This window comes from Coffea eugenioides, chromosome 7 (assembly GCF_003713205.1).
Source record: "Coffea eugenioides isolate CCC68of chromosome 7, Ceug_1.0, whole genome shotgun sequence".
Lineage (NCBI taxonomy): Eukaryota > Viridiplantae > Streptophyta > Magnoliopsida > Gentianales > Rubiaceae > Coffea > Coffea eugenioides.
Genome location: NC_040041.1, coordinates 39,741,837 through 39,813,925, shown reverse-complemented (window position 1 = coordinate 39,813,925; position 72,089 = coordinate 39,741,837). Strand labels below are relative to the sequence as shown.

General features: G+C 40.0%; 2 protein-coding genes and 1 long non-coding RNA gene across 3 annotated transcripts in view; 1 reads left to right on the top strand and 2 right to left on the bottom strand.

Annotated features, from left to right (window-relative positions):
• The first annotated feature begins 31,212 nt into the window (after positions 1 to 31,212).
• Positions 31,213 to 32,014, top strand: LOC113778798. The gene is made up of 2 exons (XR_003469328.1): positions 31,213 to 31,335; positions 31,936 to 32,014. It is a non-coding gene; the product is annotated as an uncharacterized LOC113778798 (long non-coding RNA).
• A 10,985-nt stretch (positions 32,015 to 42,999) lies between these two features.
• On the bottom strand, positions 43,000 to 45,128 carry LOC113777380. Its single transcript, XM_027322414.1, has 3 exons — positions 45,110 to 45,128; positions 43,581 to 43,858; positions 43,000 to 43,383 (listed from the first exon to the last, which is right to left on the bottom strand). The coding sequence occupies exons 1-3, from the start codon at positions 45,126 to 45,128 to the stop codon at positions 43,000 to 43,002; spliced, it is 681 nt and encodes a 226-aa protein (XP_027178215.1).
• A 26,642-nt stretch (positions 45,129 to 71,770) lies between these two features.
• The window catches only part of LOC113777835 (gamma-glutamylcyclotransferase 2-1-like), a 2,418-nt gene continuing 2,099 nt past the window's right edge, over positions 71,771 to 72,089 (bottom strand). Inside the window, exon 8 of the mRNA XM_027323048.1 lies at positions 71,771 to 72,089. This exon is cut by the window's right edge and continues 296 nt beyond it. The gene's annotated coding sequence lies outside the window, so the exon portion shown is untranslated.

Below are 72,089 nucleotides of genomic sequence, written 5' to 3'. Positions count from 1 at the left end.
AAATGGAAAAAATTACGGGTTCTCACACTCTCTCCCCCTTAAAAGAATTTCGCCCTCGAAATTTCTCACCTCAACTCACGAAAAGTTCAGGGTATTTCTTTCGCATTTCTTCTTCCATCTCCCAAGTAGCTTCCTCTACCCCATGGTTTCTCCACAGTATCTTAACCAACGGAATCTGCTTGTTTCTTAGCTCTTTAACTTTCCGGTCAAGTACTTGGACAAGTTTCTCTTCGTAAGCAAGCGATTCGTCTACGTCGATCTCCTCGGGTTGTAAGATATGGGATGGGTCGGGATAGTACTTCTTTAGCATCGAGACGTGGAAGACGTCGTGAATTCTAGAGAGACTTGACGGCAGCTCTAGCCTATATGCTACTGCACCTATCCTCTGTAGGATCTTGTCGGGTCCAACGAACCTCGGTTGGAGCTTCTTTCCTTTGCCTGCTGTGACACTCCGTAAGGGTGTGATCTTGAGAAACACATGGTCTCCAACTTCAAATTCCAAGTCTTTTCTTCGATTATCTGCATAGCTCTTTTGTCGGATTTGAGCAGTTTGGAGTCGTTGCCGTATCAACTTGACCTTTTCTCGAGCCTCTTCCATCCATGGAATAGTGGTTGGATCTAAGGCCTTTCTCTCGCCAACTTCATCCCAGTAAATTGGTGATCGGCATTTTCGTCCATATAATGCTTCATATGGAGCCATTTGAATCGACGAATGGTAGCTGTTATTGTATGCAAACTCTATTAAGGCCATGTGTTGACCCCAGTTGCCTTCAAAATCCAGAATGCAAGTCCGTAGCATGTTCTCGAGAGTTTGGATTGTTCGTTCCGATTGTCCATCCGTCTGAGGATGATAGGTGGTGCTTAGATTGAGTTTAGTCCCTAGAGTCTCCTGGAACTTCTGCCAAAACCGAGATACGAACCGGGGATCTCTATCGGAGACGATGCTCACAGGAACACCGTGTAGCTTTACAATCTCGTCCATGTACAGTTGAGCCAACTTGTCCATGGAGTACTTCATGTTTACTGGCAAGAAATGGGCCGATTTGGTTAATATATCAACGATCACCCAAACGGCATCGTGTCCTCGCTGCGTTCGCGGCAAACCTGAGACGAAGTCCATGGTGATGTTTTCCCACTTCCATTCAGGTATCTCAAGGGGTTGTAACAAGCCCGATGGTTTTTGATGCTCCGCCTTAACCTGTTGGCAAATGAGACATTTTTGCACGTATAGAGTGATTTTCTTCTTCATATTATCCCACCAATAGGTTCCTTTCAGGTCCTGATACATCTTGCTACTACCCGGATGGATTGTATACTTGGACCGATGGGCTTCCTCTAGAATCTCCGTTTTCAACGACTCATCCTTCGGCACCACTATTCGGTTTCGGTATTTTAAAACACCTTCAGGACTAAAATTGAAATCAGTTGTTTCTCCTTTTTCCACTTTCTCTCCCCATTTCTGCACCAGTGAATCTTCCTTTTGAGCGTCTTTAATCCTTTCCAAGAGGGTGGAGGTTACCGTAATGTTACCAAAAATCACTTTATGACTCCCAAGGTAGGGTTTCCACTCGCAAACCGACTCAAGTAAATTCCAGTCTTTAATCATTAACCCTGCTACTTGCGCCTTGCGACTCAAAGCATCGGCCACTACGTTCACCTTGCCTGGATGGTAGTTGATGGTACAGTCGTAATCCTCCAGAAATTCCATCCACCGTCGCTGCCTCATGTTTAATTCCTTCTGTGAGAAGAGGTACCTCAGGCTTTTGTGATCGGAGTAAACCTCAAAGGTTACCCCATATAGGTAGTGTCTCCATTTCTTCAGAGCAAAAACAACGGCGGCTAACTCCAGATCGTGGGTTGGATAATTCTGCTCGTGGGGTTTTAACTTTCTCGAGGCAAAAGATATCACATTTCGGTTTTGCATTAGCACACATCCTAGACCTTCCCGCAACGCATCGGTATACACGACAAACCCGTCACCTCCGTTAGGTAAAACTAGAACTAGAGCCATGGTCAATCGTTTCTTTAACTCTTGAAAACTTGTCTCACTTCGGGCATTCCAAATGAACACACCATGTTTCCTTGTCAAGTCGGTTAGAGGACCGGCTAGTTTGGAAAAGTCCTTGATGAAACGCCGGTAATATCCAGCCAGTCCTAGAAAGCTGCGGACCTCGGTGGGATTTTCTGGCCTCTTCCAATTAGTCACAGCCTCTACTTTCGCGGGGTCAACTGAAATACCCTCTTGAGAAATTACGTGTCCCAGAAAAGCAATTTTCTCCAGCCAAAATTTGCACTTGCTGAATTTGGCGTACAGTTGATGGTCTCTTAGGGTTTGTAAGACAATCCTTATTTGCTCAGCTTCTTCAGCTATCTATATCAGAAATCGTGCGATGAAACAACAATCGATCCAGGTAGGGCTTAAAAACCCCATGCATTAAATCCATGAAGGCGGCAGGGGCATTAGTTAGTCCAAAAGGCATAACTGCGAACTCGTAATGCCCATATCTCGAGTTGAAAGCGGTTTTCGGTATATCCTCCTTCCTGATTAATAACTGGTAATATCCTTGGCGGAGATCTAGTTTCGAGAAGACCACCGCTCCCTGCAACTGGTCAAACAACTCATCTATGTGGGGCAGTGGATACTTATTTTTCACCGTAATATTATTCAGGCCCCGATAATCGATACACATCCTCAAACCACCGTCCTTTTTCTTCACAAACAGCACAGGGGCTCCCCAAGGAGACCCACTCTCTTGAATGAATCCCCGCTCCAGGAGGTCTTGTAATTGCAATTTCAGCTCCTTGAGCTCGGCAGGGGCCATTCGGTAGGGTGTTTTTGAGATGGGTGAGGTTCCAGGTAGCAGGTCTATTTTGAATTCTATTTCTCTTTCCGGAGGTAGAGCTACTAACTCATCAGGGAATACATCCGAAAATTCCTTTACCACGGCCACATCCTCCACTTTTAACTTATCCGTGGGGGTGTTAATCAGAAAGGCTAAAAATCCTTGCGCCCCTCTACTGAGCAGTTTCCTAGCCCGAATGCCCGAAATCAAAGCAGATGAGGCTAACCTACCCCTTATGTCCAATCTTAAGGTCGCCTCACCAGGAATGCGGAATTCTACCACTTTTGTTTTACAATCCAGTTGGGCATTATACTTGGCTAGCCAGTCCATACCCAAAATTACATCATATCCCTTAATGACCAAGCTTATCAAGTCCCCTAATAATCTCTTCTCTCCTACCCATACCTCACAATCCCTATAAACCATACTCGTAACCAAACGTTGATTCCCCATAGGTGTACTAACTTCTAGGTCGTATGGTAAACTAGCAGGTTTTATATGGATGCCACACATGAAATCAGGGTTAACGAAGGAATGAGTGGCACCAGGATCAATTAAAACTTTGGCAAAACGGTGGAAAATAGGGATCGTACCTTCTACGACCTCTGAGGAATCTGGGACCTGTCGAGGTTCTAACGAATATACTCGAGCTGGCACCTTAGGTTTCGTCCCATTCCCCTTATCCGGTCCCGTATTGGTTTTTGGCACGGTTTGAACTCCCTTTCCGTCTTGTTTTAAGAGTGGGCAAGTAGCAAGCTGGTGGTCTGCGCTTCTGCAACGCAGACATTTGCCTCCCTTCTTCCAGCAATTATCTTCGGAGTGATTCGGCTTTCCGCAGTACCCATAAGGCCCACGGGACGCCGAACCTGAACCCTTCTGGAAGTTTTCGCCTTGGCCTCTCCCTGCTGAGCCACCCCTGGATTGAGCCCCTCTGCCGAAACTCAACTGTCGTCCACCTCCAGTTCCTCGTCCGAACTTGGAGGGGGTACCTTTATCCCCTTGTCCAGAGCTATTTCCAGGAAAACCTCGCTTCTTCCCTGGAAGTTCCGTACTTGCAATCTAGCACTCTCTACCATTGGGCCTTTTCCACGACTTCGCTAAAAGCATTGATTTGAGCCACTGCGAGGTCCTTCTGGATTTCGACATTCAAGCCCTGGATAAAGCGCCTGATCCGCCGTTGCTCAGTCATGATCAGCTCAGGCGCAAATTTGGACAGGCGGGTGAATTGGCTCTCGTATTCCGCCACAGATTGAGCCCCTTGGCGGAGTCGGATAAACTCATCTTCCTTCCTCTCTTGAACTAGAGGAGGGAAGAATTTCGCGTTGAATTCCTTTATGAAATTCACCCAAGACCTGGGCGTTTGTTCCCGTTCCCATTTTTTCCGTATTACGTTCCACCAGGAACGGGCCGCCCCTTCCAACTGGAAAACGGCAAAAGTCACCTGCCGTTCTTCGGTGTAGTGCAAGGCCGCAAAAATATCGACCATCTTCTCGAGCCACCTTTCGGCGACATCCGGATCGGGCCCCCCAATGAACTTGGGTGGAGCAAACTTTTGAAATCGTTCGAGAGCTCTGTCTTCGCTCTCGACATGGTTGCCAGGATTTCCAGGATTAGGGTTTGGGCTCTGGCCTTGTTGCTGCACCACTTGTGCCAGCAGGTTGGTCATTTGTTGCATAGCGGCAGCTATTTGCACGTTGGGGTCAACTCTCGGTTCAGGATTAGATCCAGAGGAGGTTTCCCCGGTACCCCGGTCTGGCGTAGGTTGCCTATTCCCGCGCCCACGCCCCCGTCCACTACGTGTGCCTTCCATAAAATCTATTTGATCTAGACAAACGTACTAGAACAATAAAATGACAATGCACGTAAATAAAATCCCAAAAACTTTTACAAACATATATATATATATTCCAAACAAGGCAAACAACACACATATCAACAACCAGTCAAGTCAAGTACAAACATGGACAATCCACGAGGTAAAAGCCCCATCAAAAGAAATATACACGTAGCGAACCCAAATGTACAAAATGATTAGCTAAGGCTCACTTCCTATCCGCCCTATATACATAAACAAAACTATCCCAAAAACTCTAGGAGTCGTGACCTAGTCCGACGACGAGCTAGTAGACCCACCCGACGGGGTAGATCCAACCCCAGCCTCGGGCACCGCACATGAGTCCTCGTCGCTCACCCCCTCGACCACGTCGGCGCAAAGATTCAGGATCGATGCGGCTCGAATCTTCACCTTTCGGGCTCTCTTACACTCGCGCTCACGCGTCTCCCTAAGCTGAGTACAGAGATCATCTACCCTATCCTGTACCTCAAGCACGTCGTACTCCAGACCCTTAATGCGCTCAGCCTGTTTCTCATTGGCCGCCCTAAGCTAGTTCACCTTGGCCTCAAGCCTAGCATTATCTGTGGCTAACTCCTTACGCTCCTCGGCCACGGCCAACACTAAGACGTTAGGGTAAGCATAGGTATGGCGGCACTCACACCGTCTGAGGCGGGTTAGACGGGCTCCAACGCACCACGGCCCCTCTGGGTCGGATCTGGTACGAGATCATTGGGAGCGCTTCACGGGGTAGCTCTCCAGCAGGGGGACTACTAGGCTCACCATGACCGTCCATCTTACACCAAAAGAAGAAATAAAGATAAATAACCTTAAGGAACATACTTAACATAATCCTCAAGTCGAGCTTTTCTATAACACCCAGGCTACTTCAAACCTAGGCTCTGATACCACCTGTGACAGCCCCACCTTCCCCTAAGGTGAACCAAAGGGGTTAGCGGACTGCCTGCCCAGCTCTCGCCAAGACTAACGGTTCAGTTTAGAGCGATCTAATACGTTTCGGAACATACAAACGCGCATAAACAGGTCAAAAGGACAAAATAAAAAAAATGAAAAATGGAGTCGGCCATGAATAGTAACCAACCCGTCAGAACCCAACCAAATATCAAGAAAACATTCACATCTTGAAATTTAGCATTTACAATCCAAAGTGGCATACAAAAGTATTCAAAAGTGGATACATGTATGGTTTGCCAAATCAAAAGAGAAACGGACCCAAAAATACATTTAGGGTTTCAATCAAGGAGCTATACAAAAGATATGTCCATCTAGCTCAATTCGGCAACCAACTATCAAATCCAGTCCAAAAGTATTTATTTTCCTGTAAGGAAAACAAAAGGAATAGGGTGAGCTTACGCCCAGTGAGATAATACCACTCAAGCAGCAAAGTTCACATAAGCATAAAGCTTTTCATTCCAATTCATCAAAAGTAAACAAAGGCACACATCAACAGTGGTGATAAAAGGATACGGCCGGCTCTCAAGAGCCATTTTCCTCGTTTGCATTCTTGATCGGACCTCATTGACTCTCCGTCAATGATTAAAAGTAACCAACCGTAGGCTCCACTTTACTTCCATTCCTTCCACCCAACATACCCCTACCGGGCCCGAACTCCAAACACTTGCAATGTGGTATTACTCGAGTATACCGGAATCGAGAGTCTCTCATACTACAAGATTCCATATAACAGTCCCCAAGGCTCATTAATTGGCACGACCAAGCCCTCGCCGGCTCGATTCAATCAACTACCAATGGGGTTGAGCTCAATGATAACAATCATGGTCGTTGGATACTCGTCCAAACGACACCAAGTCAAGTACTTTCATTTCATGTAACATTCCATGTAACATTCCAATAACATGATAAACAATGATATAAGGCATATAAGTGAGAGTGATCAAGTACACCCTCACTTAACTCAATAACAATGGTGCAATAAACATTCAACGCATCAAGTTCAAGTATCAAAGCCATACAGTAACACACAAGTGAGTAGTACACTCACCAAGCTTGAAAATGATATTTCATGCACCTCCGTCAAAGGAGCGTCGTGAACCACCGTCACGCCCTAAAACATGCAAACAAGTACAATGAGACTCGATAATGAGTCATAAACCAATGCCAAATACTACCAAAATAGGGTTCCATAAGCATACATAAGCATTAGAGGAAACCAGAAAAATCCGGAAATGGAGTTAAGTGTTAACCCAAAAAAAATAGTTTTTGACATCATTCTACGGTTTTGGTACCAATGGCACTACGATTATCAGATGGAGGTGAAAGATACACCATTTCGAAGCTAAGAGATAGGGATACAATGTTGAAGAAGGCAACTCTGTCCAGTTTCGAGTGTAACTAGGTCAAAAATGCAAGATACTACACCGGAACCGCAAAAATAGGTTCACAAACCGCATTCTGGTTCAAACATCATAAGTCAGCCTACCTAAGTCCAAATCAAGTGATTCCAAAGCCATCCGAAAACTAAGATACAAGGATACATTTCATCAGAAGATCTCAACAACCAATTCCGAAGTATTCCCAACCAAAATAACCAATTACAGACGCAACTATCAAATTCGGGTAAAACCAGGGTAGCAAGGGTAATTCCGTATTTTATCAAGATACACTACTCCGATTGAGCTGAAATTTTACAGGAATCTCTAAAATATCACTCCCTACAACTTTCATGTTTTAAACCAAAGCCAATTAGGCCTCTAACTATGAGATACAGTGCCGGATAGAATGAAGAACAATGAAACCCTAACTTTCCAATTTTCTTTCCAAAACAGAAATTGCTTGCAATTAACCACTTTTTCCACCTTCCAGCTTCCTTAAATATCATTTCCAATCATCATACATGACCACATAATCAAATTCATATGAAAACAGAAAAATGCCCAATAATTATAAAACTTCACCAATTCAACCAAAAATCAAGATATAATCCATAAAATTGCATCTTATACCACCACCAATCATGAATTAGACATCATTAGAGGGAGGAGAGGGGTCCTTCACTACTCACCTTAGCAATACAAGAGAGGGAGCAACTAATCCCCTTAGCTTTCCAAACAACTCCACTAAACACCTCACAAACACTCCCTTAAGGGTTTCTATGGAACAAAAACAAGATTAGATGGTTGAGTTATTGGATTTGAGCAAGAGGGAATCAAGAAGTTGAAGAGGTTTTCTTTCTTTCTTCCTTGAATTTGGCCGGCCAGAAGAGCTTGGAAATGAAGCAAATTTTGGTAAGTTTTTAGTTTATTTAGTCAAATGGTAAAACATGGAATAGTAGTCAAAAGGTCAACCCAATATCCAAGTGACACTTGTCACTTCCATAAATGCATCTCTATCTCTTTGTTTCCTCTCACACCAATCCAAATAGCAACCTCTAATTATCTCTTAACACTCGGTTAATTAAATCCAGTATCCAAAACTTAACCTAACTGGCCGAATTTTTCCGAACTTTTCGCCCTAGTGGGTCCCACGTCCGGTATACGCTCTTAATTTCTCAAAAACTATTCGATACTAGAAAAATCATCAAAAAACTATATCTGCTCCTTAAAATTATCTAGAAATTTTCCTAATCACGAAAATGCAGAAAACAAGCCATTGAATATAATAAAACCTAGAAAATGGAAAAAATTACGGGTTCTCACAGAAACAAGTCATTTCTCAACCAAAATGTGCAAACAAACCTGAAATTTCACAGCTCATACTCACAGTTTGCTCCAATCAAGTGAAATATTTCATGCATGCTAAGGTTAATACACCTCTAAGTATTTCAAATCAAAATATGCAGGATTTAACCAAAGAAAGTTAGTTTTAAAATCCAAAAAAGTTTTTCCAAAGTTTCCAACTCCCACTCAATCCATTTGATAAAATTCCTAGCTTTGGTTACATTCTTTGAAAAGGTATAACTTGAGTTCCGTAAGTCAAAAAATCACAAAACTTGCACCATTAGAAAATAGACTCAAAGCGTTAACCGGCTTTAGAAGATATCTTCATGAAATTTGTGGCGGCCCCATTTCTCCCTAAGGCGAACCAGAGGGTTGGCGGGTCGCCTGCCTAGCTCTCGCCAGGACTCACGCAAGAAAACCGACTAAACGCTTTCCACGTATAACTTAAACCGAAACAAAATTCATCATCCGAACACGTCACACCTTTAAACGGCCGGAATACTAAAACACATTAACTTCAGAGATAACATTGACATTGGACATCTGTATGTTCACCCGTAGTACACCTCCAACTTGCTTAACACATAACTACACTTATACAATACAGACCACAAAGTAAACTCGTAAAGGTCAAATAAATTCATACAAGCCAAAACATAGGGTTTGCACTTTTCCAGCTTCAAGTGGCAACCCAAAACAAAAGATACATAGACCGATTCGAAACAATATTTACAAAAGCCAAAAGCAGATTTCAAATCTCTCGAACGCCAAAACCTGTTAAGGAAAAACAAATATCGTGTGGTGAGCTAAAGCTCAGTGGTGCCCCAAAACATGCAATCATATAACACAAATAGTAAATATTCTTCAAGCTTAAATTCAGCAAGTAGAAAAGCAAATAACAGCACAGGGTAGGATACAGGGGCTCTCAGGAGCCATTTCCATGAACTTGATCAAAATTAATCGTAGTTGACCCTCCGTCAACTCTCACTATGTGACAGCCCCACCTCCCTAAGGCGAACCAGAGGGTTCGGCGGGCCACCTGCCCAGCTCTCGCCGGGACTCACTCACTTACTACAATCCTCAAAAAGATTACAATATAAATCTCAAATATACATCAAATGTTCCAAAAATTACATATCATAAGCGAAGCGGAAACTAATTCTAGGCGTGGAACGTACACATACATCCACTGCAAATCCAAACAGTCACACTAGCCCAACTATTACACAAAATGAATCCAAATCCAAACTGTACAAGATATATGCCATCCAGTCACACCAATAACGTAATACAAGCTCTTCCCTTGCCTCGATCCCTGTGGGGAGAAGAAAAATATTTGGGGTGAGCTAGAAACTCAGCGAGTGAATAGTAAAATCAGTAATCCAATAAGCTTTACGATAGTGCAGGTAAATGATATCATGAATCAGTGATCAAATGTATGGAGTTTGCTCTTGTGAGCCAGTGAAATCCTTGCACTTAAATATCCAACGCTCTCTTAGATCAAGTAACAGACATACAGAAATAAGGAGCCATCGTGCTCCAAAGAATGCGTAAACAGGAGTGGAGACGTTGGTTCTAAGCACAAGATTTTCCCAAGAACTCGTCGGAGCCAAAATGTCATAGCACACACACAAACACAATGATATGCAATCGTGCAATCAATGCAAGAATCATTTCAAAAGTACTTGGAAAATAGTTGAGGGTCACTCACAAACCACGACTCATGAACCTCATCCATCATAGTCAGTTTCCTCGATCAAGTCCAACTCTTCATTCTACCAAGAATTAACCCAAACTCAAAGCGATTAAACGTCCTCAAAGATTGGGCAGCACTTCCCCTTAAATTTCCTTATTTCCATCCTACAACAATCACCAATATCCATTCAAAACAGCACACACAAAAATAATCTCATTTCAATAGCCGTTCAATAGGCTCAAAGTGGTACAAGTACAAATTCAAGCTAGGAAAAGTCCGGAAATGAAGGTTAGGTCAGAAAACAAAAGACAGATTTGGCATTGTTTTGTGTAACGGACACAACTGCAGCTACGCTTATCGGATTGGGATGAAATTTATACCATTTCGAAGCTAAGACAAAGGCCTACAATTTTGATGAAGACCTCTCAGTCCATTTCTCACCCTAACTAGATCAAATTCACCAAAACAACTCCAGATTTTCCAGTTCGAAGCTCACTATGGAATTCAACTAGCAGTCCTGATTCATTCACTCATATCTCACCACACACAACTCCAATTCAGGTAATTCCAAAGCCATTTGAAAGATAATATACAAGGGTAGAATTCTTAAGAATACCTCAACAACCAATTCGGTAATATTCCTGGTCAAACTAACCAATTACATAAGCTGATTATCAATTTCGGACAGAAACAGGGCATCAAGGGTATTTTGGTCTTTTCACAGGTTACGTTGCTCCGATTGGGTTGAAATTTTGCAGGAAACTATAAATCTTCATTTCCTACAACTTTTATGTTTTAGTCTAAGGCTGAATCGGCCTCTATCATGCTCAAATAAATTCGGACAGAACAGGCCTGTTTGGAACCCTAATCTGGAATTTTAGTTTCAAACCAACAATTTTTCACAAACACTCACTTCCAACACATACCAACTCCATCTTACACCATAACAAACCATTAATCCATGACTAAACATGACTAAACATGACTAAACAATAATTTATATATTAAAACAGAAAATCCTCAATAAATAGAAAAAAATTAGACAACTCCACCATAATACATGAAATACCCCACAAAATGGCATCTTTAACTACTAACACCTACTAAATTCACATGAGAACCAACAAAGAAACCATTCCTTAACCACTCACCTTATGAACACAAGCTACAACGTAGATGAGAGTCTTTCCCCTCCAAACAAAACCACCAAGCACTTCAATACTACCTAGCAAGTTAGTTTTATGGAGGAATTTGGAAGATTAATGGTTGGGTTTCAAGATTGGAGCAAGTAAATGAAGCAAAAGTTTGAAGCTTTCTTTCCTTTCTCTTCCTAAGTTGCACGGCCAAGAGGATGAAAAATGGAGAAGAATTTTGATCAAAATTGAATTAGTAAAGGCAATGAAGACTAGTCAAAATTCTAGCTTCCAATAGGATTGAAACATGTGGCACTTCTCAAGCTTTTCTCCTTCCTTTGTTTCCAATACATAATTAACTAGCTAACCTCTAATTAGCTCATAATACCAAGTAGTAAAACTCCGTATATAAAATTTTCCCCAAACTACATTTACTGTACCAATCGCCCTAGTGGGTCCCACATCCATAATACACTTCAAACTTAACGTGGACTAACTTGTATCAAGGAAATGATTTGAAAACTATATTCCCTTATAAAAATGTATAGGAAATTAATATATTGAAGAAAGGCATAAAATTATAGACAAGGAAACAAAATAATGTCTCGAAAATATATAAAAGTTTTCGGGTTTTCACACTCATTTTTTTCGGGGCGTCACACACTATCTAAAGTTCATGTAGATCCATTATTTTCCTTAACACGCTCCAACCAACTTACTCCCACCGGGCCCGCACGCCTCGCGAGAGAGTTTGGTATTACTCGAGTATACCTTTTTTAAACTAGTCGAAATTCTACGTCACATTATAAACTAGTCGAGGGATTCACCCAACGACGTCACAACACGTTTTTACCAAGTCAGGATAAGAGGCCCTCCCACCCTAAGGTGTGGTACATTCCCCTGCCTGGTAGATTAGTTGACGAGTCCACGCTCCAGTCAACAATTGCAAGATATTCGAGAAAATATTTCAAGTAAGTCACCACTCGAAAGGACTAGTGCGATAAAGTACACACTGCCCACTTCGACAGATCAGGAAAACCACTTTCCAAATATCACATAACAAGTCAAGAAAGCACTTTAACAATTTAATCATAGAACAAGCACGGACACTCACCAAAAGTGAAGCTCAAAAGTCAAGCTGGGAATCGAAGTCCACGCCCTCGCTAAACCCTAGAAAACCAAGTTTTTTAAAAACTGTAAGTTTTACTATACAAACTCTTGGCTTATATATAAAATATTGTCTGGTATATAACTAGTTTATTTTCTCGGAATAAATCAACAAATCTCTTAGAATTAAAGCTGATAAAGCGATAAAATATTTCGTATTATTTCTTTAAATATACTTTTCTTTCTAGAGGTAGCTAAAAATCAATTCAATTCAAACAAGTTTTCTTGTCGAACAAGTTTTCTAAGCCTTTCTTTTTATAATAATTAAAATCTCATGTTTTTAGCAATTTTCCTCAAAACAACTAGCCAGGAATAATTTTACGAAAAACTTGAAGTTTAGAAGTTAATACAATTATTTCCTAAAAGTAATAAAACTAGTTTAAGCAAAGAAAAGAATTAACTAGTTAGTAAGGTTTTAAAAGTCCTGTCAAAATATTAACGTGCTATTCTCAATCTCTATAACTTAATATTAAGACAAAATATTTCAGTAAAGCTTGATCAAAAATACTCGAATTCAAAAGACCAAAACGGACTTCACGATTTCAAATCATTTGCACATTGTATTCCCGGTTGCCAAAATAGCCAAAACACAATTCAAACATCAATTTCACTAGGGCTTCATCAATCATTAGCCCTAGGTCTCAACAGATTGAATTCCAAATAACATTCAACAAAGGAAGTCCAAGGTATCAAAACAATTCCAAATCACAAACCATGGACCTTCCAAATACGTTTCAGCTAACCACTTGAACAAATTCACCAAAAATTAAACTCTTGCAAAAATTACTCAAATGGCCAAGAGTTTCAATAGTCAATAAAATTCCAGCAAATGTCAATTCAAGATGTCCATTAAATCTCCATCTTTTACTTGCTAGAAACACTAAACATAAAGCTTATAATCTGTCCAACATGAAATGAATCAAATAACAAGTAATTCCAGCAAATTCTTCCACCAAGACGTCCCCATAAATCTGACATCATCTAAGATATAATCTTCCAACAATTTGACAGTTTAAATGTGAAACTTTCTCCACAAATTCTTCATTTTTCCACTCCAGCTCAACATGCAGAGTGGAGTTATCATGCTATGGTGTATCTTGTGCAACAATATGAAATTTACAGCCAAAGATTCAAAAGGAAAGCTGGATAAAATTCTGTTTCCTTCTCTCAGCCATGCTGAAAATTTTCAGCAGCAATCCATCTTTAAAGCAAGAAATCCCTCCAATAATCTCTTCACTTATGTTAAAATCTTTCATGCATAATGAAGTTAAATTTCTATACGATGTATTACAGCTTATAACATAATTTTAGAACCCAAAATTCGCAAAAGAAATCTGGAAAATTCTTTCCTTCTTCTCTCGGCTAAACTGGAAAAATTCCAGCAGCTTAGTTTCAACATTTCCAGCCAAGTCTACCACATATCAAGAGTTTCACAGCTAAATAGCTTACAAGGCTTAAGACAAACATATTTCCTGCATTTCCAAACATTAAGCTCCAAAGAAAAAAAAAATCCAGAAAGAAGCTGTGATTCCAGCTCTACTTCCTCGGCTATCGCAGAAATTTTCCAGCACTTAGTCAGTCATTAATTCAAATTTTCCTCGGCTAAAACCTTGTATTATGTACTCAAAACTAACATGCATGACTAATTAATGAAATTACTATCGGTTCTAGTCCAAATCAGGTTCGTACATCAATAACATTCATCCACAATTCCAGAATTTTGTTCACTACTCTCGGATGAGCTTGCATGCAGCAGATTTCTGCTTCATTTTTATTTTCTAGCGTAATCCGGACTAATTAACTTCATGCACGGCTTAATCATCTTGTTTTCAGTTAGCTAATCACATTTCTAGGCTCAGATTACCTCAGATGAACAAATTTAAAGCTGCATTTCCAGATTAAGCTCTCGGCAAACCCATATTTTTTTCCAGCAGCTTAATCAGTCAATAATCTGGATTTTTCCCCGCTAAATCTTTGTATTTTTGTTCCCAAATCTAACATGCATCTTAAGTATTCAGTTCTACTGGATAAGTAAGAGGTTTTCACAGCATTTTACCTTCCTTTTTCTCGTAAAATTTGGAAGAGAATTTGCAGCCTGCGTTTTTTTGTTTTCTGCTTCAGTTTTCCTTCACCACCGCACCCGACTCTCTTCCTTCCTCCTATCTACGTCACTCTCATTCGGTTGAGGCTAGCAAGTGAAATGTATCGCCCAGATTTCTCTCCCTCTCTCACTTTTGGCTCGCGGTTTTAAGGTTGGAGGAAAAGAAAAGCTTCGGTTGATTTGTTTCTCTCTCGATCGATATTATAAAGGTAGGAGCTCACAAGGCTCTCTCTCTCTCTCTGTGTCCAGGGCAGAAGAAGAATGTGAAATGGAGTTGTTGTGGTGCTTTGTAGTTGTGGTAGTGGAGATGAGATGGAGATAAGTTGTGGATGAGGGAGTTGAGTGTGCGAGTGGAGAAGAAATGCATCCGGCCGAATGGATGTGTTTGTGTTTTAAGGTTGGCCAAATGAAGCTTCGGTGGTTGCATGGTTATTTCCGAAATGGTGGAGGGCCAATTTAGTCTTTTCACATTTCATCCGAATTTCCACTCAAGTCCTCAATCCTACTCTAATTCCAAAATTTACCCCAAATGTAATTTGAATGCCTACTAGTATACTGACCTCGCAAAAATTCAATTTTTGAGACTTTTACGTCCTAAGTATACTAAGTGTACTTGTAATGGTTTTGTCTAGAATATATCGACTTCGTCTTGATGCTAAGGTTCCCGTTAACACTTAATCAATATTAACACTTAAAATTAGCTATTGAAACTCAAGGAATTAATATTAAAGCAATAAAATACTCTACATCATGAAATATTAATTTAACTTAGCAAGATTCAAGTAACTTAATATTTGCACAGTTAACTTATTTATATATAAAAATTATGGTCACATACTTATAAAAAAAAACCAACAATAGTAACGGTTATTAATGCAAATGTAGTATGTATATATTTTTTTTTCCAAGGTTCTCACAACCTCCCCCCCCCCCCCCTAAATGAATTGTCCTCAAAATTCTCACTTCTAAAGAAATAATTCAAGGGTATTTCCTCTTCATATCTTCTTCCAGTTCCCAAGTTGCTTCTCTTTCCATGATTTCCATAAAATTTTCACCAAAGGAATTTTCTTATTTCGTAATTCCTTCACTTCTCTTTTCCAAAATCTTAACTGGTCCTTCCTCATAAGTTAATGACTCATCCCACTTCAATTACCTTATAAATTGCAACACGAGGCTTGGATCGGAGGTGTGGGATATTTCTGAGCATAGAACATGAAATACATTGTGAATCTTGGCATGCTCGAAGACAATTGCATTGATACGCCACTTTTCCGATATCGTTTCAAAATTTCAATAGGTCCAATATTACCTCGCTTTTAGTTTTTTACCCTTTCTTTGAACACTACTCCGCCCTTCACGGGTTTTAATCTTAGAAAAACTTTGTCTCCATACTCAAAATTCCAAGATCTTTCTCCATTGTGTCGGCGTAAGTTTTTGTCGACTCTGGGCAGTTTGAAGCCTTTCCCTAATTACTTTCACTTTCTCATGAGCTCTCCTCCAATCCAAGGTATAACCATTGGATCCAAATTTTCTGCTTCTCCTACTTCATCCCAATGAAATCGGAGATCGATACCTTCTCCCATACAATGCTTCATAGGTGCCATTTGAATTGAAGCGTGATAGCTATTATTATATGCAAATCTCTACTAGGCCATATGTGACAGCACCTACCTTCCCCTAAGCAACCAAAGGGTTAGCGGACTGCCTCCAGCCTCGCCAGGACTAACGGTTCGGGATTAGAACGAGCTAATACATTCTGGAACTTACCAACGCTGGGTAAACAAATCAAAATGTTAAAATAAAAAAATGAAAAATGAAACCGAAGTCGGCTATGAATAGTAACCGACCCGTCAGAACCCAACCAAATATCAAGCAAACATTCACATCTTGAAACTTAGCATTTACAAGCCAAAGGGGCATACAAAAGTATTCAAAAGTGGATACATGTCTGGTTTGCCAAGTCAAAAGGAAAATGGTCCCAAAAGTACATTTAGGGTTTCAATACATGAGCTATACAAAAATATGTCCAACTAGCTCAATTCGGCAACCATTTATCAATTGCAGTCCAAAAGTATTTATTTTCCTGTAAGGAAAACAAAGAAACAGAAAGGGGTGAGCTTGCGCTCAATGAGGTACCAGACATATAGCAGTAAAATCATGGCATTTCACATTTAACAAATCAGGTACACATGCCAGATGTAAAGTAAAGGAACCAATGATTCAAATCAGAAGGATACAGGTGGCTCTCAGGAGCCAAATTCCCATTAGCATCATCGAAGCTTGATCGAAATAATAGTTGACACTCCGTCAACGCTAAAGGAGTAACCAATACCGTAGACTCCACTTTCTTCGATTCATTCCACCTCACATACCCCACCGGGCCCGAAATCCAATCAGATCAGAAATGGTAATACTCGAGTATACCCGGAATCAAGGGTATCAAGACCCAAAAATCCCAAAACAGAATACCGTGGTTCGTTATCTAATCGACCAGGCCCTTGCCGGCCCGACTTGAGTAACTGGCCACAGTTGTTGAAGCTCAGAGGTCACAGAAAAGCGTCGTTGGATACAAGCTTCAAACGACGTCAGCAACAGATACAGTCCAGTACAGATAACAGATACAGATACGATACAATAGCAGATTCAGTACGCGTTTCAAAATTGGCATATGGAAACAGACCAGAGAACTAGTGTGGAAAAGTTACACCCTCGCCTCCCTTTTATCAAAATAGTAATTATGGCTCCAACAGTCATAAATCAAGTATTCAGATATTCAGATATTTCACAAACGGTAGCAGTTTAGTGGAACACTCACCCGGTCCAGTACAGATATCTCCCAAAGAGAGCTTTAATCACCAAGAAAACCTTAAAATAATTCCAAGGGAAAACAATTGAAGGTTCCACTTTCAAATCGAGTATACAGAATGCACATGTGAGGCTCGGACTACCAGTCGTAGGCCTCGCAAATAATGATTAAAGCCAAGGGTTACAAAACATATTTTTTGGAAACGAAAAAAGGTAAAATGAAGACCTAGGCTCAAACAACCCAAAAGTTCTTCGCTCAAATCACAAGTAAATCCAACTAGCCTTCAAGTAAAATTTCCGGCAGCATATCCCTTGTGTTACCTATTTCCAGCCATCATGGCTTCATTATTTCCTCAAATCAGTCCCAAACATCTCACAAAAATAATCTCATTCCAAAAGCCATTCACTAGGCTTAATGGCATTCAAGTACAAAATTTAGCTAGGAAATAACCGGAATGAAAGTCAAGCCCTAAACTATTCAAATAAAACACAATAAGACTCGATTACAAGTCATAAACCAATTCTACATATTACCAAAACAGGGTTCCCTAAGCATACACAAACAATAGAGGAAACCAAAAAAAAATCCGGAAATGATTTAGCTTTAGCCCTGAAAAAACAGTTTTTGTCCTCATTTTGCGGTAATGGTGCCAAAGGCACTACGATTATCGGATGAAGGTGCAAGACCCACCATTTCGAATCTAAGAGATAGGGCTACAATATTACAGAGGTCACTCAACCCAGTTTCGAGTGTAACCAGGTCAAAAATACAAGATACTATACCAGAATCACAAAAACAGATTCACAGAATGCATTCTAGCGGAAACATCATAACTCAGGCTCTCCAAGTCCAAATCCAGAAATTCCAAAACCATATAAAATTTAAGAAACAGGGCTACATTTCATCAGAAGGCCTCAACAACCAATTCGGAAGCAATTCCAGCCAAAAAAACCAATTACAGGCTCAATTCTTACATTCGGGTAAAACCAGAACAGCAATAGTAATTTCGAGTTTTCTCATTCTACACTACTCCGATTGACCTGAAATTTTGTAGGCATCTCTAAAATGGCATTAACTACAACTTTCATGTTTTAAGCCAAGGCCAATTCGGCCTCTAAATAGGAGCTAAAAATTCGGGCAGAATGCTCCCACTAGAACCCTAATTTTCTGAAATTTCTTCCAAACCAGAAATTGGTTGCAATTAATCACTTTTTCCACCTTCTAGAATCATTATATACCATTTCCAATCATCATAGATAGCCACACAATCATGCTTATATTAAAACAGAACAATCCCCAAAAATAATAAAACTTCATCACTTCAACCACAAATCAAGAAATAATCCATAATATTGCATCTCATACTACCACTAATCATGATTTAAGCATCAATTAAGGGAGGAGGGTGGTTCTTCACAACTCACCTTAGAAACAAGAGAGAGAGAGCAATAGGTCCTCTTAGCTTTCCAAATAACTCCACAAATCAACTCACTAACACTAATTGAAGAGGTTTTATGGAAGGAATTCAAGATGAAACGGTTAGTTTGTGAGATTGGGCAAGATTGGAGCAAGAAACTTGGAAGCTTTTCTTTCTTTTCTTGTAGGAAGAGGTTCGGCCAAGAGGAAGACAAAAATGAGGAATTTTTGGTGAATTTTTGATTTATTTGGTCAATGGTAAGAAAATGAATAGTGGTCTTACAAGTTCCTCCAATCAAATGGTGACACTTGTCACTTATTTAATGCAAGTCTATCACTTTGTTCCCTCTCACACCAATCCAAATAGCTTCCTCTAATTATCTCTTAACACCCGGTAAATTAAACCCAGTATCCAAAACTTAACCTAGTTGGCCGAATTTTTCCGAACTTTTCGCACTAGTGGGTCCCACGTCCGGTATACGCTCTTAATTCTCAAAATCTATTCGATACTAGAAAAATCATCTAAAAACTATATTTACTCATAAAAATTATCTAGAAAATTTTCCGGATACAGAAAGTGCAGAAAACAAGCCATTGAAGATAAGAAAACCTAGAAAGATAATAAAACCTAGAAAATGGAAAAGTTACGGGTTCTCACACCATATACTGGCTCCATTTACCTCCAAAATCCAATATACACGACCTCAGCATGTCCTCCAAAGTCTGAATTGTCCTTTCCGACTGCCCGTCTGTTTGGGGATGATAAGCGGTACTAAACTTCAATTTGGTCCCCAATGTCTCTTGAAATTTCTGCCAAAAGCGCGAGACAAACCTTGGATCACAATCAGACACAATGCTTATAGGAATACCATGCAATCTCATGATCTCTTCTGTGTACAACTTGGCTAATTTTTCCAAAGAAAAACTCATACTCACAGGTAGAAAATGCGCGGACTTGGTAAGCCTGTCAACTATCACCCAAACCGCATCAAATCCCTTTTGACTTCGAGGCAATCCCGTTACAAAATCCATGGTTATGTGGTCCCACTTCCACTCAGGGATTTCTAGTGGCTGCAATAGACCAGAGGGTTTCTGATGTTCAGCTTTTACTTGTTGGCATATCAGACATTTTTGTACAAACCTTGCCACGTCCTTTTTCAGACCGTCCCACCAGTATAACTCTTTCACATCGTGATACATCTTGTTCACTCCTGGGTGTATGGTATACCTCGATCGATGTGATTCTTCTAGAATCTCTCTCCTTAACCCTTCATCAACTGGAACCACAATCCGATCTCGAAACCTTAACACTCCTTCAGACCCTAATTTAAAGTCTAGGGTTTCTTCCTTTTGCCACTTTTCCAACTGGTTCCGGATTATAGGGTCCGTTTTCTGTGCCTCTTTAATACGCTTCATCAACGGTGATTTCAACGACAAGTTCCCAAATAAAATCTTCAATCTCTCCAAGCGAGGGTTCCAACTACTAACCTCTTCTAGCATGTCCCATTCTTTTACCATTAACCCCGCTACTTGAGCCTTTCTACTTAAAGCGTCTGCCACCACGTTGGCTTTTCCTGGGTGGTAGTTTATTGAACAATCATAATCCTCCAGAAATTCTACCCATCGCCTTTGTCTCAAATTCAATTCCTTTTGAGAAAACAAGTACTTAAGGGTCTTGTGGTCCGTAAAAACTTCAAAGGTCACACCGTACAAGTAATGTCTCCATTTCTTTAGGGCAAAGACCACTGCGGCCAGTTCTAGATCATGCGTTGGGTAATTTTGCTCGTGAGACTTCAATTTTCTAGAGGCATAGGCAACTACCTTACCCTTTTGCATTAGTACGCATCCTAGACCTTCCCTAGAGGCATCAGAATATACGACATAACCTTCTACTCCATCAGGCAATGCCAACACAGGAGCTGATGTTAAGCGCCTCTTTAACTCCTGAAAACTTGATTCGTACTTTGGAGTCCAAATGAACTTATTATTTTTCTTTGTTAGCTCTGTCATAGGTCCAGCAATCCTTGAAAAGTCCTTGATGAATCGCCTGTAATAACCTGCTAGACCCAAGAAACTTCTAACCTCTGTTGGAGTTTCTGGCTGTTTCCACATTGTGACCGTCTCAACTTTTGCCGGATCCACGGCAATCCCATCTTTAGAAACTTTATGCCCTAGAAAAGAAATTTCATCCAGCCAAAACTCACACTTGCTAAATTTAGCATACAATTTATGCTCTCTTAAGATCTGCAGAACTATCTCCAAGTGTTTAGCATGTTCCGCTTGTGTTATAGAATATACTAGGATATCATCAATAAAGATTACTACGAACTGATTCAAGTACTTTTTAAAGATTCTCTGCATTAAGTCCATGAAGGCAGCTGGTGCATTGGTTAACCCAAATGGCATGACCGCGAACTCAAAATGTCCATATCTTGTATTGAAAGCAGTTTTAGGTATGTCTTCCTTCTTAATTTTCAACTGATAATATCCTTGCCTCAAGTCCAGTTTGGAGAAAACTACTGATCCTTGCAGCTGATCAAATAAGCTGTCAATCAATGGTAGAGGGTATTTATTTTTAATTGTACCCTCATTTAATCCTCGATAATCAATACACAACCTCAAACTTCCATCCTACTTTCTTAACAAATAGAACAGGTGCGCCCCATGACGAATCACTTTCTTTAACAAAACCTCTCTCCAATAGATCCTGTAATTGTATTTTCAATTCTTTTAGTTCTGCGGGAGTCATTCGGTACGGAGTCTTAGAAATCGGGGCCATTCCCGGCACTAGTTCAATCTTAAACTCCACTTCCCTCTCCGGAGGTAATGTTTTTAATTCTTCGAGAAACATATCTGGAAATTCCCTTACCACTGGTACATCCTTCAACTTTACTTGGTCACTGGGAGCGTTAATTAGGAAAGTTAGGAAACCTTGCGCTCCTTTATACAACATTTTTCTTGCCCGAACTCCCGAAATCATGGCAGATGATGCTAACCTACCTTTCACATCCAATTTCAGGGTTGCTTTCCCAGGAATCCAAAATTCTACCACTTTTGCTCTACAATCAAGCTTAGCATGGTAATGAGCTAGGAAATCCATTCCTATGATAACATCATACCCTTTTATGTCCAAACTGACTAGGTCTACTAGCATCATACGCTCTCCAACCCAGAATTCGCAGTTCTTATAGGCCAGGCTAGTGATTATACTCCTATTACCCATAGGTGTCCTAACTTCAGGATCGAAGGGTAATTTAACAGGTTGTACATTAATTTCGGACATAAAAATTGGATTCACAAACGAGTGAGTTGCGCCAGGATCAATTAGTACTCTAGCTAATCGATGAAAGATTGGAAGAGTACCTTCCAGGACCTCCGAGGAATCAGGTACAGGTTGATCGTCTATAGCGTACACCCTGGCGGGAACTTTGGTCCTATTTCCTCCAGAAGTGGCTTGCCTAGCACTCGGAGTACCACCTTCTTGTATTTTTGGACAACCGGATATCTGGTGCTCACTACTTCCGCACTTCAAGCACTTTCCTTCTTTCCTCCAGCATCTGTCCTCAGTATGGCCAGCCCTCCTGCAATGCCCACAAGTTCCCTGAGGGGTGGTCGCACGACCTCCTTGCGGGGCGTTCCTAGTTTGACTCCTTCCATTTGGTCCTCCTCTAGCTCCGATATCTCTTCCTCCTGCACCTCTTGCCCCAGTTCCTCTCGCTAGAGCGCCTCGTGGTGCTCCAGGACTATTTACTCCACCCGTTCATCGACCCACTTTAGCCGGTGGAGCATTTGCATAAATCGGCTCCCGACTGCTGCTAGGGCCAAATCTTTTCTTGGCCCGGAAGGATTTTACTTGAGCTCTAGCAACTTCAACCCTCTGAGCTCTCTCAACAGCATCAGCAAACGTGTCTATCCGAACAACAGCTAATCCCTCTTGGATTTTCACGTTTAGTCCCTGCACAAACCTCCTTACACGCCGTTGTTCCGTGGCTACCAATTCAGGAGCAAAACGGGACAATTTCATGAATTGGATCTCATATTCGGCGACACTCACCGTCCCCTGCCTACACTTGATAAAATCATCCTCTCTTTTTTCTTGGATGAGAGGGGGTAAAAACTTGGCTTTGAACTCCCGAGTGAAATTTGCCCAGGTCCTAGGAATATGGTTCCTATCCCAATTGACCCTAATTAGGTTCTACCAGGAACGAGCAACTCCCTCAAACTGGAATGCTACAAAAGTCACTTGTCTCTCCTCCGTATAATTTAAAGCTGCAAAAATGTCAGAGATCCTCTCCCACCAACCTTCTGCTACCTTAGGTTCTGGGCCTCCATAGAACTTAGGAGGTCCAAACTTCAAGAATCTCTCTAATGCTCGATCCTCGGTATCGATGGGGCCTCCTTGATGATGCACTGCCCCCGGGGCTTAGTGCTCAGTCATGCGCTCTAGAACATCGGTTATTCTATTGATTACGGTGGCCACTGGGTCTCCGGCCACGTTTCCCTGACCATGGTCTTGATTGAACTCAGTTTCCCTATCACCACCACCCTCGGGGTGTTGTCTAGTTGATCTCCCACGTTCTCTACCTCTAACTCGTCGATCCATAGCCTAGTTATGCCTATCGATATAAATGAAGTCATTAAGCGAAGATATTGTTATTTACTTACTTATTACTATTATTATTATTATATTTTTTTTTCTTTTGTAAGTAAAATCAACACGAATATCAAGGAAAGTAAAATAAAACACTTAACGCATGTATTCACATACCAAAGTTCATACAAATAACAGGTTAGGGTGCCTTCCAAAAGTATGGCACACAAGTTGAACGAATATGTACAAACAATCCCTTAAACCAAAAATAGGGACATAGTGCCTCAAAAGTAGGCCATCTAGCTAGACAAAATGCTATGACCTATACTAGTGTCACCCTAACTAACCCTGGATACCTATTTACAAGCAAAGCAAGCCTAGTCTAACCCTCAGCAGGGCTGCCAGGAGCAACGTCCTCCTCAAGATCCTCCTCCGGATCCTTCTCAATCCCTGCCTGAGCTGTACCCTGAATGATCCCCATGACCTCATCTATCATCATAGTGGCGTCGGCCCTAATACCCGCACTCCTGTCTCGTACCTCCTCAGCTACTCGAGTCAATCGAGACCTCTGTCTCCCTAACTCCTCACGAGCGGCCTCTGACCTAGCCCTCTCGGCTGCTAACCTCTGCTCGAACTCAGCTATACGATCCATCTGAGTATCAACCATGATGCTCAACTCCTCGACATCCTGGGTCAAAATGTGATTAGCGTCCCTCAACTGGCGACGCTCGTCGTCCAAAGACAGCACTAACTCGTTAGGGTAGGCATACGTGACCCTACACTGGCATCGAGGGTACCTATCAGCGGGTGTATAACGTATACGACCGTCTCGTGGCCTATAGGAGATGGACCTAAGAGGCTCTACATGTCCATTAGCCACTCCGTTACCATTAGCATGTCCGTTTCCGTTTTCCATTCCTGCAAAATAACCAAAATCCAAAGGTTAACACTTAAATAGCTAACTTGCTCAAGTACTACTTAGAATGCGTCTAATTATCTCGCTTCTTAACTCTAAAAAGGTTCAGGGTTTCTAGCATATCTAATATATCTTTCAAATAATTTTTCTAACCTAGGCTCTGATACCACCTGTGGCGGCCCCACTTCTTCCTAAGGCGAACCAGAGGGTTGGCGGGTCGCCTGCCTAGCTCTCGCCAGGACTCACGCAAGTAAACCGACTAATTTTCCACGTATAACTTAAACCAAAACACCATACGTCTCCCGAACAAGCCAAACCTTTACAACCAGAATACTAAGAACACATTAACTTCAGAGATAACATGGCCATTGGACATCTGAACGTTCACTCTTAAACACATCTCCAACCAGCTCAACACATAACTACAAAAATATATTATAAACCACACGGTGAATTCGTAAAGTTCAAATAAATTTAAACAAGCCAAAACTTAGGGTTTGCACTTTTCCAGTTTCAAGTGGCAACCCAAAACAAAAGATACACAGACAATTCGAAACAACATTTACAAAAGCTCAAAGCAGACTTCAAATCTCTCGAATGCCAAAACCTGTTAAGGAAAACAAATATCGTGTGATGAGCTAAAGCTCAGTGGTGCCCCAAAACATGCAATCATATAACACAAATAGTAAATAATAACTTCAAGCTTAAATTCAGCAAGTAGAAAAGCGTATAACAGCACAGGGTAGGATACAGGGCTCTCAGGAGCCATTTTCCACAAGCTTGATCAAAATTAATGGTAGTTGACCCTCCGTCAACTCTCACTATCTAAGGTCCATGTAGATTCATTATTTTTCCTTAACACGCTCCAACCAACTTACTCCCACCGGACCCGTTCTTCTCACGAGAGAGTTTGGTATTACTCGAGTATACCTTTTTGTAAACTAGTCGAGGGATTCACCCAACGACGTCACATTATAAACTAGTCGAGGGATTCATCCAACGACGTCACAATTATAAACTAGTCAAGGGATTCACCCAACGACGTCACAACACGTTTTTACCAAGTCAGGATAAGAGGCCCTCCCACCCTAAGGTGTGGTACACTCCCTTGCCTGGTAGATTAGTTGACGAGTCCACGCTCCAGTCAACAATTGCAAGATATTCGAGAAAACATTTCAAGCAAGTCACCACTCGAAAGGTTAGTGCGATAAAGTACACACTGCCACTTCGATGGTTCAGGAAAACCACTTTCCAATTATCACATAACAAGTCAAGAAAGCACTTTAACACTTTAGTCATAGAACAAGCACGGACACTCACCAAAAGTGAAGCTCAAAAGTCAAGCTGGGAATCGAAGTCCACGTCTTCACTAAACCCTAGAAAACCAAGTTTTAAAACTATAAGTTTTACTATACAACCTCTTAGTTTATATATATAAAAGATTATTTGGTATATAACTAGTTCATTTCCTCAAAATAAATCAATACATCTCTTAGAATTAAGGCTAGCAAAGGAATAAAATATTTCGTATGGTTTCTTTAAAGGTATTTCCCTTCTAGAGGGCCAAACTAGAACCAAATTTATTCAAACAAGTTTTCTTGCCGAACAAGTTTTCTAAGCCTTTCTTTTTTTAAAAAAAAATTATTAAAATCTCATGTTTGTAACAATTTTCCTAAAAAACAACTAGCCAGGGATAACTTTACAAAAACTTAAAGTTTGAAAGTTAATGCAATTATTTTCTAGAAGTAGTAAAACTAGTTTAAGCAAAGAAAAGAATTAACTAGTTAGCGAGGTTTTAACAGTTCCAACACTCGAGTTTGAGCATTAACGTACTATACTCAATTGCTAAAAGCTCGATACTAGGACAAAATATTTCAATAAGGCTTGATAAAAAATACTCGAATTCAAAGGACCAAAACGGACTTCACGACTCCAAATTACTCATACATTATATTCCAAGTCACCAATGTAGTAAAATCACAATCCAAACATCAATTTCACTAGGGCTTCATCAATCATTAGCCCTAAGTCTCAACAGAATCAATTCTAATCGAAATTAAACAAAGGAAGTCCAAGATATCAAACGATTCCAAACCACAATTCATGGCCTTCCAAGTACATTTCGGCCAAACCGTTTAAACAATTCCACCACGAATTAAACTCTTGCAAAAATTGCTCAAATGGCCAAGAGCTTCATCAATAATTAGCTCTTGACAACAAACAATCACTTCCAACCACAATTCAATCAGAATTTCAATCCAAAAAAAAAAAGAAGGCCACGGCCAACTTAACTCCCAAAATTCTAAAAATTCAGATTTTTTTTTCCCCTTGTTTTGACAACCAAGAAAAATTCCAGCAATGACAATTCAAAACGTCCATTAAACCTCCATCTTTTACTTCCTTGAAACACTAGAAACATAGCTCATAATCTGTCCAACCAAAACCAAAATAAATAACACACCATTTAATTTCTAGTAATGTAACCAATTAACTTATAGAGCCTTGTCCATAATTTTCTCCAATTTTTTTATTTTTTTCAACTTGACATGCAAAAGGTGATTAGCAAGTTACAAACTAATCTTAAATATCTAGTATAAGCATCTTAGCTAAAATTCAAAGGAAAACTAGTCAAGTGCTCAAGCCCCTTCTCTCGGCCATTTTTTTTTTCCAGTTTTCACACATCAGTCAGCCAAACACACATTTTCCTCCAAAACATCTTTAATTTATCTTCAAATCTTTCACGCATGTTCAGATCAAGACAATATATGATATGGATTATAGTTTGACATAGAGCTTCAAAACCAAAATTCATAAAGATAGCTGGAAACTTCACCATTTCCTTCATACGGACAACCTGGAAAAAAAATTCCAGCAAAATAACTCTAGGACTTTAGATTTTTTTTTTCTTACCACAGTTCATCAGCTACATGCATGACCAAATAAACAACTATCTATCAGTTTTAATCCAAAACCAAGGTCGGACAACATCAAAATCACTAACCAACCAGAAATTCATCCAAGTCGGCTCTCGGTTGGCTTGCATGCAAGCAGATTTTGTTTCCTTCAATTTTCTTGCTTAATCAAAGCTAATTAACCTCATGCAAAGCTTAATCATCCAGATTTTAGTTAGCTAAACACATGTTTAAACTCAGATTACCACAAATTAATCAAACAAAAGCTGAAATTTCCAGCTCACACTCTCGGACAGTTCCAATTTCTTCTAAATCAGATTTCCTAAGTCCTAATTCTTCATCCAACCGCACAACTCTCACATGCATGCTTATAATTAACATCATCTACCTCTAATCAACTAGTCTAGATCAAAAAATTACCTCAACTGGAAGCTCAACTCACGCAACTAGCAGCTGAAATGTTTCTCTTCTCTCGACAGTCCAACATGCAGCCCGCTAGCTCTCCCTCTCCCTTGGTCAAGCTTGCGACTAGAATGGAGGAGGTTTGGCACTCAATCTCCTCACCAGCTCACGGATGGAAGGAATTCAAAACAGCAGGTCTCTTTTTTTTTTATAGCTTGCGGACAGGAAGAAAGGAAAATGAAGGACTCGGCTCCCTCTCTCTCTCACTCCACTCTCGGCTCACGGCAGGAGGAAGGAATAGAATTGGAGTGTTGTTGTGGTGGTATGCAGTTGATATAGTGGAGTATGATAGTAGGGTGTGAGCCGGCATTATGGTTGGTGGAATGGTGGAGTAGATAAAAGGAAATCGGACCGGCTAGAATGGAAATGCTAAGTGTAAAGAATGAGACCGGCATGCTGGAAATGTTTGTATTTGGAGCTTGTTCTAGGAGGTTCCATGGCTGCATGGTTAATTTGAAATGGAGGAGGGCTAATTTGGTCTTAATTCTGGTTTCTATTAACACCTAACGTTATTAACACTTAAAATTAGCTATTGAAATTCAAGGAATTAATATTAAAGCAATAAAATACTCTACATCATGAAATATTAATTTAACTTAGCAAGATTCAAGTAACTTAATATTTGCACAATTAACTTATTTATATATAAAAATTATGGTCACATACTTATTTAAAAACCAACAATAGTAACGGTTATTAAGAGTCTAAAATGCAAATGCAATATGTATATATATATATATATATATATATTTTTTTTTTTTTTTTTTTTTGTTCAAGGTTCTCACACGTTCGGCTTCACAGACCCGTGTCTCTTAGCTAACACCGCCTTATTGTGCTTCGCCGGAGACGGAGGAGGGAACGGTCGCTTAAAAAACCTTTTGGACGTGGAATTTGCGGAAGATCTCGCCGGAGACTTCTTACAGATCAAATAATGCGCTGGACTAGGGCTGTAGAAGGGGAAAAACGGAGATTTTTTAGCGGATTCTACATCTGATTTCTTGCTTTCTTGCTAATTGCTGATTGCTGGAGTTTCTACCTTTATCCTTGACCAGTGCTAGGTTATTTTTATCCTTGGTTGGAATAGGGTTTTGCTTGGAATCTTGATGAAGATTGGGTTCCGGGGAGGGTTTGGAAGTGCAAATGCCCATTTTCAGGACTTCGGGTGCTCTTTCCTCTTCGTTATTTGGAATTTTTTACCATTTGAGCTCCCCCCCTCCCCAAACACAACCCTATCTAGAACGAAAAATCCTTAGCTCAGAACTGAAACCATTGCCAGTTCAAGATTGAACTGAAGCTATAATTTCTTTTTTCCTTACTTTTTGGGGTTTTGGAAGGGGAAAGCTTTGAACTTTGTCTCTGCTGCAGAGTGTTGATAACGCGAGAAAAAAGAGGGATCTGCGAGCGGGTTCAGAGCAGAAGTTGATAAAAAAGAAACCACGATCGACGATGTTACACTTTTGTCGCTATCGGGTATGGTACGATCTTGCCCTTTTTTCGTTGTTTTTTTTTTATTGTTTCTCTTCATGCTGCATTGCTTTTTGTTTGGTTGTTCCGGTGTCTGAGTCTACATGGGTTTGATTTTGGTCTGCATTCCGGGAAGCTCCAGTTGTTCTCCCTTTCAAACTCGAAAACATGTACATCATGTGTAGTTGTACGTTTTGTCATGTGGTGTTTTTTGGTCTCTAGCCTGTTTCGGTTTTTTTTCTTCCTTCTTGTCCCTCGCCCTTTGATATTTGTCTTGTTTTCCCTAAAAAAAGGCTGTCCCAGACAAAAATAAACTCTTTTGTGCTTTGTTCTTATTCTCTGTTCTTGTTATGTTGCCGTTTAGTCCAATCCTTAAACCTAGGGATCTACTTCTTTAGATAATTTTTGACTCATGCATTTAATTTGTTTTTTTTTTCCTATCTCTAGATATTATGTTTTGCATGCCTTTTTTTTTGCGTTGCTCCTCTTTTGTTCGTTCCAAAGCATTTCACTTTTATTTTTTTCGTGTTACGCATTCGGCCTCTAAAACTCTTAATGACGCTTGTGGCATTGACTTTTCCCACGCTTCTGAGTCCGTCTTCCTTTTTTATTTTTTTAGCTGGCCATGGAGCAAAAATTTTCTTTTTTCATATGCTTTATGTCTGGATGGACTATGACTGTCAAGAAAATAACATTATCGAGTTCTGTTGGTGTTGGTTTCAAGCAATCATCTTTTCTTTTCAGATACATTGCAGATCTGTTCAAAATTTTCTTATTTTTTCAGCACTTTCTACCGTCAACATTTTTTTTCTTTCTTTTTATTAGACTTGATACAACTAAAATCATCTATTTCTGTTTTATCTATGCTATTCTCCATATTGTTGTCAATTCTTACAGTGAGCAATTTTTACAGTTTTTGAATTGCGTGATTTTTCTCTTCTTGTGGAATATTTAGATTGATATTATGCTTATTGTTTAATTTGCTTGTTTTTAATACGTGTGTTTTTCTTTTTAGAAAATTTTTGGTGCTTTTGTTGTGCTACGTTCTCCTTCACTGAGTAAGTTTGCTAATTTTTTTTATGCATGTATTCTTATCTTTTTAATTCCTTGAGCTCTGTTTTAGTTAGATTGATGATTGTAGAACTTGTAAACTACTTTTAGAAGTACATTATAGATGTTTGTGAATAAATGTGTCTATTCATGAGCAATTTTCTCTTCATTTTTCCTTGAATTTGAATATTTCTTCATGTTTCCTTTTGTTTCTTGTTAGGTTTTTACAAAGATGGATGGTGATTTTTTAGGAAAAGGGTGTAGCTCTCTGGCTAGAGTATTACGGCAGATGAAAGTTGTAAACAGGCTAATTTATTTTGTTCTCAGTTAGGCTATGATGATATGGTTTTGGTTTCATTAGATGTATTTCAGGCTTTAAATTGATTGCCGTATCTTGGCGAGGCAACCCTGATTGCATTTGAGGTTCATTCTTCCCTTCAAATGCAATTGGGTCTGCAGCCATGGCGGTACTCTCATCTCTGCCTGACTTTTACTAACAAACCTGAGCTTTACTTTAAACTACCATAATTACTGCATTTTTTTTCTTCTTTCTTGTTCCCCGCCCTTTGATATTTGTCTTGTTCTCCCAAAAAAAAGGCTACCCAAAAAAAATAAAACTCTTTTGTGCTTTGTTCTGAACTCATAAAACTCATGCAGAAGAGTTTTATGAGTCCTCATGCATGGAGAGGAGAATCTTCTTCTAACAGAGACTGATTAATTGTTTCTGAGCCTATTGCATGTTTTTGGTTGTTTTACTGACTATATTTGCTAATGGGTCCGCTCAAAAGATAGAGTGAATGGGGGCTAGGGATGGATGCTGTGTTTTGAACTCAACGGGCTGATTAATTTTTGCAAAGCTGATTTTTTTAAATCATTATTTGGTTTCCTAAACGTGTGCAGGTTTGTATTTCTAGCATTTTACATTAGTTTTGCAACTTTTGTTTTGATTTTGGTCCCGAAATTGGACTCATCAGTGCAGTAAAGTAACAGCTCTCTGCTTTTGTAGCGCTTCCATTTTTCTGGCTATGTGCATTAAAAATTGTCTTTCTTGAGATGGAATAGCTCCTATTATTGACTGCTTTCGATTTGTGATTGTCCCAATATGGAAAAAAAACAGGTGATAGAACTGGAGTTCTTAATGCTACATCATCAGTGAAAGAAACTCTACAAGCAGCTGGAATAAAGGTCAAGGTTGATAACTCTTATCAGAGAACACCTGGATGGAAATATAACTTTTAGGAGATGGAAGGTTTGCCTGCTTCTGTAGATGTTCTGTATCTTGTCCAATATCTATCTTGCCATTGGACTTCTCCCGCCAAAGCATGAGTGAGAATAAGAGAAATTTAGGGAGAGGAAAATCCCAAATGCATGCCCACAAGCATTTCAAATGATTTTTTTTTCTTAGAATGTTAACGAGCACGGGGCTACATCTAAACTAACTTCCTTGGAGCTTTAAGATTCCTGAAGGTTAATTCAAATATATCTCACCAAGCTTGGTTACTTTGAAGACTTGTCACCTTACTTCACTTCACTTGAGCATCTAGAGTTATTGTTTAAAATTAGTTTGAAAAAAAAAAACTGAGTGGTTAGGTTCCAATTGCGATTTGCTCAACCAAAACTTTTTGAAGACTGGATTGAATAATTAACAAGTCAAGTGATATCTATTGAAGGCCAACTTACTGTTGTTGGCTTTGTTTTCTGAGAGGGAATGAAGTTTCAATTTTGAAACGTCTGCTGTTGCTATTAATAATTCCATATTAAGAAGTTATGTGTGTGGATCTTAAGAAATACTATTTTACAGTTGAATGTAATACGATTGTGCTTTGAAATTTACCTAGCTTTTCTGCAGGGAGTACCTCTAAGGATTGAGATTGGACCTCGTGATGTGTCTACTGGGATTGAAGTCATTTCCAGAAGAGATATTCCTGGAAAACAAGGAAAAGATTTCGGGATATCAATGGATTCTTTCATTTTAATTGCTTATGTAAAAGGGTTGTTGGATGAGATTCAAAGTTGCCTGCCGGAGAGGCAACCACTTCAATTCATGAGCTTTTTTTTTTTGGAATTTTAATTAAACCTGTTCTTCAAGACATTGGTTCTTTTCTTTTGTACACTTTAATTGCTGGCAGATTGTTAGCTAAGTGCGCAAGCAGTAATCTCTTGATTCTTTTGGTCTTGTGTTACATTTTTTTACTCCAGTTTCTTTGTCTTTCATATAATAGTAATGTTCTTGTATATATAGGTGTATCTTTAATATTGTACTTCATAGTTATTTATACTAAATTGGGCATACACATTTTTATCGCCACCGTGCAGGGCGCGATTTATACCTCCTAGTTTAAAGGAAAACAGGAGTACTACTCCCTCACATAAGGAAATTGCTTAGCATCTAAACATATAATTGCAGTGAGTAACGACGGCAACGTAGTAGAATCAAAGACTGTCAAAGCCCAAGTCCGTAGCGCTAGTTTTGCAAGACCATCCGTAGCGAAATTGACCTCTCTATAGCAATGTGTTAGAATGAACTTAGCCTTAGTTAATAAACTGCATATATGTATGATGTCCCCATCAATTCGCCAAGGACACCTTTCCAACCCTTTAACAGAGGTAAGCAAAGCTTGGGAATCAATTTCTCAATAACATTGTGAAGGCCCAAAGATAAGCATAATTGTAGCCCCTCCAACAATGTCATAGCTTTAGCTTTCATATTAGTTTGGAATCCATAAAATGAAGAGAATGCTTTTAGAACCCAGCCGTGTGAATCCCTAACAAAGCCTCCACCCCTCCCCCTCTCCGAGTATCCTGGATTCTCAACTGAAGACCCATCAACATTCAGCTTTGCATAAGGAGGTACTGGCAGAGACTAAGCCAGAGTTAAGACATTTTATGGGCCTGGAACGTTTAAAGAAACACAAAATTCCCGTATGCAAAAGACTCTTGTCACCATCATTCCTCACAATAAAAGGATGAGATAAAGCAATAGAATGCAACAATCGAAGCACCTGAGCGAAAATATGATCCGCCGTCATGTTGAAATCCTAAAAAATTGCTCTATTCCTTGCCTTCCACAGCTACCAACAAATGAATAGAGGAACTGTCTGAGCCAACTCAGTCATTATTGACTTCCCAGAGTAATGTGTCCACCAACTATGCAACTTGACCATGATATTATCCAACGACAATGTATATACACCCAGGTTTTGTTCCATTTTCTGCCATACCTGATCCGCCAATTGGCACTTTACGAACTCGTGGTGTATACTATCTTCATTGTGACAAAACGGACATTTAGAGGAAAGATTGAACCCAAAATGCAGCAATACATCTGGAAAGGGAAGTATAAGGTTAAGTAATTTCCATATAAATATCGACACCTTTAACGGAGCCCACTTACTCCAAATTAGTTTCCTGGACACCATTGAATTGGAGGGCTGCCGAAGTTTATCCAGTACAGAGGATATTTGAAAGTTGCCACTCATTGTTGGATACCATGCCATCAAATCCATGCCCTTAGAAAGCTGAATCTGTGATCGCAAAATTCGCGTCTTTTCTTCATATGTGAGGCCAACCTTTTGAAAGAAAAATATTTACGCAGCGGAATGAGCAAACAATTTTGCTTTCTCTTTCATTCGATGTTATTGCTTGAATTTGCAAATTGATTCAGGCCTTGATATTTCAAAAACCAATAAGTACTTACTTGTTTGGACGTTTATGCAATGCCTGATGCAGATGCTTGAATTCCAGCAATTAGCCTTCCACACGTTAGGCCTCTAGTTCGTCCACACAGACTCAAACCAATAGGTAACAGAATTTTGGAGTTTTGTTTCGGTAGTGAAGAAACAACGATATTGCTTTGTTCCTATTCAAAACAATCCTGATTGTTTTGCACCCTAGTAGACCCCCTTAACAACTCTTTGTCAATAAGGCTTATTTATACTGTTGTTTTGATTAGATCAATATCTTGTATCATAACAACCAGTTTATAATTTTATTCTTATCTTGATCAAATCAAAAATAGAATACAATTAATATAATTATTTAATTCATGTTTTAGTTTTGATCACATCAAAATATAAACACAATTAATATAATTATATTAACTATTATTTTCATCTTTATAATATTTGAGTCATACTCAAATACCACCTCCAAATTCCGTCTAGCTTGGGTTTCAAGATGTGCTAGCATCCTTATCAAAGTCTAAACCCATTCTAATCAAACTTCCCTATTAGTTCAAATCCTTTTTGTGTGTGACTATCTAGGTCCATTACCCAGTTGGCAATGTAATAAACGTTAGCCTATTAACGTTAGTTAGAACATTTCTAACACTTGAGAAGTTCTCCAAATATACCTCAAGTTAACATAGTTCATGAGTGATGCCTAGCAGCATATCATGACACCCAACCGGTGATGAAAAGATTGGAATCCTTTTATGTGAACCATGACTGCAATTGTTTTGCATAAAAATCCTTCTATTACTATATCCCTATTGAGTTCAGTTTAGTAATAATGTCAAACTCTAAAACTCAATCGTATGACTTAATCTATCAAATTACTTGACTATAAAATTGATCATCTACATGAATCAATTTGTCTTGGCCAAGAACTCCTTTAGTCAAGATTGATAGATTTCATAAGACATCAAACCATTCATGATGGAATAATAGATCCCATTTTGCATAAACACTTGGCTCCATGCATAACTAATTAGAGGTACCATATGCCAATACTCATCCGTGATTAGAACAAGTATTTTCTGCATTGATAGACTTTAACCACCCATGAATGAGCCAACCGTGTCATCTCAGGTCTAAGGATCACATGCACCATTGCAATCAATAATGAATCATCGACATTAATAAGCTAATGATTCATTATTTAAATTAGTCAGTGTTCAAGCCAACTTGTCACACAAGTGCCTCTCATATTTGTTCTAGTATCACATACTTAATGGTATGAGACTCGCCATTCTATTATCATTAATATCTCATATTAATCATAGAAAATAAATATGAGACTAATCTTCCGGATTAAACTTGCCCAATTAATAATCCTATGATTAGGAACAATTTAATATTATTTGTACCAAGTTTTTCCGTCACTCATATCCTCATCACATGAGAATGGAACCTTAACAAATAATAATGGACAACATTCAATCAAATCTAAACCAAGAATAATTGAATCAAGAAGTGCCATTTTATTTTAATCAAGACAATAATTATTAATGCTCTAGGGCATACTGCTAACAGTCTCCCACTTGCACTAGAGCCATTCAATACAATATTTGAGTCCCATCTTCTCAAGATGGTGATCTAACTGTCGTTGTGTCATGGCCTTAGTAAGCGGATCAGCTACGTTATCAGCTGAAGCTATCTTGTGCACGTTGACATCACCTCTTCCGATTATCTCTCGGATAATATGGAAACGACGCTCAATATGTTTGGACTTCTGGTGAGACCTCGGTTCCTTAGCCTGAGCTATTGCACCATTATTGTCACAGTAGAGAGGTACCGGCAATTCAATGGTAGGAACCACTCCTAGTTCTGTGACAAACTTTCTCATCCAAACAGCTTCCTTTGCTGCATTTGATGCAGCAATGTACTCAGCTTCCGTAGTAGAATCAGCAGTCGTATCTTGTTTGGAACTTTTCCAACTCACTGCTCCTCCATTACAGAGAAAAATGAACCCAGAGATAGATTTTCTATCATCTACATCTGATTGAAAATCAGAATCTGTAAAACCATCTAGTCTTAAATCACCTCCTCCATAAGTCAAGATCATATCTTTAGTCCTTCTTAAGTACTTAAAGATTGCCTTGACTGCACCCCAGTGTTCTAAACCTGGATTAGACTGAAACCTGCTAGTAACACTAACAGCGTAAGCTATGTCTGGTCTTGTACACAACATTGCATACATTAGACTTCCAATTGCCGAAGCATATGGAATCTTAGCCATTCTTTCTCTATCTTCAGATGTCTGAGGTGACATCTTTTTCGATAGGTGAATGCCATGTCTAGCAGGTAACAGTCCTTTCTTAGATTCAAGCATATTGAATTTTTTCAATATCTTGTTTATATAAAGACTTTGGGATAACCCTATAGTTCTTTTCGCTCTATCTCTATAGATACGAATTCCTAGAATATAGGTCGCTTCTCCCAAATCCTTCATAGAGAAGGTGTTTGATAACCATAATTTTACAGAACTAAGCATCCCTATGTCATTGCCCAATAATAAGATGTCGTCAACATACAAAATTAGGAAAGTGACTGCACTCCCACTGACCCTTTTGTAAACACACGGTTCATCCTCATTTCTAATGAAACCAAACGTTTTGATTGCATCATCAAATCGGATATTCCAATTCCTCGAAGCTTGCTTAAGACCATAGATGGATCTCTTAAGCTTGCACACTTTATGTTGCTCACCCTCAGATACAAAACCTTTGGGCTGATCCATATAAACGTTTTCCTCAATGTAACCATTAAGAAAAGCTGTCTTGACGTCCATCTGCCAGATTTCATAGTCAAGGTACGCTGCTATGGCTAATAGAATCCTAATAGATTTGAGCATGGCTACAGGCGAGAAAGTCTCCTCATAGTCAATTCCCTGCCTTTGGCGATACCCTTTCGCCACTAGCCTAGCTTTGAAGGTTTCGACCTTGCCATCAGAACCAATCTTTCTCTTATAGACCCATTTGTTCCCTATAGGTATTATACCTTCGGGTGGCTCCACAAGTTCCCAGACTTGGTTTGTGTACATCGAATCCATTTCAGATTTCATAGCTTCTAGCCATTTTGAGGAATCTATATCAGATATAGCTTCTTCGTAAGTAGTAGGATCATCTGTATGATCAGTGTCTCCATGTATGAACAATTCTTGCATATTCTCATGGAGATACCCGTACCTTTGAGTAGGACGAGAAACTCTACTAGATCGTCGAGGCTCTTGTGTTGTGACATTGTTATCAATGGACATTGGCTCTTTACCAGGCACATCATTCCTTTCCTGATCATTTTGTTGCTCATGTGAAATTTCATTAAGCTCTATCCTCCTTCCAGCACCACCTTCTTGAATAAATTCTTTTTCAAGAAAGGTAGCATCTCTACTGATGACAACAATTTGTTCATCTGGAAGATAAAATTGATATCCAATACAATCCTTTGGATATCCAACAAAATGACCTTTGACAGATCTTGATTCCAACTTGTCTGTCTTTAGTTTCCTGATATGAGCAGGACAACCAAAAATTTTAACATGATTAAGGCTTGGCTTTCTTCCAGTCCACATCTCATATGGAGTGGTAGGGACGGACTTAGATGGTACTCTATTGAGTATATAACATGCTGTAAGAAGTGCATAATTCCAAAATGAAATAGGGATATCAGTATAGCTCATCATGGAGCGAACCATGTCCATATAGGTACGGTTCCTCCTTTCAGATACGCCATTCAATTGTGGCGTTCTTGGAGGAGTAAGTTGAGAAATAATACCTTGATCTTTAAGGTATTCCCTGAACCCAGTGTCTAAGTATTCACCTCCTCGATCTGATCGGAGAGTTTTAATACTCTTACCAAGCTGATTTTCTACTTCAGCCTTGAACTCTTTGAATTTTTCAAAGCATTCATGCTTGTACTTCATTAAGTACACATAACCATACCGAGAGTAATCATCAGTAAAAGTTATGAAGTAAATAAATCCTCCTCTAGCCACTTTGGCAAATGGCCCACATACATCACTATGTATGATTTCTAGAACATCATTGGCTCTTATACTTTGTCCCACAAAAGGCAACCGAGTCATTTTGCCTTGAATACAAGGTTCACAAGTTGGATAGGGTTCAGAACCCATGGGTTTGAGTAATCCCATTTTCTCCATCTTTGAAATTCTGTCTCCCGCGATGTGACCCAGTCTAAGATGCCAAAGATGTTTTTGATTGAGGTTAAATTTAGTCACTACGTTTAAATTCTCAAACTTAGTTCCATCTTTATCATCAGACATGTGGTATAAACCATTTTTCTTGTATGCCAAACCAATACAATCATTATTGTAATAAATCCTACAAATATTGCCTTTGAATAAAAATTCATATCCCACATCAGTCAAAACCGAAATAGAAATAATATTCGTAAAAGTGTTTGGCAGACATAAAACATTGTTTAGGAATAAAACATGTCCTGAAGATAAAGCTAAAGAAGTAGATCCTATAGCAGTAGCAGCAACTGTTGCTCCATTTCCGACCTTTAGGATCACCTCGTCCTTCCCAAGGACTCTACTTTTGGTTAGTTCCTGCAAAGATGCACAAACGTGATATGATGCACCTGAGTCAAGAACCCAAGAAGTAGAATGAGAGCTAACTGTACACAGAGGATTGAGGAAACATGAAATGGTACTACCTTCATTTGTCTTTCCTTTTCCCTTGTCCTTTATCGACTCAAGGTACTTAGGACAATTCCTCTTCCAATGTCCTTCCATTTGGCAGTGGAAACATTTTGCACCAACCTTGAAGTTGCCCTTCTTTTTAGAGACACCTCCTGTAGGCTTAGGATGAGAAGATTTAATTGATTTCTTCTTCTTCTTTTTGGACTCTCCAGAAGAAGAAGCAATCATTAAAGCCGCTTCCTTTCCGTTTCCTTTCATCGTAGACTGAGCAGTAACAAGATGGTTATGAAGTTCTGAAAGTGATACCTCAATCTTGTTCAAGTGAAAATTTACAATGAATTGGGCAAAGGAATCTGGTAGAGACTGCAAAATCAAGTCTGTCTGAAGGTGAGCATCCATGGAAAAATCCAAGTTTTCAAGACGCTCAATCATATTGATCATCTTGAGAACATGAACTGACACATCAGCTCCTTCAGTCAGACGAGTTCTAAACAACTCCTTAGATATCTCATATCTGGCAGTTCTGGATTGTTCACCATACAATTCTTGTAGGTGAAGCAAAATATCTTTTGCGGTCCCCATCTTTTCATGCTGCCTTTGCAATTCATTGTTCATAGACGCTAGCATGTAGCACCTAGTTTGCATGTCATCCTCCTCCCACTTTCTAAAAGTGGTTTGTTGCGGCTCAGTCGCCCCTTCAGGCAAGGGATTAGGAACTGGAGTCTCTAAAATATATCCAATTTTTTCGGAATTAAGAACAATTCTTAGATTCCTCAGCCAATCAGTGAAATTGGGCCCAGTGAGTGTATTTTTTTCAAGGATAGTTGAGAGAGGGTTCATGGGTGCCATAATATCCAAATATTAGAAACTGCAGAAGATAATAAAATTGATTAGCAATTATCCTGATAGATCCAATTTGTTTTTGGCCTTTAAAACAAACTGGTCCTCCCACTAAATTCTTCGAATGTCATACTTCCAAAATGATAAACAGAAATCTTTATTGAAAAGATCTCTAGTGGGAGATGGGATTCTTATAAAATATTTAATATACCTCAGGTGATTCCTATATTGGTATAATAATATTTTGTAAGTGACAACTCTTTGTCAATACATCTCATGTATACCCCAACCGAGACTTGGCTCCTAATACTTAAGACCTCAGGCGTATCCAATCTTGGCCCATCATATTAGTTAAATTAAATCCACTAGACAGTAGGCAAAATAATTTGAATATTAATTACCTCAGGTGTTTCCTATCTTGATAATTAATAGATTATCCTACCCACAACATCACATGCTTTATAAAATCTACAAGAATATCCCTTACATCTTTATACTATCCCCATGTGTCCACAGCCAATAGTACAAATTGTAAAATATTCTGTAGATCTTAATCCAGTGGAGAGCCATGATACAATATCATAAAGTAGGTGGATTTTCTGGTCTAATTATTTCGAGGTAACACTGTGTTCATCAAAATCCTTTTGATGAACGTGCATCACATACATATGTCAAAAGCGAATAAATAAACTCAGATAATCATGGATAATAAAAAGAATAATTACAACCCAAAAAAAAACAACTGAATTAGTCTTCCTGAGCCCATGATTATCCTTCATGCCATATATCAAAAATTGAAAAATTAAATATTTCATATTAAATAAGGCATGCTAACATTTATTGAAACTATTCCATTTAATGCTAACCGTTTAATTTCATTGCCTTTCAAAATTAAATTACTAACATTTAGATAATTAATTTTGAACAAAAGATTGCTTTCAATAATTAAGATTCTTAACATTTTAAGAATACTTAATTATTAGAAGGAAACCTTTTGAAATATAATCTTAACCCATTTAAGATAAGTCCGAAACTGAAACAATATGAAGCCTTTGTTTAGCACCATGGCCGAGACGGCAACTATTGCAATCAGCCTTCCAATGAAACAAATATAATCAATTGCAAATTCGAAGCAAGGTGGCTCTGATACCACTGAAAGAAAAATATTTACGCAGCGGAATGAGCAAACAATTTTGCTTTCTCTTTCATTCGATGTTATTGCTTGAATTTGCAAATTGATTCAGGCCTTGATATTTCAAAAACCAATAAGTACTTACTTGTTTGGACGTTTATGCAATGCCTGATGCAGATGCTTGAATTCCAGCAATTAGCCTTCCACACGTTAGGCCTCTAGTTCGTCCACACAGACTCAAACCAATAGGTAACAGAATTTTGGAGTTTTGTTTCGGTAGTGAAGAAACAACGATATTGCTTTGTTCCTATTCAAAACAATCCTGATTGTTTTGCACCCTAGTAGACCCCCTTAACAACTCTTTGTCAATAAGGCTTATTTATACTGTTGTTTTGATTAGATCAATATCTTGTATCATAACAACCAGTTTATAATTTTATTCTTATCTTGATCAAATCAAAAATAGAATACAATTAATATAATTATTTAATTCATGTTTTAGTTTTGATCACATCAAAATATAAACACAATTAATATAATTATATTAACTATTATTTTCATCTTTATAATATTTGAGTCATACTCAAATACCACCTCCAAATTCCGTCTAGCTTGGGTTTCAAGATGTGCTAGCATCCTTATCAAAGTCTAAACCCATTCTAATCAAACTTCCCTATTAGTTCAAATCCTTTTTGTGTGTGACTATCTAGGTCCATTACCCAGTTGGCAATGTAATAAACGTTAGCCTATTAACGTTAGTTAGAACATTTCTAACACTTGAGAAGTTCTCCAAATATACCTCAAGTTAACATAGTTCATGAGTGATGCCTAGCAGCATATCATGACACCCAACCGGTGATGAAAAGATTGGAATCCTTTTATGTGAACCATGACTGCAATTGTTTTGCATAAAAATCCTTCTATTACTATATCCCTATTGAGTTCAGTTTAGTAATAATGTCAAACTCTAAAACTCAATCGTATGACTTAATCTATCAAATTACTTGACTATAAAATTGATCATCTACATGAATCAATTTGTCTTGGCCAAGAACTCCTTTAGTCAAGATTGATAGATTTCATAAGACATCAAACCATTCATGATGGAATAATAGATCCCATTTTGCATAAACACTTGGCTCCATGCATAACTAATTAGAGGTACCATATGCCAATACTCATCCGTGATTAGAACAAGTATTTTCTGCATTGATAGACTTTAACCACCCATGAATGAGCCAACCGTGTCATCTCAGGTCTAAGGATCACATGCACCATTGCAATCAATAATGAATCATCGACATTAATAAGCTAATGATTCATTATTTAAATTAGTCAGTGTTCAAGCCAACTTGTCACACAAGTGCCTCTCATATTTGTTCTAGTATCACATACTTAATGGTATGAGACTCGCCATTCTATTATCATTAATATCTCATATTAATCATAGAAAATAAATATGAGACTAATCTTCCGGATTAAACTTGCCCAATTAATAATCCTATGATTAGGAACAATTTAATATTATTTGTACCAAGTTTTTCCGTCACTCATATCCTCATCACATGAGAATGGAACCTTAACAAATAATAATGGACAACATTCAATCAAATCTAAACCAAGAATAATTGAATCAAGAAGTGCCATTTTATTTTAATCAAGACAATAATTATTAATGCTCTAGGGCATACTGCTAACACCTTTACCGTCTCCAAATTCCAAATTCCAAATTCCATTACTCAATAAATCTCGAATACAAACGTTAGACAACGGTACTTGCAGCTTTTGAGCTCCATAGGACCAAAACCTAACCAATTATCATACCAAAATTAGGAGCTGCCATTCCTTAACAGCGACTACAAAATTTCCTCCACCAAGCATTCACCTCCAGCAACCCGAACTTGACGTCCTAAGGGTTGCTATATTCAAATGTTGAGCAGCAGTTGCATATTTTGAGTGCTTAAACTGGGACCATAGCATATCAGTCGAGCACATTTTTCACCATAATTTGCGCCCAACAACTTTTAGGATGTTTTGCAACTAATTCAACCCCAATCCATTCTCTTGTATTGGCTTGCACAGCTTGCTCCATTTCATCCAATGCCTTTTGTCCCTCCTGTCAACCTCCCCCCAAAAGAAAGAAGACTTTATCTTCTTTAGCTAATTCAATACACTTCTAGGAGGCTTTAAAACAGCAAAGGTGTACAATGGTATAGCAACCAAAACATGTTTTATAAGTATTAGACGGCCTCCAGCAGAGAGTAACTATTTTTCCAACCAGCTAATTTCATCCGCAACTTATAAATTATGTGCTGAAAATGTTCTTTTTTGCTCTTCCCTTTAAAAAGTTTCCAGTCCAAATAAACAAAGGGAAGTGTTTTCTGCTGAAAACTAGTCCAACGAGCAATCAGTCATTGCTTAGCTGCCGAACATTTGGAAGACACCACACAAAAGCTCTTGTCTTTATTAAGCTTTCCACTTGAACCATTTTGATATAGCTCCAAAAAATCCATGAGGCCTTTCACTGAACGTCGGTCTTCTCTTGTAAAAATGATAATGTTATCCGCAAACGCTAAGTGCAAAATTGGGATACACCCTCGGCCTATTGCAAATGGTTGCAATTTCCTTAATGAAATCAAATTCTTCAATCCTCAGCTCAAAGTCTCCAACACCAATATGAAAAGAAAAAGGAGACAGTGGATCCCCTTGTTTCAAACCACGCTTTGCTTGGAAAAAACCACATGGTTTCCCATTGACGAGTATAGAAAACCAAGCTGAGGCCAAGTTATTCATTATCCAAGAGATAAACCAAGAATGAAAACCAAATTGAGCTAGCAACCGTGACAAAAAATCCCAAGCAACTCGATCAAATGCCTTCATGATATCCAGCTTGAGGATGACATTATGCCCCCTAGCCCCCTTATCAATTGAACTAACCAGCTCCTGCGCAAGCAAGATGTTATCAGAGATTTCTCTACCACTAACAAAAGTAGATTGCTCGGATGAGATAAGACAGGAAGCACAGCTTTCAATCGAGAGCTTAGGATTTTGGTGAACACTTTATTTATAAAAGTACAAAGACTAATTGGCCTAAAATCTGCAAAAGACATAGGTGAGTCCTTTTTAGGAATAAGGACCACCATAGTACTCGCAATACCCTTTGGTATTGGAACCCCACTCATGAATTCCCGAGTAGCTTGAAAAACATCATCTGAAATAACCTCCCAACAATAAGTATATAACCTACACCCAAAGCCATCACACCTAGTTGCACTGTGCCCATCTAGGTTAAATAATGCATTCTTAACTTCGTCTTTAGTGACCTCCCTTATAAGCTGCTCATTTTGTTGCGGAGTAACCAAACTCGGAATATTATTGAAAAGTTTCAAAATTGCTTGGTTGTCCACCGCCGAAGATTCTGTCAATAAAGACTTAAAGAAGTCTATAGCCACTACTCCAATGTTATCCTCTCCCTCAATGTAGACTCCCTCCGAATTCTTTATTCTTTGAATGGTAAGCTGAGCTCGTTTATCCAGAAGGGAAGAATGAAAATATCTTGTATTAGAGTCACCTTCCGTTAGCCATTTAACTCTCGCTGCTTTCTGTTTCCAAAATGCTTCTTCATCGGCCAAGTGTTTTAGCAAAAAGGCCTATTGTGAGGATCCGAATTTTTATTTTACTTACTTTTATTTCATTTTATTGTCTTATTTAATTATTTATTTACCCGTTTACTCCGAATAATTTATTTCACCCATTTTAAATCCATTTGCATGGAATCATGTCTCTTTTATATTTTTAAAATGTTTCGTTAGCGAATTTAATTTTTCTGCGACTCGTTTAGCTAGAAATAGTGCATGCACATTTTTCGAGGTAAATTCAATCCGAGAGTGCAATAATCTTGGAGAATTATGATGATCATTAGTAGACTAAGAAAACTAATTGAGGGATTAGATGTGAGTGAGTTAAATTAAACTCAATTTGGAGCACTAATAGTCCACTATTCAAGTGTTGACTTTTTATACCCAATAGAACTTTCTGTCATGGCACCTTTCTCATCAAATCACATCAACCAAAAGCCACAAACCCTTTTCCCTCTTCCCTCTTTGGCCGGCCATCCCCCTCCCACTTCTCAACAAAAAATTTCAGCTTCATTCTTCCATTGTTGCTCCAAGAAAGCTCTCCACACTTGCTTCTTGTCTTGGGTTTTCATACAAGCTTGGAAGAGGACTTGATCAAGGAAGAAACTTTGTGATTTAGAAGCTCAAATCCCTAGTGTTTACTCTTCATTTTGGGCAGCAAGGTAAACCTCCATGAAACCCTCAACTTTTCCTCTTCAATTCATAGTAGTAAGTTAGTAGTTAGTTAGTGATAACAAGATAGTTGTTGGGCTGTTGATGGGTTCTCAGGAACTTGACATTAGGTAGTGGACTTGAGGTGGCTTGATAGGTAGAGACTTTGAGGATTTTGTGTATGTAATTGCTTGTTTGTTACTTGCTTTGATGAGATATGGTTTAGTTCTAGTTGCAAAGTTGAAAAGAAAGCTAGAGGAATGAGAGTTGTATGCTGGCCGAAAATTTCTGGTTGTTCCTCTCTTGTTAACTTCGAAATTTTGATATTATTTTGGTGCAATAATGCTTGATACATATTGGTGGTTATGTGTATGAATTACCTTCCAAAAAGCTTTCCATTTGGTTGTGTTTAAGTAGGGTTAAAATGAGGTTGAATTCTGGAAAATTTCTGATCAGATTACTCCAACCAGTGTTCACTTTTTGGTCATAACTCTCTATCTGAGAGTTGAAATCAAGTGTCGTTTGTGGCATCTGAAACTAGACTCCGAGAGCTTTCTGTTGGTATAAAATGCACCCCCTAACTCGTTTCCTATGAGTCGTAGTGAACAAGCCAAGATGACTGAAATTCCTCTCCGCTTGCATCCGAGAAACAATTCTAGCTGCAGTTTGTAGCTCAATTTTGTCTATCTTGCAAAACAAATTTTATGACAGTTCCTTCTAGTGAATTTTAGTATTTTGAATCTAGTTTTTAACGCCACAAACCACACTAAATTTTGAGTTGTGTAGCTCTAGTTATGATCAGATTTTGAAACTCTATCTAGTACGTCAAAACTGGAATTTTGTAAAACAGGTTCCAAACTTCAGTTTTCTTAGAACTATCATATCTTGGTATAGAAAGGTCTGAATTGAGTTTTGTTTATTGCGTTTGAAACTAAGTTTGGAATTTTAATTGTGATATAAATTTCAAGGGCTGATTCCATTTCTACGAATTTTGCCGAATTTCCAAACTTCACTGAATTTGCAAGCCTGTTTTGCTCTGTCCTGTCTAGAACAGTGACTTTGAGCTAAAATTTGAATGATTTTGAATTGGAGTTTGAGAAAAGTATCTTCTAGAAAGTTTTGGTGCTTTAAGTCTAGTTTCCAACGGTATAAAGTTTTCAATTTTTGGACTTACGAAACTCGAGATACGATTTTTCCAAGTAGTGTCACTTTGAGCTGAGAATTTCTGATTTTCAAACAAATACACTTTTAAAGAACTTTTCACCTTCCTTTGCGATTATTCGATTGTTTTAGGTGTAATTTCATGATTGTGTGAGAACCCGTAATTTTTTCCATTTTCTAGGTTTTATTATCTTTCATGGCTTGTTTTCTGCATTTTCGTGATTAGGAAAAAGTCTAGATACTTTTAAGGAGCAGATATAGTTTTTAGATGATTTTTCTAGTATCGAATAGGTTTTGAGAAATTAAGAGCGTATACCGGACGTGGGACCCAATAGGACGAAAAGTTCGGAAAAATTCGGCCAACTAGGTTAAGTTTTGGATACTGGAATTAATTTACCGGGTCTTAAGAGATAAGTAGAGGTTGCAATTTGGATTGGTGTTAGAGGAAACAAAGTGATAGACTTGCATTAAATAGGGTGACAAGTGTCACCATTTGGTTGGCTTGACTTGCATGACCACTATTCATTTTCTTACCCATTGACCAAATAAATCAACAAAATACCAAAAATTCACCATTTTCTCCTTCATCTTGGCCGACCTCCTCAAGCAACAAAAGAAAGAAAACTCTTCAAGTTTTTGGCTTCAATCTTGCTCCAATCTACCAAATCAACCATCTACTCTTGTTTTTGTTCCATAGAAAACATTAAGGGAGTGTTTGTGAGTTGTTTTGTGGAGTTACTTGGAAAGCTAAGAGGACTAGTTGCTCTCTTTCTTGTCTTGTTAAGGTAAGTTGAGAAGGACCCCTCTCCTCCCTCTAATGATGTTTAATCCATGATTAGTGGTAGTATAAGATGCAATTTTATGGTTTATATCTTGATTTTTGGTTGAATTGGTGAACTTTTGTAATTATTGGGGATTTTTCTGTTTTCATATGAATATGATTATGTGGTTGTGTATGATGATTGGAAATGGTATTTAAGGAAGCTAGAAGGTGGAAAAAGTGGTTAATTGCAAGCAATTTCTGTTTTGGAAGAAAATTGAAAAGTTAGGGTTTTAATGTTCTACATTCTGCCCGGTTTTGTAGCTCATAGTTAGAGGCCAAATTGGCCTTAGGTTAAAACATTAAAGTTTTAGGGAATGATATTTTAGAGGTACCTTCAAAATTTCAGGTCAATCGGAGTAGCGTAGCTTGAGAAAAGACGGAATTACCCTTGCTGCCCTGGTTTTACCCGAATTTGGGACTTGCTTCTGTAATTGGTTATTTTGGTCAGCAATGCTTTCGAATTGGTTGTTTAGGTCTTCTGATGAAATGTAACCATGTTTCTTAGCTTTCAGATGGCTTTGGAATTTCTGGATTTGGACTTAGGTAGACTGATTTATGATGTTTTCACTAGAAAGCGTTCTGTGAATCTGTTTTTGCGGTTCTGGTGTAGTAGATTGCATTTTTGACCTGGTTACACTCGAAACTGGATTGAGTGACCTTCTGTAATATTGTAGCCCTATCTCTTAACTTCGAAACGGTGGGTCTTGGACCTTCATCCGATAATCGTAGTACCTTTGGTGCCAATACCGTAAAATGATGTCAAAAACTATTTTTTTCCGGGTTAACACTTACTCCATTTCCGGATTTTTCTGGTTTCCTCTATTGCTTGTGTGTGCTTATGGAACCCTATTTTGGGAATATTTGGCATTGGTTTATGACTCTTTATCGAGTCTCATTGTACTTGTTTGCGTGTTTTAGGGCGTGACGGTGGTTCACGACGTTCCTTTGACGGAATTGCATGAAATATCACTTTCGAACTTGGTGAGTGTACTACTCACTTGTGTGTTACTATATGGCTTTGACACTTGAACTTGATGAGTTAAATGTTATTGCACCATTGATATTGATTGAAGTGAGGGTGTACTTTATCACTCTCACTTATTTCTCATGTTATTGGAATGTTACATGAAATGAAAGTACATGACTTGGTGTCGTTTGGACGAGTATCCAACGACCATGATTGTTATCATTGAGCTCAACCCTATTGGTAGTTGATTGAATCGAGCCGGCGAGGGCCTGGTCGTGACAATTAATGAGCCTTGGGAAAAATGTTATATGGAATCTTGTAGTATGAGAGACTCTCGATTCCGGTATATTCGAGTAATACTACAGTGCAAGTGTTTGGAGTTCGGGCCCGGTAGGGGAATGTTAGGTGGAAGGAATGGAAGTAAAGTGAAGTCTATGGTTGGTTACTTTTAAACATTGACGGAGAGTCAATGAGATCCGATCAAGAATGCAAACGAGGAAAAGGGCTCTTGAGAGCCGCCCGTATCCTTTTATCATCATTATTGATGTGTGTCTTTATTTACTTTTGATGAATTGGACTGAAAAGTTTGATGCATCTATGAACTTGGTTGCTTGAGTAGTATTATCTCACTGGGCAATTAGCTCACTCTATTCCTTTTGTTTTTCTTACAGGAAAATAAATACTTTTGGACTGCAATTGATGTTTGGTTGCCGAATTGAGCTAGTTGGACATATCTTTTGTTTTGCTCATTTATTGAAACCCTAAATGTACTTTTGGGTCCGTTACTCTTTTGTTTTGGCAAACCATACATGTATCCACTTTTGAATACTTTTGTATGCCACTTTGGCTTGTAAATGCTAAATTTCAAGATGTGAATGTTTGCTTGATATTTGGTTGGGTTTTGACGGGTCGGTTACTATTCATAGCCGACTCCGATTTTTTTTTATTTTTTTATTTTGACTTGTTTACACGCGTTTGTAAGTTCCGGAACGTATTAGCTCGCTCTATACCGAACCGTTAGTCCTGGCGAGAGTTGGGCAGGCAGTCCGCTAACCCCTTTGGTTCGCCTTAGGGGAAGGTGGGGCTGTCACAGGTGGTATCAGAGCCTAGGTTTGAATTAGCCTGGGTGTAATAGAAATGCTCGATTTGAGGGTTCTTTGTTTATGGCCTTTAAGCTTATTTATGGTTAATTGCTCTTTTGGTGTAGGATGGCCGGACAGGGTGAGCCTAGTGATAGTCCTCCAGGTGTGAGATCTCGTGGAGCGCTCCCCGTGATACCATACCAGATACGGCCAAGAGGGGCCGTCGTGCGCTGGAGTCCGTCTAACCGCCTCAGACGGTGTGAGTGCCGCCATAAGTATGCTTACCCTAATGCTCTGGTGTTTGCCGTGGCCGAGAAGCGTAAGGAGTTAGCCGCAGATAATGCTAGGCTGGAGGCCGAGGTGACCCAGTTTAAGGCGGCCAATGAGAAACAGGTCGAGCGCATTAAGGGCTTGGAGTACGACGTGCTAGAGGTAGAGGATAGGGTGGATGACATCTGCACTCAGCTTAGGGAAGTCCGTGAGCGCAAGTCTAAGAGAGCCCGAAAGGTGAAGGTTCGAGCTGCCTCGATCCTGAACCTCTGTACTGACGTGGTCGAGGGCGTGAGCGACGAGGACTCATGTGCGGGGCTCGAGGCTGGGGTTGGATCTACCTCGTCGGGTGGGTCTACTAGCTCGTCGTCGGACTAGGTTACGACTCCTAGGGTCATTGAGATAGTTTTGTTTTCTGTATATAGGCGGATAGGAAAGAGCCTTAGCTAATCGTTTTGTACGTTGGGTTAGCTACGTGTATATTCTTTTGGATGGGGCTTTTCCCTCGTGGATTGTCCATGTTTGTACTTGACTTGACTGGTTATTTATATGTGTGTTGTTGCCTTGTTTGGAATGTATATATATGGTTGTAAAAGTTTTTGGGATTTTATTTACATGCCTTGTCATTTTATTGTTCTAGTACATTTGTCTAGATCAAATAGAACTTATGGAAGGCACACGTAGTGGACGGGGGCGTGGGCGCGGGAATAGGCAACCTACACCAGACCGGGGTGCTGGGGAAACCTCCTCTGGACCCAATCCTGAACCGAGAGTTGACCCCAATGTACAGATAGCTGCCGCTATGCAGCAAATGACCAACCTGCTAGCACAAGTGGTGCAGCAACAAGGCCAGAATCCAAACCCTAATCCTGGAAACCCTGGAAACCCTGGCAATCATGTCGAGAGCGAAGACAGAGCTCTCGAACGATTTCAAAAGTTTGCTCCACCCAAGTTCATTGGGGGACCCGATCCGGATGTCGCCGAAAGGTGGCTCGAAAAGATGGTCGATATTTTCGCTGCCCTGCACTATACCGAAGAACGGCAGGTGACTTTTGCCGTTTTCCAGCTGGAAGGGGCGGCCCGCTCCTGGTGGAATGTCATTCGGCAAAAATTGGAGCGGGAACAAACGCCCAGGACTTGGGTAAATTTTATGAGAGAGTTTAACGCGAAATTTTTCCCTCCTCTAGTTCAGGAGAGGAAGGAGGATGAGTTCATCCGACTCCGCCAAGGAGCTCAATCGATGGCGGAATACGAGAGCCGGTTCACCCGCCTGTCCAAATTTGCGCCTGAGTTGATTGTGACAGAGCAACGGCGAATTAGGCGTTTTATCCAGAGCCTAAACGTGGAGATTCAGAAGGACCTCGCAATGGCTCAAATCAATGCTTTTAGCGAGGCCGTTGAGAAGGCCCAACGGGTAGAGAGCGCCAGGGTACAAGTACGGAACTTCCAGGCGAAGAAGCGGGGTTTTCCTGGAAGCAGCTCTGGACAAGAGGATAAAGGTACCCCTTCCAAGTTCGGACGAGGAGCTGGAGGTGGACGACAGTCGGGTACAGGCAGAGGGGCTCAGTCCAGGGGTGGTTCAGCCGGAAGAGGCCAAGGCGGAAACTTCCAGAAAGGTTCAGGTTCGGCATCCCGTAGGCCTTGTGGGTACTACAGAAAGCCGAATCACTCTGAAGATAATTGCTGGAAGAAGGGAGGTAAATGTCTGCGTTGCGGAAGCGCAGACCACAAGCTTGCTACCTGTCCACTCTTAAAGCAGGACAAAAAGGGAGCTCAAATCACGCCAAAGACCAATACGGGACCGGATAAGGGGAATGGGACGAAACCTAAGGTGCCAGCTCGCGTATATTCATTAGAACCTCAACAGGTCCCAGATTCCTCAGAGGTCGTAGAAGGTATGATCCCTATTTTCCACCGTTTTGCCAAAGTTTTAATTGACCCTGGTGCCACTCATTCCTCCGTTAACCCTGATTTCATGTGTGGCATCGATATAAAACCTGCTAGTTTACCATACGATCTAGAAGTTAGTACACCTACGGGGAATCAACGTTTGGTTACTAGTATAGTTTATAAGGATTGTGAAGTGTGGGTAGGAGAGAAGAGATTGTTAGGGGACTTGATAAGTTTGGTCATTAAGGGGTATGATGTAATTCTGGGTATGGACTGGCTCGCCAAGTATAATGCCCAACTGGATTGTAAAACAAAAGTGGTAGAATTCCGCATCCCTGGTGAGGCAACTTTAAGGTTGGACATAAGGGGTAGGTTAGCCTCATCTGCTTTGATTTCGGGCATTCGGGCTAGGAAATTGCTAAGTAAAGAGGCACAAGGATTTTTAGCCTTTCTGATTAATACCCCCACGAATAAGTTGAAAGTGGAGGACGTGCCCATAGTGAAGGAATTTCCGGACGTGTTTCCTGATGTGCTAGTAGATCTGCCTCCCGAAAGAGAGATTGAATTCAAAATAGACCTGCTACCGGGATCCTCACCTATCTCAAAAACACCATACCGAATGGCTCCTGTTGAGCTCAAGGAGTTAAAGTTGCAATTACAGGACCTTCTGGAGCGGGGATTCATTCAAGAGAGTGGGTCTCCTTGGGGAGCTCCTGTCCTGTTTGTCAAGAAAAAGGACGGTGGGTTGAGGATGTGTATCGATTATCGGGGCCTGAATAATATCACGGTGAAAAATAAGTATCCACTGCCCCACATAGATGAGTTGTTTGACCAGTTGCAAGGAGCGATGGTTTTCTCAAAACTAGATCTCCGCCAAGGATATTACCAGTTATTAATCAGGAAGGAAGATATACCGAAAACCGCTTTCAACTCGAGATATGGGTATTACGAGTTTGCAGTTATGCCCTTTGGATTAACCAATGCTCCTGCCGCCTTCATGGATTTAATGCATAGGATTTTTAAGCCCTACCTGGATCGATTTGTAGTAGTCTTCATCGACGATATTCTGGTCTATTCCAAGACACGTGAAGAGCATGAGCAGCACTTGAGGATTGTCTTACAAACCCTAAGAGACCACCAACTGTACGCCAAGTTCAGCAAGTGCGAATTTTGGCTGGAGAAAATTGCTTTTCTGGGACACGTAATCTCTCACGAAGGTATCTCGGTTGATCCGGCAAAAGTAGAGGCCGTGACGAATTGGAAGAGGCCAGAAACTCCCACCGAGGTCCGCAGCTTTTTAGGACTGGCTGGCTATTACCGGCGTTTCATCAAGGACTTTTCCAAACTAGCCGATCCTCTAACCGACTTGACGAAGAAACATGGGCGATTCATTTGGAATGCCCGAAGCGAGACAAGTTTTCAAGAGTTAAAGAAAAGATTGACCATGGCTCCAGTTCTAGTTTTACCTAACGGAGGTGACGGGTTTGTTGTGTATACCGATGCGTCGCGGGAAGGTCTAGGATGTGTGCTAATGCAGAACCGTAATGTAATCTCTTTTGCCTGGAGAAAGTTAAAACCCCACGAGCAGAACTATCCAACCCCATGATCTGGAGTTAGCCACAGTTGTTTTCGCTCTTAAAAAATGGAGGCACTACCTATATGGGGTAACTTTCGAGGTTTACTCCGATCACAAAAACCTGAGGTACCTCTTCTCACAGAAGGAATTAAACATGAGGCAGCGACGATGGATGGAATTTCTGGAGGATTACGACTGTACCATCAACTACCATCCAGGCAAGGCGAACGTAGTGGCCGATGCTTTGAGTCGCAAGGCACAAGTAGCCGGGTTAATGATTAAAGAGTGGAATTTACTAGAGTCAGTTTGCGAGTGGAAACCCTACCTTGGGAATCATAAAGTGATTTTTGGTAACATTAAGGTAACCTCCACTCTCTTGGAAAGGATTAAAGAGGCGCAAAAAGAGGATTTGATGGTGCAGAAGTGGGGAGAGAAAGTGAAAAAAGAGAAACGACTGATTTCAATTTCAGTCCTGAAGGTATTTTAAAATACCGGAACCGAATAGTGGTGCCGAAGAATGAATCGTTGAAAACGGAGATTCTAGAGGAAGCCCATCGGTCCAAGTATACAATCCATCCGGGTGGTAGCAAGATGTATCAGGACCTGAAAGGAACCTATTGGTGGGATAATATGAAGAAGGAAATCGCTCTATACGTGCAAAATGTCTCATTTGCCAACAGGTTAAAGCGGAGCATCAAAAACCATCGGGCTTGTTACAACCCCTTGAGATACCCGAGTGGAAGTGGGAAAACATCACCATGGACTTCGTTTCAGGTTTGCCGCGAACGCAAAGAGGACACGATGCCGTTTGGGTGATCGTCGATCGATTAACCAAATCGGCCCATTTCCTGCCGGTAAACATGAAGTATTCCATGGACAAGTTGGCCCAGCTGTATATGGACGAGATCATAAGGCTACACGGCGTTCCAGTCAGTATCGTCTCCGATCGAGATCCACGTTTCGTATCTCGATTTTGACAGAAATTCCAAGAAACTTTAGGAACGAAACTCAACTTGAGCACGACCTATCACCCTCAGACGGATGGACAATCGGAACGAACAATCCAAACTCTCGAGGACATGCTACGGACTTGCATTCTGGATTTTGGAGGCAACTGGGGTCAACACATGACTTTAGTAGAGTTTGCATACAACAACAGCTACCATTCGTCGATTCAAATGGCTCCATATGAAGCATTATATGGACGAAAATGCCGGTCACCAATTTACTGGGACGAAGTTGGCAAGAAAAAGGCGCTAGATCCAGCAACTATTCCATGGATGGAAGAGGCTCGAGAAAAGGTGAAATTGATACGACAACGACTCCAAACTGCTCAAAGCCGACAAAAGAGTTACGCCGACAACCGAAGAAAAGACTTGGAGTTCGAAGTTGGAGACCGTGTTTTCCTCAAGATTACACCGTTACGGAGTGTCACGGCGAGTAGAGGAAAGAAATTGCAACCGAGGTTCGTCGGACCTTACAAGATCCTGCAGAGGATAGGTGCGGTGGCATATAGACTAGAGCTGCCATCAAGTCTCTCTAGAATTCACGACGTCTTCCACGTCTCGATGCTAAAGAAGTACTATCCCGACCCATCCCATGTCTTACAACTAGAGGAGATCGACGTAGACGAATCGCTTGTTTACGAAGAGAAACCTGTCCAAGTGCTTGACCGGAAAGTCAAAGAGCTAAGAAAAACAAGCAGATTCCGTTGGTTAAGATACTGTGGAGAAACCATGGGATAGAGAAAGCTACCTGGGAAGTGGAAGAAGAAATGCGAAAGAAATACCCTAACCTTTTCGTGAGTTGAGGTGAGAAATTTCGAGGGCGAAATTCTTTTAAGGGGGAGAGAGTGTGAGAACCCGTAATTTTTTCCATTTTCTATGTTTTATTATCTTTCATGGCTTGTTTTCTGCATTTTCGTGATTAGGAAAAAGTCTAGATACTTTTAAGGAGCAGATATAGTTTTTAGATGATTTTTCTAGTATCGAATAGGTTTTGAGAAATTAAGAGCGTATACCGGACGTGGGACCCATTAGGGCGAAAAGTTCGGAAAAATTCGGCCAACTAGGTTAAGTTTTGGATACGGGAATTAATTTATCGGATGTTAAGAGATAAGTAGAGGTTGCAATTTGGATTAGTGTGAGAGGAAACAAAGTGATAGACTTGCATAAAATAGGGTGACAAGTGTCACCATTTAGTTGGCTTGACTTGTATGACCACTATTCATTTTCTTACCAATTGACCAAATAAATCAAAAAACTACCAAAAATTCACCATTTTCTCCTTCATCTTGGCCGACCTCCTCAAGCAACAAAAGAAAGAAAACTCTTCAAGTTTTTGGCTTCAATCTTGCTCCAATCTACCAAATCAACCATCTACTCTTGTTTTTGTTCCATAGAAAACATTAAGGGAGTGTTTGTGAGTTGTTTTGTGGAGTTACTTGAAAAGCTAAGAGGACTAGTTGCTCTCTTTCTTGTCTTGTTAAGGTAAGTTGAGAAGGACCCCTCTCCTCCCTCTAATGATGTTTAATCCATGATTAGTGGTAGTATAAGATGCAATTTTATGGTTTATATCTTGATTTTTGGTTGAATTGGTGAACTTTTGTAATTATTGGGGATTTTTCTGTTTTCATATGAATATGATTATGTGATTGTGTATGATGATTGGAAATGGTATTTAAGGAAGCTAGAAGGTGGAAAAAGTGGTTAATTGCAAGCAATTTCTGTTTTGGAAGAAAATTGAAAAGTTAGGGTTTTAATGTTCTACATTCTGCCCGGTTTTGTAGCTCATAGTTAGAGGCCAAATTGGCCTTGGGTTAAAACATTAAAGTTGTAGGGAATGATATTTTAGAAGTGCCTTCAAAATTTCAGGTCAATCGGAGTAGCGTAGCTTGAGAAAAGACGGAATTACCCTTGCTGCCCTGGTTTTACCCGAATTTGGGACTTGCTTCTGTAATTGGTTATTTTGGTCAGGAATTCTTTCGAATTGGTTGTTGAGGTCTTCTGATGAAATGTAACCATGTTTCTTAGCTTTCAGATGGCTTTGGAATTTCTGGATTTGGACTTAGGTAGACTGATTTATGATGTTTGCACTAGAAAGTGTTCTGTGAATCTGTTTTTGCGGTTCTGGTGTAGTAGATTGCATTTTTGACCTGGTTACACTCGAAACTGGGTTGAGTGACCTTCTGTAATATTGTAGCCCTATCTCTTAACTTCGAAACGGTGGGTCTTTGACCTTCATCCGATAATTGTAGTACCTTTGGTGCCAATACCGCAAAATGATGTCAAAAACTATTTTTTTCCGGGTTAACACTTACTCCATTTCCGGATTTTTCTGGTTTCCTCTATTGCTTGTGTGTGCTTATGGAACCCTATTTTGGGAATATTTTGCATTGGTTTATGACTCGTTATCGAGTCTCATTGTACTTGTTTGCGCGTTTTAGGGCGTGACGGTGGTTCACGACGTTCCTTTGACGGAACTGCATGAAATATCACTTTCGAACTTGGTGAGTGTACTACTCACTTGTGTGTTACTATATGGCTTTGACACTTGAACTTGATGAGTTAAATGTTATTGCACCATTGATATTGATTGAAGTGAGGGTGTACTTTATCACTCTCACTTATTTCTCATGTTATTGGAATGTTACATGAAATGAAAGTACATGACTTGGTGTCGTTTGGACGAGTATCCAACGACCATGATTGTTATCATTGAGCTCAACCCTATTGGTAGTTGATTGAATCGAGCCGGCGAGGGCCTGGTCGTGACAATTAATGAGCCTTGGGAAAAATGTTATATGGAATCTTGTAGTATGAGAGACTCTCGATTCCGGTATACTCGAGTAATACTACAGTGCAAGTGTTTGGAGTTCGGGCCCGGTAGGGGAATGTTAGGTGGAAGGAATGGAAGTAAAGTGAAGTCTACGGTTGGTTACTTTTAAACATTGACGGAGAGTCAATGAGATCCGATCAAGAATGCAAACGAGGAAAAGGGCTCTTGAGAGCCGCCCGTATCCTTTTATCATCATTATTGATGTGTGTCTTTATTTACTTTTGATGAATTGGACTGAAAAGTTTGATGCATCTATGAACTTGGTTGCTTGAGTAGTATTATCTCACTGGGCAATTAGCTCACTCTATTCCTTTTGTTTTTCTTACAGGAAAATAAATACTTTTGGACTGCAATTGATGTTTGGTTGCCAAATTGAGCTAGTTGGACATATCTTTTGTTTTGCTCATTTATTGAAACCCTAAATGTACTTTTGGGTCCGTTACTCTTTTGTTTTGGCAAACCATACATGTATCCACTTTTGAATACTTTTGTATGCCACTTTGGCTTGTAAATGCTAAATTTCAAGATGTGAATGTTTGCTTGATATTTGGTTGGGTTTTGACGGGTCGGTTACTATTCATAGCCGACTCCGATTTTTTTTTATTTTTTTATTTTGACTTGTTTACACGCGTTTGTAAGTTCCGGAACGTATTAGCTCGCTCTATACCGAACCGTTAGTCCTGGCGAGAGTTGGGCAGGCAGTCCGCTAACCCCTTTGGTTCGCCTTAGGGGAAGGTGGGGCTGTCACAGGTGGTATCAGAGCCTAGGTTTGAATTAGCCTGGGTGTAATAGAAATGCTCGATTTGAGGGTTCTTTGTTTATGGCCTTTAAGCTTATTTATGGTTAATTGCTCTTTTGGTGTAGGATGGCCGGACAGGGTGAGCCTAGTGATAGTCCTCCAGGTGTGAGATCTCGTGGAGCGCTCCCCGTGATACCATACCAGATACGGCCAAGAGGGGCCGTCGTGCGCTGGAGTCCGTCTAACCGCCTCAGACGGTGTGAGTGCCGCCATAAGTATGCTTACCCTAATGCTCTGGTGTTTGCCGTGGCCGAGAAGCGTAAGGAGTTAGCCGCAGATAATGCTAGGCTGGAGGCCGAGGTGACCCAGTTTAAGGCGGCCAATGAGAAACAGGTCGAGCGCATTAAGGGCTTGGAGTACGACGTGCTAGAGGTAGAGGATAGGGTGGATGACATCTGCACTCAGCTTAGGGAAGTCCGTGAGCGCAAGTCTAAGAGAGCCCGAAAGGTGAAGGTTCGAGCTGCCTCGATCCTGAACCTCTGTACTGACGTGGTCGAGGGCGTGAGCGACGAGGACTCATGTGCGGGGCCCGAGGCTGGGGTTGGATCTACCTCGTCGGGTGGGTCTACTAGCTCGTCGTCGGACTAGGTTACGACTCCTAGGGTCATTGAGATAGTTTTGTTTTCTGTATATAGGGCGGATAGGGAAAGAGCCTTAGCTAATCGTTTTGTACGTTTGGGTTAGCTACGTGTATATTTCTTTTGGATGGGGCTTTTCCCTCGTGGATTGTCCATGTTTGTACTTGACTTGACTGGTTATTTATATGTGTGTTGTTGCCTTGTTTGGAATGTATATATATGGTTGTAAAAGTTTTTGGGATTTTATTTACATGCCTTGTCATTTTATTGTTCTAGTACATTTGTCTAGATCAAATAGAACTTATGGAAGGCACACGTAGTGGACGGGGGCGTGGGCGCGGGAATAGGCAACCTACACCAGACCGGGGTGCTGGGGAAACCTCCTCTGGACCCAATCCTGAACCGAGAGTTGACCCCAATGTACAGATAGCTGCCGCTATGCAGCAAATGACCAACCTGCTAGCACAAGTGGTGCAGCAACAAGGCCAGAATCCAAACCCTAATCCTGGAAACCCTGGAAACCCTGGCAATCATGTCGAGAGCGAAGACAGAGCTCTCGAACGATTTCAAAAGTTTGCTCCACCCAAGTTCATTGGGGGACCCGATCCGGATGTCGCCGAAAGGTGGCTCGAAAAGATGGTCGATATTTTCGCTGCCCTGCACTATACCGAAGAACGGCAGGTGACTTTTGCCGTTTTCCAGCTGGAAGGGGCGGCCCGCTCCTGGTGGAATGTCATTCGGCAAAAATTGGAGCGGGAACAAACGCCCAGGACTTGGGTAAATTTTATGAGAGAGTTTAACGCGAAATTTTTCCCTCCTCTAGTTCAGGAGAGGAAGGAGGATGAGTTCATCCGACTCCGCCAAGGAGCTCAATCGATGGCGGAATACGAGAGCCGGTTCACCCGCCTGTCCAAATTTGCGCCTGAGTTGATTGTGACAGAGCAACGGCGAATTAGGCGTTTTATCCAGAGCCTAAACGTGGAGATTCAGAAGGACCTCGCAGTGGCTCAAATCAATGCTTTTAGCGAGGCCGTTGAGAAGGCCCAACGGGTAGAGAGCGCCAGGGTACAAGTACGGAACTTCCAGGCGAAGAAGCGGGGTTTTCCTGGAAGCAGCTCTGGACAAGAGGATAAAGGTACCCCTTCCAAGTTCGGACGAGGAGCTGGAGGTGGACGACAGTCGGGTACAGGCAGAGGGGCTCAGTCCAGGGGTGGTTCAGCCGGAAGAGGCCAAGGCGGAAACTTCCAGAAAGGTTCAGGTTCGGCATCCCGTAGGCCTTGTGGGTACTACAGAAAGCCGAATCACTCTGAAGATAATTGCTGGAAGAAGGGAGGTAAATGTCTGCGTTGCGGAAGCGCAGACCACAAGCTTGCTACCTGTCCACTCTTAAAGCAGGACAAAAAGGGAGCTCAAATCACGCCAAAGACCAATACGGGACCGGATAAGGGGAATGGGACGAAACCTAAGGTGCCAGCTCGCGTATATTCATTAGAACCTCAACAGGTCCCAGATTCCTCAGAGGTCGTAGAAGGTATGATCCCTATTTTCCACCGTTTTGCCAAAGTTTTAATTGACCCTGGTGCCACTCATTCCTCCGTTAACCCTGATTTCATGTGTGGCATCGATATAAAACCTGCTAGTTTACCATACGATCTAGAAGTTAGTACACCTACGGGGAATCAACGTTTGGTTACTAGTATAGTTTATAAGGATTGTGAAGTGTGGGTAGGAGAGAAGAGATTGTTAGGGGACTTGATAAGTTTGGTCATTAAGGGGTATGATGTAATTCTGGGTATGGACTGGCTCGCCAAGTATAATGCCCAACTGGATTGTAAAACAAAAGTGGTAGAATTCCGCATCCCTGGTGAGGCAACTTTAAGGTTGGACATAAGGGGTAGGTTAGCCTCATCTGCTTTGATTTCGGGCATTCGGGCTAGGAAATTGCTAAGTAAAGAGGCACAAGGATTTTTAGCCTTTCTGATTAATACCCCCACGAATAAGTTGAAAGTGGAGGACGTGCCCATAGTGAAGGAATTTCCGGACGTGTTTCCTGATGTGCTAGTAGATCTGCCTCCCGAAAGAGAGATTGAATTCAAAATAGACCTGCTACCGGGATCCTCACCTATCTCAAAAACACCATACCGAATGGCTCCTGTTGAGCTCAAGGAGTTAAAGTTGCAATTACAGGACCTTCTGGAGCGGGGATTCATTCAAGAGAGTGGGTCTCCTTGGGGAGCTCCTGTCCTGTTTGTCAAGAAAAAGGACGGTGGGTTGAGGATGTGTATCGATTATCGGGGCCTGAATAATATCACGGTGAAAAATAAGTATCCACTGCCCCACATAGATGAGTTGTTTGACCAGTTGCAAGGAGCGATGGTTTTCTCAAAACTAGATCTCCGCCAAGGATATTACCAGTTATTAATCAGGAAGGAAGATATACCGAAAACCGCTTTCAACTCGAGATATGGGTATTACGAGTTTGCAGTTATGCCCTTTGGATTAACCAATGCTCCTGCCGCCTTCATGGATTTAATGCATAGGATTTTTAAGCCCTACCTGGATCGATTTGTAGTAGTCTTCATCGACGATATTCTGGTCTATTCCAAGACACGTGAAGAGCATGAGCAGCACTTGAGGATTGTCTTACAAACCCTAAGAGACCACCAACTGTACGCCAAGTTCAGCAAGTGCGAATTTTGGCTGGAGAAAATTGCTTTTCTGGGACACGTAATCTCTCACGAAGGTATCTCGGTTGATCCGGCAAAAGTAGAGGCCGTGACGAATTGGAAGAGGCCAGAAACTCCCACCGAGGTCCGCAGCTTTTTAGGACTGGCTGGCTATTACCGGCGTTTCATCAAGGACTTTTCCAAACTAGCCGATCCTCTAACCGACTTGACGAAGAAACATGGGCGATTCATTTGGAATGCCCGAAGCGAGACAAGTTTTCAAGAGTTAAAGAAAAGATTGACCATGGCTCCAGTTCTAGTTTTACCTAACGGAGGTGACGGGTTTGTTGTGTATACGATGCGTCGCGGGAAGGTCTAGGATGTGTGCTAATGCAGAACCGTAATGTAATCTCTTTTGCCTGGAGAAAGTTAAAACCCCACGAGCAGAACTATCCAACCCATGATCTGGAGTTAGCCACAGTTGTTTTCGCTCTTAAAAAATGGAGGCACTACCTATATGGGGTAACTTTCGAGGTTTACTCCGATCACAAAAACCTGAGGTACCTCTTCTCACAGAAGGAATTAAACATGAGGCAGCGACGATGGATGGAATTTCTGGAGGATTACGACTGTACCATCAACTACCATCCAGGCAAGGCGAACGTAGTGGCCGATGCTTTGAGTCGCAAGGCACAAGTAGCCGGGTTAATGATTAAAGAGTGGAATTTACTAGAGTCAGTTTGCGAGTGGAAACCCTACCTTGGGAATCATAAAGTGATTTTTGGTAACATTAAGGTAACCTCCACTCTCTTGGAAAGGATTAAAGAGGCGCAAAAAGAGGATTTGATGGTGCAGAAGTGGGGAGAGAAAGTGAAAAAAAGAGAAACGACTGATTTCAATTTCAGTCCTGAAGGTATTTTAAAATACCGGAACCGAATAGTGGTGCCGAAGAATGAATCGTTGAAAACGGAGATTCTAGAGGAAGCCCATCGGTCCAAGTATACAATCCATCCGGGTGGTAGCAAGATGTATCAGGACCTGAAAGGAACCTATTGGTGGGATAATATGAAGAAGGAAATCGCTCTATACGTGCAAAATGTCTCATTTGCCAACAGGTTAAAGCGGAGCATCAAAAACCATCGGGCTTGTTACAACCCCTTGAGATACCCGAGTGGAAGTGGGAAAACATCACCATGGACTTCGTTTCAGGTTTGCCGCGAACGCAAAGAGGACACGATGCCGTTTGGGTGATCGTCGATCGATTAACCAAATCGGCCCATTTCCTGCCGGTAAACATGAAGTATTCCATGGACAAGTTGGCCCAGCTGTATATGGACGAGATCATAAGGCTACACGGCGTTCCAGTCAGTATCGTCTCCGATCGAGATCCACGTTTCGTATCTCGATTTTGACAGAAATTCCAAGAAACTTTAGGAACGAAACTCAACTTGAGCACGACCTATCACCCTCAGACGGATGGACAATCGGAACGAACAATCCAAACTCTCGAGGACATGCTACGGACTTGCATTCTGGATTTTGGAGGCAACTGGGGTCAACACATGACTTTAGTAGAGTTTGCATACAACAACAGCTACCATTCGTCGATTCAAATGGCTCCATATGAAGCATTATATGGACGAAAATGCCGGTCACCAATTTACTGGGACGAAGTTGGCAAGAAAAAGGCGCTAGATCCAGCAACTATTCCATGGATGGAAGAGGCTCGAGAAAAGGTGAAATTGATACGACAACGACTCCAAACTGCTCAAAGCCGACAAAAGAGTTACGCCGACAACCGAAGAAAAGACTTGGAGTTCGAAGTTGGAGACCGTGTTTTCCTCAAGATTACACCGTTACGGAGTGTCACGGCGAGTAGAGGAAAGAAATTGCAACCGAGGTTCGTCGGACCTTACAAGATCCTGCAGAGGATAGGTGCGGTGGCATATAGACTAGAGCTGCCATCAAGTCTCTCTAGAATTCACGACGTCTTCCACGTCTCGATGCTAAAGAAGTACTATCCCGACCCATCCCATGTCTTACAACTAGAGGAGATCGACGTAGACGAATCGCTTGTTTACGAAGAGAAACCTGTCCAAGTGCTTGACCGGAAAGTCAAAGAGCTAAGAAAAACAAGCAGATTCCGTTGGTTAAGATACTGTGGAGAAACCATGGGATAGAGAAAGCTACCTGGGAAGTGGAAGAAGAAATGCGAAAGAAATACCCTAACCTTTTCGTGAGTTGAGGTGAGAAATTTCGAGGGCGAAATTCTTTTAAGGGGGAGAGAGTGTGAGAACCCGTAATTTTTTCCATTTTCTATGTTTTATTATCTTTCATGGCTTGTTTTCTGCATTTTCGTGATTAGGAAAAAGTCTAGATACTTTTAAGGAGCAGATATAGTTTTTAGATGATTTTTCTAGTATCGAATAGGTTTTGAGAAATTAAGAGCGTATACCGGACGTGGGACCCATTAGGGCGAAAAGTTCGGAAAAATTCGGCCAACTAGGTTAAGTTTTGGATACGGGAATTAATTTATCGGATGTTAAGAGATAAGTAGAGGTTGCAATTTGGATTAGTGTGAGAGGAAACAAAGTGATAGACTTGCATAAAATAGGGTGACAAGTGTCACCATTTAGTTGGCTTGACTTGTATGACCACTATTCATTTTCTTACCAATTGACCAAATAAATCAAAAAACTACCAAAAATTCACCATTTTCTCCTTCATCTTGGCCGACCTCCTCAAGCAACAAAAGAAAGAAAACTCTTCAAGTTTTTGGCTTCAATCTTGCTCCAATCTACCAAATCAACCATCTACTCTTGTTTTTGTTCCATAGAAAACATTAAGGGAGTGTTTGTGAGTTGTTTTGTGGAGTTACTTGAAAAGCTAAGAGGACTAGTTGCTCTCTTTCTTGTCTTGTTAAGGTAAGTTGAGAAGGACCCCTCTCCTCCCTCTAATGATGTTTAATCCATGATTAGTGGTAGTATAAGATGCAATTTTATGATTTATATCTTGATTTTTGGTTGAATTGGTGAACTTTTGTAATTATTGGGGATTTTTCTGTTTTCATATGAATATGATTATGTGATTGTGTATGATGATTGGAAATGGTATTTAAGGAAGCTAGAAGGTGGAAAAAGTGGTTAATTGCAAGCAATTTCTGTTTTGGAAGAAAATTGAAAAGTTAGGGTTTTAATGTTCTACATTCTGCCCGGTTTTGTAGCTCATAGTTAGAGGCCAAATTGGCCTTGGGTTAAAACATTAAAGTTGTAGGGAATGATATTTTAGAAGTGCCTTCAAAATTTCAGGTCAATCGGAGTAGCGTAGCTTGAGAAAAGACGGAATTACCCTTGCTGCCCTGGTTTTACCCGAATTTGGGACTTGCTTCTGTAATTGGTTATTTTGGTCAGGAATTCTTTCGAATTGGTTGTTGAGGTCTTCTGATGAAATGTAACCATGTTTCTTAGCTTTCAGATGGCTTTGGAATTTCTGGATTTGGACTTAGGTAGACTGATTTATGATGTTTGCACTAGAAAGTGTTCTGTGAATCTGTTTTTGCGGTTCTGGTGTAGTAGATTGCATTTTTGACCTGGTTACACTCGAAACTGGGTTGAGTGACCTTCTGTAATATTGTAGCCCTATCTCTTAACTTCGAAACGGTGGGTCTTTGACCTTCATCCGATAATTGTAGTACCTTTGGTGCCAATACCGCAAAATGATGTCAAAAACTATTTTTTTCCGGGTTAACACTTACTCCATTTCCGGATTTTTCTGGTTTCCTCTATTGCTTGTGTGTGCTTATGGAACCCTATTTTGGGAATATTTTGCATTGGTTTATGACTCGTTATCGAGTCTCATTGTACTTGTTTGCGCGTTTTAGGGCGTGACGGTGGTTCACGACGTTCCTTTGACGGAACTGCATGAAATATCACTTTCGAACTTGGTGAGTGTACTACTCACTTGTGTGTTACTATATGGCTTTGACACTTGAACTTGATGAGTTAAATGTTATTGCACCATTGATATTGATTGAAGTGAGGGTGTACTTTATCACTCTCACTTATTTCTCATGTTATTGGAATGTTACATGAAATGAAAGTACATGACTTGGTGTCGTTTGGACGAGTATCCAACGACCATGATTGTTATCATTGAGCTCAACCCTATTGGTAGTTGATTGAATCGAGCCGGCGAGGGCTTGGTCGTGACAATTAATGAGCCTTGGGAAAAATGTTATATGGAATCTTGTAGTATGAGAGACTCTCGATTCCGGTATACTCGAGTAATACCACAGTGCAAGTGTTTGGAGTTCGGACCCGGTAGGGGAATGTTAGGTGGAAGGAATGGAAGTAAAGTGAAGTCTACGGTTGGTTACTTTTAAACATTGACGGAGAGTCAATGAGATCCGATCAAGAATGCAAACTAGGAAAAGGGCTCTTGAGAGCCGCCCGTATCCTTTTATCATCATTATTGATGTGTGTCTTTATTTACTTTTGATGAATTGGACTGAAAAGTTTGATGCATCTATGAACTTGGTTGCTTGAGTAGTATTATCTCATTGGGCAATTAGCTCACTCTATTTCTTTTGTTTTCCTTATAGGAAAATAAATACTTTTGGACTGCAATTGATGTTTGGTTGCCGAATTGAGTTAGTTGGACATATCTTTTGTATAGCTCATTTATTGAAACCCTAAATGTACTTTTGGGTCCATTTCTCTTTTGTTTTGGCAAACCATACATGTATCCACTTTTGAATACTTTTGTATGCCACTTTGGCTTGTAAATGCTAAATTTCAAGATGTGAATGTTTGCTTGATATTTGGTTGCGTTCTGACGGGTCAGTTACTATTCATAGCCGACTCCGGTTTTTTTTTTATTTTGACATTTTGACTTGTTTTCACGCGTTTGTAAGTTTCGGAACGTATTAGCTCGCTCTATACCGAACCGTTAGTCCTGGCGAGAGTTGGGCAGGCAGTCCGCTAACCCCTTTGGTTCGCCTTAGGGGAAGGTGGGGCTGTCATAGATTGAATACACGGTTCCTTTGGAATTTTAAACTTTCATTTAAATCTTGATTTTCGAAGGTTAAACCTCTCTTGATGCGTTTTCTTGGTCATGTAACTCCCTTGATTAATGATACTTCTCTTCATAACCGAATTAGGGACTTCAACCCTATTCTTATGGCCTCGATTTCCGTGAGTTTGAACTCCAAAAAGGGAGCGTTTTGACTAGAGTAGTTCTTGGTTAATTGCACTAGTTTTATACTTGAACCTTAGAACCTTAGCTTTGACTTTTACTAGAAAAATAAGTGGAGTCTTGGATATGTTTGACTCCATTAGTTTGGAAAAAAAAATATGAACGCTCTTTGTATTCTAAAGTTTAGACGTGAGATTTGAACTTTTGGGAGATGAAAACCATCTACCCCTTTTTTCTCAATTTTCGTGTCGAAAGTGAAAATGGTACTTTCACTTGGATTGAGATTTACTTACCACGACTTGAATCAAAAATGACTTTTGAGCTCTCTTGAGCATTATTCCAACGTTTTAGCTAGAAAATCTTTTTTAACTTGACTCGAACTTGTGACCTTAAAAGTGGGTAGCGAGAAAATATTTTTCTTCTTAGCCTTGGTCGAGCACCTAGGTAATTGTGATTGTACATGTCTCAGGTGGTCGCAAAGACGCCAAAGAGCTAGTTTGACTTCTCGCTTCACTCTTGTTTTGCCCTTGACTTGTTGTGAGTGTCAAGTGCATGTTAAATGCTTATATGTTTGAAATGATATGTGTACAAGTACTATACATGATACGTGAACTTGTCGAGACGAGGGTATACTTTATCGCCCTCATCCTCTCTCTCTCCTGATTACATAATACTTGTTAAATAAATATATGTGACTTGTACTTGTACATGAACATGTTTAACTCGTGAGCATCGAGCGGAAGCATGCACCACACTCTATTGGAGTGGGAGGTGCCTTTCATACCGATTCAGTGCTATGATCAATTTTCTGAGCGGAAGCATGTACCACACCATGTTGGAGTGGAAGGTGCCTCTCATACCGACTCAGTGCTATGAACGATTCTCTAAACGAAAGCATGTACCACACCCTGCTGGGGTGGGAGGTGCCTCTCATACCGACTCAGAACCATAAACAATTCTAAGTCGATCGGAGCGATATCTCATCGACCACTTATACTTCTAGGGGACACCCCAACCCATTGGCTACCCTCATAACTCGAGCCAGCAAGAGTTTGGTCGAGAAGTTTGGTGAATCTTGGAAAATATTATATGTTGATCTTTTGAGATCTCGCTAGACATACTCGAATAGTATCGCCACTTCATACATGTTTTGTTCCGGATCCGTGTGGGTGTTAGGTGGATGGAGGAAGTAAGTGGAGCACTACGGTCATGTTACTACTTGGGTTGACAAAGGATCAACCCCGATGGCAAACTGATCGAGATGTGGAGATAACTCCTGAGAGCTCATGTATCCTCCTTGTGTGTTAAATTCCTACTTGTGCACTTGAATGAAATATCACGTTTAAAGTTGCTTTTAAACAAATTATTTGATTGATTGGTGTTATGTGCTTGCTTGTTTGTTTTCTTGGCCTCACTGAGCGTTCGCTCACCCCTTTAAGTTATTTTCCTGAACAGGTTTTGGAGGTGGATTGAAGGTTCTAGACTAGCGACTTGGTGGGTGCTAGTATACCTTTTGTATGAACTTTTGTTGGCTCTTTAAGTGTAATTTTGTTATTGTTGGTTGGTGGATTGTAACCGTAACTTTTAGTTTTGAAGTTATGGCTTGTATATTCGATGTACTTCTTATTTAGTCGTTGGATGTTTCGTGGCTCTACATTAAGCGTGAACGAATGCGTGAGTTCTGACGAAAGTTGGGCAGGCATCCCGCTGATACTTTAGGGTTCGCCCTAGGGTGAGGTGGGGGCGTCACACCTATGCCTGACTCCACTGCACCCTTGCTTCATCCGTGCCCTTCTCCTCCAATTGTATCTCTTTTTGTCTAACCTTTTCCTCAGCTCAAGCGACATTATAAAAAATGTTCCCAAAAACTTCTTTGTTCCATTCATGCAAAAGCTTCTTTTAGCCTCTTCAATTTCGTGACAAACCGTCTCATTTCATAACCCGAAGCAGTCTGGACGCTACTTCCATAAAACTAGAGCTATTAAGCCACATATGTTGAAATCGTAACGACCATGGACCCGAGTTTGAGCTTGTCTGAAGCTACAACAACATAGGAGTATGATCTGAGGCTGTTCTATTAAGATGCTGCACACTGCATCTAGGAAAGAGACACTGCCAATCCGAATTCATAAGAACCCTATCCAACCTTTTCCATACATGTCTACCTTGGCAAATACCAGTCCAAGTGTATCAACTCCCCGGCGATGTGACATGCTTCAAACCACATATTGAAATACATATTCAGCAAAATCTGCTATTGCATTCAAGTCTTGTGGAGCTCGCCCCAAATACTCGTCAACAGACGTGACTATGTTAAAGTCTCCACTTATTAGCCATGGTTTGGCATCTAAGCTTCCAAAAATAGACACCAAATCTGACCATAAAGTCCTTCGTTCGATATGCGAACACTTAGCATATATGAAGGAACAAAAAAAAAACAAAATTCTAGGATTCATGGGAGATGCTAAATGTATAAATTGGTTTGCATTCCTTATAGCATCCACTGCAAAACCAGATTTCCACATCACCATAACTTATCATAACAATTTAATCATCATAACTTATCATAAGAAGGTAAAAATTATATAAGAAATTTAGGTATTTCACATTTGTATTATCACTTTTTATTATGCATTATTTGTTAGCTAAAGGTCATGATACATTAATTTTTTGGAATATATAAAAACTTACAAAACTTATTTAACAGAATTTATATACTTCTTAATTTTTATAATAATTTATGATAATTAAATATTTTACATAATGAAAATATATATGTCTAAAAAGAAATATCAATAAGGGGTGAGTAGCAATTTCATTTTAGCCCTAAATAAATAGTTTGTTATGTAAAATTCTTAACTATCATACAAATTAAAATGTTTATATTTCACTGAATATGTTATGTAATTTTTGCATTATTAAAAATAATATATCATGGCATTTAGCTAACAATAAATATATGGTAAGAAATTGTTAATACAAATGTGAAATACTTAAATTCTTTATATGAAGTATATGAATTATATATGAAATACTTAATTTTTATATGGTTGCAACTGTTCATCCTCATGTACTAAGGGATCCATCACAGGAGTCTTCCCACATTTGGAGTAGGGCTGATCGACAAAAGTAGCATCCTATTCCGCAATGATTGGCAAAAGTAGAGTCCTGATCCGCATTAGAAGTAGAGTAATCGACCAGCTGCAAAACATGTGATAAACCCATCGAGGAACCCAAGAAATTGTGGATATGATCAAAACTATCATCACTCTGATAATAGGGACAGAGTCGTGTCTGTGGCACATTAAATTTTTTTTTTATAATGATGAATTTGAAAAAAAAAAAAACAAATTGTGCAGATTATGTAATTGTAGAGATTAATTAATGAACATAATTAATGAAAATCCTTGCAAAATTTTTTTGATCTAAAAATTGTAAAGAGCAATAAAAGTCTAGTTAAGTAGTTAATGTCCACATAAATTCATAAAATAAAATTGAAAATCGTCTTAAAGTATCATGAAATTGGAAGTGAGAAAATTTAATAACAGAAGTTAGGGAAGTTTTACTTGAAAAAAAAAACTCTGTCATTCCATCAAAATGCACCTTGCCTCTATCCCGTAGATTGGTAAGGCAGTCACAACTCCAATGTATCCTCCTATGTGGAAAATTTTGCAGAACCTGTAACCGCTCGAACCTCCTTGGTTGCAACTGTTCTTCCTCATGTGCTAACGGATCCATCACAGGAGTCTTCCCACATTTGGGGTAGGCATGATCGACAAAAGTAGCATCCTATTCCGCAATGATCGGCAGAAGTAGAGTCCTGATCCGCATTAGAAATAGAGTAATCGACCAGCTGCAAAACATGTGATCACCCATCGAGGAACCCAAGAAATTGTGGATATGATCAAAACTATCATCACTCTGATAACAGGGACAGAGTCGTGTCTGTGGCACACCTGAGGAAGAGCCAAACGCGGGTACGAGGGTAGTTATAGTAACGAAGACATACCCGAACAAGAACACACTGTGTGGAGAAAGATGTAATAGTGGGAGCTGGGATGTAGATTGGGGGAAATAGGGATATGGAAGCAGGGAAAGGGAGAGGATTGAAATGGAGAGATATGGAGAAAGGGTAAAGTATGTCCCAGAAATGGGTTGGTGCGAGTTGTTCATTCCAAAGAGGGGGTATTTATAGAAGGTTCTATCATATCCAACAGCTATAAAGCCATTGATCCAAATTTTTTTTATAGAGAAAAATACAGTTTTGGTATCCAAAACATATGAGTGGTTTTAATCTCCAAACTTTGGACAAAAATAAATTTGATACCCAACTTTCAACTTTTGAACATATTTAGTATCTTGATGGTTTTTCTCAAATTGTTACTGAAAAGTCACATGATAATCACGTATTCAACAACGATGGATAGAAGAATGAAAGAAGGAATCATTCCTCCGAATAAAACAGTGGGAAAATGGCCATTTTCATCCCTAAATTTTTTTTTTCCGTCGATTTAGTTCCTAACTTTTATTCTTGGCCAATTTAATACATGAATTTAATTTTCGGATCCAATTAAATCCTTCTACGGTGGTGCCACCGCCTTTAGCTCCTAATTTAACATTAAACAAGGGCATTTTGGGAAATGCAAATTATCTCTTCTCTGTTACCAACCTATGCCACCAACAACCCATCTCCTCCTTCATGATCGGCAATTTTGGAATACCAGCAACACCAGTAAAACATAAACACTAAAATATTTTACTGGGAAAATGGCCATTTTGTTCATGCTCAGGGGGTCATGTTGTTTCAAGTTCTGCTGAACAGATGTGGATGTACAGAAAGCTAGAAGCAGAGCTGCATTCTGGACCACGAAGCATTCCACGTATATCTGCACCAACTGTTGGGCCTTCTATTGCACCACCACTACCAGTTCAAGCGCCTTATCTCCGACCTCTTAATTTTCCACCAAATAGTTCATGGGATGTGCGTGGTTTGAACAACCATATGCCTAGAAATCCAATTTCACCTCGTGTAATGCCGGATGTTCATCTCGTGTAAAGCCATCTTTCCTTGAGCGAACTTCCAAAGATGAATCTCAGCTGAACCATCTTCCAAAGTAATCGGCATCGCCGCTGCCGCTGAACCCTCTTTGAAATCTCAAAATTGTGAGTGACTCTCTCTCAAAGCTGAATTTGTTCTCTTTGATGCATTTGACCCGAATATATAAGAAAATTCCTTCGTGCAATCTGATGATAGTGTTGAACAAAAGGAACAATCAGATGGCTCTAGTTCTGATCCAGAGCATCGTGGTATTCTGCTGCCTAGAGGCCACCTTGTTGTAAAGCTTTTGGAGAGCGAAGATGTTAAAAGTTGCTTTCCTGTTACTCAGAGCTGTTTATTCTTATTGGTCTGAAGTAATTTGCGTGTAATATACTTATTATCATTTGCTTTGCAGATTTTAGCCACGTTTGCAAACCCCTTTTCAAAAAAGCAGCATGGTTGAGACCTAAAGCGACAAGGTCATGCTCCAGAGAAATAAAAAAGCTAGACCTTTAAGGGCTGAAATATTGGGGAACCATTCACCTACATTTGCAGATTTCCTCTTCTACTTTCTCAATTATAATGTAAACTCAAAGGTGGATGGAAAGAGAATGAGAAGAGAAGAAGGAGGAGATGGGTTGTTGGTGGCAGAGATTGGTAGCAAAGAAGAGATAATTTGCATTTCCCAAAATGCCCTTATTTAATATTAAATTAGGAGCTAAAGGTGGTGGCGCCGCCGTAGAATGACTTAATTAGATCCAAAAATTAAATTCATGTATTAAATTAACCAAAAATAAAAGTTAGGGACTAAATCGACGGGAAAAAAAAGTTTAGGGATGAAAATGATCATTTTCCCTAAAACAGTTAGTATACCTTGCCCCTAGCAGGATTGATTCTTCCCATGCATTCGTCAATACGAAAGAAATCATAAACTTCTAACAGGATAGCACAATTCCACAGTTCTGTCGCTAAACAATTCCTGCAAGTATGCTGGAATCTCCCAAAACCTAGTTTGGGGGCTATAACAGCAGAGAGAGAGTACTTGACTTTACATTAACATAAGAGAATATTGAGTTTCATATATTTCTTTTCCAGAGTTGCCAAATGAGTTAAAAGGAAACATTCGAACATTTCTTTCAGAAGCACCAAAAACTTACAACCTGATCAATTCATAAGCAAAGTTATGGGAAATTTTCAATAGAGATTTGTGTGACATAAGAAAAAGAAACGGCAAGGAAGAAAAATAGAAATACAGCATTAATTCCATTGGCCGGGAGCTACAGTCAAGACGTGCCAGTCAATTATTCAGTACTTAGGTTCTAAAGCCGCATACTATAAAATTCTAAATACTAAGTCAGATTTGAATCCATCAATCCAACCGCTTAAAAGTCACAGAAGAAAGTCTAGTTCTAGAAAAAGATCCAACAACTTCAAAATAAAGTGGTATAATTTAGAGAGGTTCCGCAATAAAATGTCAGCC

Coding starts and splice junctions, on each gene's coding strand:
- LOC113777380 (XM_027322414.1), bottom strand. Junction 43,384..43,580: donor AGGGTATTGCGAGTACTATG/GTGGTCCTTATT, acceptor TTGCTTGCGCAG/GAGCTGGTTAGTTCAATTGA.